At 48.6% G+C, this 70,275-nt stretch overlaps 1 protein-coding gene across 1 annotated transcript; it reads right to left on the reverse strand.

The window, feature by feature from the left end:
• Positions 1–25,622: 25,622 nt before the first annotated feature.
• PLPP2 (phospholipid phosphatase 2) lies at positions 25,623–60,655 on the reverse strand. The gene is made up of 7 exons (XM_048498924.1): positions 60,542–60,655; positions 32,358–32,509; positions 31,118–31,395; positions 29,041–29,098; positions 28,728–28,904; positions 26,588–27,411; positions 25,623–25,894 (listed from the first exon to the last, which is right to left on the reverse strand). Exons 1-6 carry the CDS (start codon positions 60,591–60,593, stop codon positions 27,247–27,249), a joined length of 882 nt encoding a protein of 293 aa, XP_048354881.1. The 5' UTR covers positions 60,594–60,655; the 3' UTR covers positions 25,623–25,894; positions 26,588–27,246.
• Between the last annotated feature and the right edge of the window lie 9,620 nt (positions 60,656–70,275).

Below are 70,275 nucleotides of genomic sequence, written 5' to 3' on the forward strand. Positions count from 1 at the left end.
AAAAGATTGGAAGGGATTAGATAATCCTCCAAGAACTGGAGCCGGGGGGTGGGGGGCTAACACTACAGAGTTCACCGGGAAGAAACCGTGTTGATTTCGCCGTGCGGATTGGCTGGCTGGCGAAGATCCGTCCGTCTTTTCCAAGGGCAGGCGCAGTTCAGCTGGGCGAGTGTCCAGCCTTCTCAGACAGACAGAAATTCAACAGGAGAGGTTTTCCCCCTGAATCCCCTCGGAGAGGAAATGCCATTCCCGTTGGCTTTTGGACTGGGGGGCTCTTCAGCAGGTGCAGAGAGCATCTGGGGAGGACATTAGAGGGGGTTCTTTTAATTTAAAATTCGCCCTGCAGGAAAAGATTGGGGAGCTACAGGTTCGACACCCACCCTCCCCCCCTTATATCTTCAAGACTCAGCATTACCCGGGGTGGGGGGGGGGGAAGCGAGCCAGCCAGACCGACACGTGTCTGCCCCCCCCACCACCACCCACACCTTCGTTTGCAAGTCGGGGTCGTTCAATGGCCAACTAGCTACTAGATAGCAGGACAAACGCCACCCCGGGCCCTCCCCTCTTCTCTGCGGGCCGCCCCATCAGGTAGACTGCTCCGATCCGTGGAGGTTCCATTCCGCCGCGGCGGCTGCGAGCGCCTGGCCGCTGGCTGACCCGCTTGGAAGCGCCATCTGCGCCCGACAGACGAGAGTCTTGGCCTTCAGACGAACTCGGCTCGCTCGAACAAGCGCCGGAGCCAGATCTGGGCCCTCCGCTCGCATCCCCCTTTAATCCGACCCGCCCCCCCCCGTCTTCCCCCTCCCCCACGCCCTTTAAAAGTCAGTGGTGTCCAAAGGACCCCTGCTGGCAACACGCCTGCTCCCCACCCCATTCAAGGGAATTTATGCAACCCAAAGCCGGCTAGCCACTCCCCGCGTATGCCAGGGCAGATCTTTTCCAATCTGCTTCCTTGAGCAGGATTAAGGCAGGCAAAAAGAATTAATAAATCCAGGCCCTGTGGTTAAAAACTGGGGGGGGGGGGGGAGAGAGAGAGAGAGAGAGAGAGAGAGAAAAGGAACATTCAAGCTGGATTTTTGCATCCGCTGATATGTTGTCTGTCTAACCTTGAGAAGAGGCGAGGGGGAAGGAAGAGAACCTGCAGGGCACCCAGAGACAGGAGCAATTATCCCGCAAGCCCCCCCCCCCCCCCCGCACCAGAGGAAGCCCATCAGGATACTTCCTCCTCCCCGCCCACAAAAAGCAGAACACTAATTCTTTGGCCTGGGCTGTCCTGGGTCGAATCCCCACTACTGTCTTAGCCAGGTTTCAGAACACAAACGACCTCAAACCCGGTTAGTTTGTGTTCTGAAACCTGGCTAAGACGGTAGTGGGGATTCGACCGGGGAGGCCGTCCCTCAAACCCGGTTAGTTTGTGTTCTGAAACCTGGCTAAGACGGTAGTGGGGATTCGACCGGGGAGGCCGTCCCTCAAACCCGGTTAGTTTGTGTTCTGAAACCTGGCTAAGACGGTAGTGGGGATTCGACCGGGGAGGCCGTCCCTCAAACCTGGTTAGTTTGTGTTCTGAAACCTGGCTAAGACGGTAGTGGGGATTCGACCGGGGAGGCCGTCCCTCAAACCTGGTTCGTTTGTGTTCTGAAACCTGGCTAAGATGGTAGTGGGGATTCGACCCTGAAAATCCCAGAAAAACTCACCTTCCCAACCTGGGGCGTGCATGCGCCGCCCCAGGGGTACACACCGTAAGAAAAAAAAAAGAATTACATCCCGAGTTTGCTAATATGGGGTGCAACTTTAGGGAAATGGGTTGCCAAGGGACACACCTGTGAAAAAGGGTTGGGAACGGGGTCGGTTAAAGTAAAGGACCTTTGAAAAGTTGTGGGTGTTTTAATTTGTGTGCCACGGTCTGAAAAGTGGCTGTTGTAGGGTGACAGGGCAGTGACGGCGAACCTTTTTGAGACCGAGTGCCCAAACTGCAACCCAAAACCCACTTATTTATCGCAAAGTGCCAGCACGGCAATTAAACCCGAATGCTGAGGTTTTAGTTTAGAAAAAAACGGTTGGCTCCCTCTTCCTCTGCCCCACCCGCTCGAGCAGGGGCCAGCCTGCTCTAGCCTCCAGCAAGTCCCGTGCGCACCGCTCTGTGCCTCTCTAGCATCTCTGCCTCCTCTGCGCGCCCCCCCTCGGGCAGCAGCCACCCAGAGCACAGGCACCAGGCCCATCGTCCTCAGTGGCTCAGGCCAGCCTAGATGTGTGTGTGTGTGTGGGGGGGGTGATTTTCCGCCCCCCACATGACGAACTCTGTGTGCGCGTGCCCACAGAGAGGGCTCTGAGTGCCACCTCTGGCACCCGTGCCATAGGTTCGCCATCACTGTAATAGGGAGACCTTATAATCTTAAAAGTGTTGGGGCCCAAGAGTTTGGACCTGGGCCTCCTAGCTCCTCGTCCAATATGCTATACCACACTGGCTCCCGGTCCCCAAATTAGGGAGTGTGAATTAATGTCTGTGCGATGTAGTCTGGCTGAACAGAGGGAGTAACCCAGCCAGCTTCCGCAGCAGAGTGGCGATTCGAACCCGGCTCTCCCAGATTCTGCTCCAAAACCCTAACCACGACACCACACCGGCTCGAAATCTGACTTGCGTCTGTTTCAGAAAGGCGGACGATAAACGAAGCAAAAGAAGATGACGCTTTGCGGTTGTGTTGAATATGGCCCAAAGCAAACTCCAGATCAGTTCAGAATGTGTTGGGTCGGGGAAGGCGTTCTCGAGGCAACATTTGGAATAATTTGGCGGGGGGGGGGGGTGTTGCTTTTATGGCTCCAAAAAGCCCAAGAGACAGCTTGTCGCGCATAAATCTCCGTGAGAACGTTCAAATATAAACACACTGCTACAAACAGACGAGCAACACAATATAATAGTTTAAAATAAAGAACAAACGGCCCATTCTAAAAGCAGCCTGAGAACTAGAAGCTTGGAACCGCTACAGAATATATCAGGCGGCTAATTCATCTATGCAGCTCTGGCTCGTTCCGCACATGCAGAATAATGCACTTTCAAACTGCTTTCAGTGCTCTTTGAAGCTGTGCGGAATAGCAAAATCCACTTGCAAACAGTTGTGAAAGTGGTTTGAAAACGCGTTATTGTGCGTGTGCGGAAGGGGGCCTCTGCTTCTCTGCCTGTCAGGGTTTGAATCAGTTTATAGGACTGGCAGAAGTACATGATAAAGATTCCAGTCTCTGGGAACTGCTTGTGTGGATGTTTCCCCAACAGGGAAAAATAATATGCCCTGTAGGCTTTCCCTGACATGCTAATTTTCTGCATGGAGGGATTATTTTATGTTGGTAAAATACCTGCAATCTTTACAACTAAGTCCCCCCTGTTTGTCTTTTGTTCATTAGGACTGACAGTTAAAGATGTAATTTGAGAGCAGACCAGCCTCCTAGAGATGGGCAGACCAATTCCTGTTCTTCTTTGACTTCACCAAAAATGCAAAGCAACCTTATCTTCATATTTATTTTAGCTTCACTGTGACCCTTGGGGGGGGGGGGTAAAAAATAGACTCACAGACAGGCAATCCACACACAGTGAGCACAGAGTCAAACTTTGGTCCCCTTTCTTCCAAATGGCGTTTCCATTGCCTTTCATTTACCCTGTTTCCCAGAATATAAGACATCCCCTGAAAATAAGACGTAGCAGAGGTTTTGCTGAAGTGCGAAATATAAGGCATCCCCCAAAAGTAAGACGTAGCAAAGTTTTTGTTTGGAAGCATGCCCCACGAACGCAACACAGAAAAATTAAGACATCCCCTGAAAATAAGACATAGCGCATCTTTGGGAGCAAAAATTAATATAAGACACTGTCTTATTTTGGGGAAAACACGGTAGAAGTCGCCAGCAATTGGTTGACCTGCTGTGATGTCACAGCAGCCCAGAGTTGTATTTAAACATAAGAACATAAGAACAAGCCAGCTGGATCAGACCAGAGTCCATCTAGTCCAGCTCTCTGCTACTCGCAGTGGCCCACCAGGTGCCTTTGGGAGTTCACATGTAGGATGTGAAAGCAATGGCCTTCTGTGGCTGTTGCTCCCGAGCACCTGGACTGTTAAGGCATTTGCAATCTCAGATCAAAGAGGATCAAGATTGGTAGCCATAAATCGACTTCTCCTCCATAAATCTGTCCAAGCCCCTTTTAAAGCTATCCAGGTTAGTGGCATCACCACCTCCTGTGGCAGCATATTCCAAACACCAATCACACGTTGCGTGAAGAAGTGTTTCCTTTTATTAGTTCTAATTCTTCCCCCCAGCATTTTCAATGAATGCCCCCTGGTTCTAGTATTGTGAGAAGAAAAAAAATTTCTCTCTGTCAATTTTCTACCCCATGCATAATTTTATAGACTTCAATCCTTATCCCCTCAGGCGTCTCCTCTCCAAACTATAGAGTCAGAAACGCTGCAGCCTTTCCTCATAAGGAAGGTGCTGCAGTCCCTCAATCATCCTCGTCGCCCTTCTCTGCACTTTTTCTATCTCTTCAATATCCTTTTTTGAGATGTGGCGACCAGAACTGAGCTTACAATTACTCAAGTCTTGATTAAGCACCGGCTTTATATAAGGGCATGACAATCTTTGCAGTTTTATTCTCAATTCCCTTTCTAATTATCCCCAGCATAGAGTTTGCCTTTTCACAGCTGCCATACATTGAGTTGACATTCCCATGGAACTATCAACTAAGGCGGCTTAAAATCCTTTCTGGTCTGTGACGTGTACTGACCCCTGTAGCATCTTAATGTGAAGTTTGGATTTTTTGCCCCTATATTGCATCACTTTGCATTTGCTACGATGAACTGCATTGCCATTTCTTAGCCCACTCACCTAATTTATCAAAGGTCGGCGGAGCTCCTGCATAATCCTTTGTGGTTCTCACCACCTACATGGTGGTATCATCTGCAAACTTGGCTGCCACGCTACCCACCCTACTTCCCGGGGTCATTTGAATGAGTTAAAGAGCACTGAGGTCCCAAAGCGGATGTGGGGACCTTCCTCCCGACATCTCCATTGTGAGGAATTTCCCATTACACCCACTCTTTGCTTCCTGTTTTCTCAACCAGTTTTTAATCCATAGGAGGACTTCCCCTCTTATGCCTTGATTGCTGGGGTTTCTCAATAGTCTCTGGTGAGGAACGTCAAAACCTTTGGAAATCAAGTAGACAATGTCACTGGTTTCCCCTTATCCACATGCCTGTTTACATCCTCAAGAACTCTAGTAAGTTTTGTAGGGCAGTTTGCCTCTCACAAAGCCATGCTGACTCTTTCTCAGCAGGTCTTGCTCTACATGTTTATAATTTTATCTTTAATGATAGATTCTACTAATTTACAGGAACAGATATTGAAACTGACTGGCCTGTAATTTCAGGTCCCCCTAGATCCTTTCTTAAAGATTGGTGTGACATTGGCCATCGCCAGTCTTCAGGGATGGAGCCTGATTTCAGATAGGTTGCATATTAAATTAGGAAGATCAGCAATTTCGTAGCGAGCTCTTTAAGAACTCTTGGGTGAATGCAATCTGGGCAGGGATTTGGTAACATTTAGTTTATCAATGGCTGCAGAACTTCTTCCTTGTCTACCACTATCTTTGTTAGTTCCTGGGATTAAGCCTCCTAAAGCTTGGTTCAGGTGCAGAATTTTCCTCCACCTCCTCTTAGGTGAAGACAGATGCAAAGAATTCATTCAGCTTTTCTACCCAATCCTCCTGTCATCCTTTTAACACCACTTTGTTGTAAATGCATCTAACTTGGGCCTACGCTTCCCCTTACTGGCTCATAGCTTTGATGTGACTGTTTGTTGCTGGTTTGATGTTCACAGCCATGTGAACCTCATAATCCTTTTTTGCCTCCTTACAGCTAACTTGCTTCTCTTTTGCCACCATTTTGTGTGTTCTCTCTGAGTATTCTTTATCAGTTAAGTTGGACTTCCATTTTCCTAAAAGACATCTTTTTTTCCCTAATAATTTCCTCAAAGCACGTCCTTGCGGTAACCATGGTGTTGGCTTTCTTTTGGACTGGTAGCTGGCTTTCCTAACATCTGGAACTACATTTCAGCTGAGCTTTTGTGAGCTGTGTTTTTTTAAATAAGCCTCCAGCTATCTTGGACATTTTTGACTCTCTTGATTTTCCCGCTTTCGGCACCCTGCTTTTATCCCCCCTCATCTTTGAAATTTCCCCGCTTTCTGAAGGCAAATGTAAGCTACATTTAGTAGTTGTCACTTGTTAAGCATGCAGAGATACTGAATCTTTGTGACTTAGCATTGTGGTAGGCTGTTTACTATCGGCTCCAACAACACTGACTTGCTGGACCAAGGTCCTGGGTCCCACACATAGAATTAGATCTGAGGATCACATCTCCTGGTTGGTTCTACAATAACCATCTATAACAACCACAGTCATTTAAGCATATCCAGGAATGTTCTCTCCTTACTACCATGACCTGAACATGCATTTTCCGGTTTATATGGGGATAGTTAAAGTCGCCCATTACCACGACATTTTGCTTTTTGTTGGCCTCTCTGAATTTCTAGTGCAGCGCCAATATGGGAATCCTCTTATTAGCTTTGCGGTCCGGGGGGGCGATAATATATTCCCTATTGGTAAACTATGCTTCACCCCTGAGTATTGATAATCCACAGTGCTTCTGTAGGGGAATTAAAGCTCCCCTGCATTGTCTATTTTATGTGACACTATGCTCTCTTTGATGTAGGAGAGCCACTCCACCCCTATCTCGCCCTGTCCTATCCTTCCTGTGAGGCCTGTAACCTGGAATAGCAGCATCCCACTGGTTCTCCTCATTTCCACTACATGTCTGTGATTACCCATTATATCAATGTCCTCAGCTTCAAAACTCTGTACTCCAGCTCCCCATTTTTAGGTCCGAAGATAAGCTTCTACTATTAGCATAGAGACGCGCTTGTATACTCTGTCTATGTACCTAACCTGGGATTTGTGTATTTTGCCCTCCTAGCCTTTTTTGTAGACACTATCACTTATCCACATTGCTGTATTGCTCTTCACTTGGCATGTGGTTGATTTAAAAAAAAACCTCCTTCTCTGTCATCATCCCATGGACTCTGTATTCCGAACCCGAAGTCACCTCAGCTCCTGTCGGCTTTCCCCAGGGATCAGTTTAAAGCTGTTCCATGCCTTTTTTTTTTTTTAATGTTGGCGCCAGCAACTTCTGGTTCCTCTTTGGTTAGATGATAAAATTGCGTCCCTTTTGTACAGGCCTGCCTTATCCCAAAAGGTTCCCCAGTTCCTGAAGCAAATCTGAAACCCTCTGCCTTGCACCACCTTCTCATCCCGCGTTGAGGATTTACCCTGTAATGGCACTGCTTTCCTAGCCCTCAAAGCGTCGGAACAGAGTAGCATTTCAGAGAATGCCACCCAGCAGGAAGTCCTGGATTTTAACCGCTTTTCCTGGCAGCCTAAATTTGCTTACCCCGAACCTCGGCTACATTTCTAATGTCATTGGGTACCAATGCTGGACCACAACTGCTGACCACCCCAGCGCTGTCTAACAGCCTATCTAGGCGTGGCGTGACATCCATGACGCCGGCACCAGGCGGGCAGAGTCACCCATGCGGTCATGCGCCATGTCTGAAACCCAGCCTCTCTATATTCCTGATGAGAAGTCGAAGATCACCCACTACAAGGCCCCCCACACTCGAGGGGTATCCTCCCAGTCTTGAGGAGGATATCTGACCACCAGCTAAGGAAGGGTTGCATCTAAGGGAATTTGCATCTTCCCCACACTTAGGTGGCACCTCTGTCACCCAGACTCTCAATTCTCCATGCCATCTGAAGGAATGTCACCTTGGGAGTGGGACCGGCTGCTACCAGGTCCCTGAAAGCCTTGTTTGTTTGCCCTCTCTCTGCCTCCTCTCGAAAAGCTTCTCCAGGTCTGCCACCTTGAAGCTTCCAAAGACGGACACGTTCCTTGTATGCCAGGAGGCTCATTACAGCGGCGAGGGGCACACCCACAACTTCTGGCCTAGTTGGCAGATAGTCATACATGTGACACTTTCAGTGCAAAACACTGGGAAGCCCCATCCCCTGCTGGCTTCCTGCCTTCGCCTATCTGCTTTTTGTTTATATATTTAGATATTAAACTTTTAGTCAGTGCGCCTTTAATTTATCTGTACCTACTATCCCTCAAAAAATGTCCTTATTAATTGAATTAATTTATTTATTTTAAAAAAAAAGAAGAAAAAAAAAAAAAATTGCAGCGTAGGCTGCGCCCACTGATTTCAAGAGACTGAGACTAAAAGAGACTGAATGAAGCTCACCTCAGAATTTGCCCCACCTTTAGCAGCCCAGGACAAAGAGTAACCTCTGTTAACCCCTGTTAAGCCCCACCTCCAGCAGTCTCAGCTCTTAGCAACCTTACAAGGAGAAAAAGAGAAAACCCCTGCAAACCCCTGTTAAAAATACACTGTTTTAAAAGATGTGGCTTTGAGAAAAGCCCTCCAAAATGAACACCAGCAGGTCACTCTGCTCTTCCTGGCCAGTTGCCTTGTCCACTGCTGCTCCTTTCTGCTGGTTCCAGAGATTTGAATACCGATCAACTGGGTAACCAAATGGACCAGCTCAGACCGAGGTAGCGATTTTGGCATGCACGCTCCACGACACGGAAGTGGAGAAAGGTAGGAGCCTGCAAATTAGGGGAAATAACACCCAGTCCCCCAACAAAGAATGAATGAGCTCAGGGACCTCCAAGGACTTTCTGTCAGGTGCCTTTGAGCTCTTGGATGCTCCATGTTACTGGAGATGCTGATTTCCCTGAAGTTGGGAAAGTCTTTAAGGCAAGTGTCAATCAAACCTGGACAAGAGGGGCTTCCTCCCGTCCTAATTATTCACCCCCGCCCCCCAAGGACTCTTTCAGATGCAAAAAAGGTGGAGAGAGGTTTTTGAAGTTCACACGTCCCAGGTTACGGGAGAAAACAGTCAGGGGTGGGCGAAGTTCACGCCCCATCTGAAATCTCCCTCTTCTCTTCCATAGAAGAAGAAGAAGAAGAAGAAGAAGAAGAAGAAGAAGAAGAAGAAGAAGAAGAAGAAGAAGAAGAAGAAGAAGAAGAAGAAGAAGAAGAAGAAGAAGAAGAAGAAGAAGAGTTGGATTGGGGTGCTGTGTGGTTTCCGGGCTGTATGGCCGTGTTCTAGCAGCATTCTCTCCTGACGTTTCGCCTGCATCTGTGGATTTATATTCTCTCCTGTAAAGAGACTCAAAAGGGCTGACAATCTCCTTCCCCCCCGCCTCACAACAAACACCCTGTGAGGTAGGTGGGGCTGAGAGAGCTCCGAAGAACTACGACTAGCCCGAAGTGTTGGAGTGTGTTGGAATGCACAGGCTAATCCGAATTCCCCAGATAAGCCTCCACAGCTCAAGCGGCAGAGCGGGGAATCAAACCCAGTTCCTCCAGATTAGAGTACACCTGCTCTTAACCGCTGCACCACTGCTGCGTAAGGAGGGAGACGTTATTGTAAATAAAAATAAAAATCCATCCTGGACTGAGTTGCTTGGGTAGATTTTAGCTCGCCCGTCCCCAGTTTGTAGCATTGCGAGGCGATTGAACTATAAAATGGATTGTGGAGCGAAAACAAAAACGGAGCCAAGGTCTGGCCAAGGTTCCCCTCCACATTTTGCATCTTCTAACCAGGGAGGAAGGTCAGCCCGGCCCCATAGAGTGTGAATTGAACACAGCAGCTGCAAGAAAGGTGGAACTGGGCAAAGTAGGGTGGGCAAGAGGGGTCTGCAAAGGTCAGAGAACGCGCAGAGTGCACAAATCAATGAGGAAAGGCTTAGCAGGGATTTCACATCTCTTTCTCCGCCGGCTTCTGCTGGGGACGTTCCAAACCCATTCTCTACGTTTTTTGCCAGGCTGAGTTTTTAAAGCAGTACTTCAATATTTTTTAAAAAGCCTCTTGCTTCTAGTCTCCTTTATTTTGCGAGCGGCCTCGGCCCAGTTCTTCAAGAAGCAGTGGCCCATTTCCCCAAACAAAGGAAATGTCCATCCTTGGAAGAGGCTGCCTGTTCTGTCTCTGCGCGAGTCACTGCTTTGGGCTCACCCTCATCCAAATCCGGAGGCATGCCTACAGCAGGGATTGATGTGGAGACACAGAAAAGTCCCACCGGGGAGAGCGGTCGCTTGAGGAGAAAGACAACAGGCACCCTCATCCCAAACGAAGGTGAGTGACTTTGTTGTTAAATCCTCCTTCCCACATTGTGGAAGACTCAGGCTAGGTCTGGGTTCAGGCATAACCCAGTTACCTCAGGATGAGGCTGGCTGAGGGGGAAAAAAGCTGTATTAGGAGCAGCAGTGGCGTAGGAGGTTAAGAGCTCGTGTATCTAATCTGGAGGAACCGGGTTTGATTCCCAGCTCTGCCACCTGAGCTGTGGAGGCTTATCTGAGGAATTCAGATTAGCCTGTACACTCCCACACACGCCAGCTGGGTGACCTTGGGCTAGTCACAGCTTCTCGGAGCCCTCTCAGCCCCACCCACCTCGCAGGGTGTTTGTTGTGAGGGGGAAGGGCAAGGAGATTGTAAGCCCCTTTGAGTCTCCTGCAGGAGAGAAAGGGGGGATATAAATCCAAACTCCTCCTCCTCTTCTTCTTCTTCTTCTTCATTATTATTATTATTATTATTATTATTATTATTATTATTATTATTATTATTATTATTATTATTATTATCACCTCTTCTCCAACCTGAAATGTATTCTCATGCATTCTCACCTGAATTCTCATGGGCTTCTTCAACAGGCCTGATACCACCCCCGAGACTCCTTTGGATTGGGAAAATTGGGGGGAGGGGCACGTGCCGCATGGCCTCGATGCTAATCAGGTATCACATAGACAGGAATGGTGGAGAACCCAAAGACGACATGTGCTCGTGTTATATCTGACACAGACCAGGATCAGAGATGTGTAAAAAGGCCACAGTGTGTGGAAACCCTGAGAGATGTTTCTCTCCCCGCCCATAGCAGAGGATCCTATTTTCTGGCTAGAAGACCATTCCCTCCCCCTATTTCGGGGGTCTGCAACCTGCGGCTCTCCAGATGTTCATGGACTACAAATTCCCATCAGCCGCTGCCAGCATGGCCAATTGGCCGATGGGATTTGTAGTCCATGCACATCTGGAGAGCCGCAGGTCGCAGACCCCTGCCCTATTTCCTCCCCCGCACCCCTCCAAATGCTTTCCCGCCACAGCCCCAGAAAACAGACCCCGATTTCCAATATTCTCTTCCATTCCCAAGCAAATCTGCCGGTGATATCTGTGCAGATGCTGCCCTCTATCGTCTATTCTAGTCCCAGATTTCAACCACTTTCAGCAACTTCTAGACTTTCGGGACTTTCCTTTCTCCCCCTTTCCCCAGGCTTCTTAAAATATATTTTTTAAACTTTCCAGGGTAGTTGTTTTTTTTAATATAATATTTTTATTGCAATTTCACAATAGGCATTAAGGAATATTTCATACATTTATAGGTGAGAGCATTTGTCTGTACATAAAATAAAAGAGTTTCCCATATAGAGTTTTACAAAAATCAAAGCTTTACTACTCACATTTAATATTTATCCTTAATCCCTTAAACAAACCCTTCCCTCCTCCCCCTCCCACTGAATACCCCTCTGACTTCCCCTCTACCGGTTTGCGACTAGCATTATTAAAATTTACAGAATTTTATATACAGTAATTTCTTCTTAACTAAGCGGTATAGAGAGAGAGAAAGAAAATTTAAGCTTACACACTTAGCAAATTCGGTGAAACTTTATTAACTCTAGCTAAGTAGTTGATCCATGGCTGCCATCAGGGTAGTTTTTAAAGGGAGGGAATTGCTGGGATTCCTTCGACAGCTGGTATCCGACGAGGCCTCAGCCGGCTGTGGGCCCCGGCACCTGCCACAGGATTCAACCACAAGGAAGCGCTTCTCTCCTTCGCTAGCTCCCCGCCCCACCCGAGAAATAAGGGTGTCCCCCCCCCCCGGGGAAGCCCATTGGAGCACATGCTTGCGCGGAACTCCGAAGTGAGGATCGTGCACGAGATTGTGATACCCGCAATAAAACCAAAAGAAGCACACTTTTATTGTATTAATCTTATTTTCTTTATTTTATTAATCTTATTTTCTTTTCTTAATCTTATTTTCTTTATTTTCTGGCATATTTTCTGGCATAGGAGGTTAAGAGCTCGTGTATCTAATCTGGAGGAACCGGGTTTGATTCCCAGCTCTGCCGCCTGAGCTGTGGAGGCTTATCTGGGGAATTCAGGTTAGCCTGTACACTCCCACACACGCCAGCTGGGTGACCTTGGGCTAGTCACAGCTCCTCGGAGCTCTCTCAGCCCCACCCACCTCACAGGGTGTTTGTTGTGAGGGGGGAAGGGCAAGGAGATTGTCAGCCCCTTTCAGTCTCCTGCAGGAGAGAAAGGGGGGGTATAAATCCAAACTCTTCTTCTTCTCTTCTATAGCCATATTTACTCAGGTAGTTTCAGTTAGGTTTTTATTCCTTAAGGTCCCCATCGTGTATGTGACTATGGAGGCATCCGGGTTTAAAGCGACACCCTCCGCTTTAATGATCCTGCAGTTTGAACACAAGAGACTCATTAACCATCACAAAAGGGGGCAGGAACTTGTGGCTGCTTTTACCAACCGCACCCAGGAAGAACACCTTTAGCAGTGGCCACCACCTTTTCTCTCCTGATGGGATCAAACCAATAAGGTCCAAGGCCACCTATGAGTTCACCCAGCTCCACCCCTGGACTTGCCCTCCACCAATGAGAAAAAAGGGCTTTTCATTATTTACCTGCCTCCTCCTATTTGTTTGAATTTCCCCCCTATAAATTGTGTTGCATGTGCCTTGTTGGGCGCATTCGTTTTGGTAAAGTGCTCCTGCATCCAAGATTCTTGTGTCTGTCGTCATTCTCCATTGAGAAAATCCTCCCTTCTGGCCGGGCCGGTTAGCTGCCACCCCGGTTATTACTGTTTCCGTTCAGTATCACCAACTGTTCCCTTGGCAGCGGGTAACAATTGGTGAATCAGGCGCGTGGAATATTCAGCCACCATTCGGACAAAATTGTCATGCCAGAGGTCAAGGCAGAGTCTCTTCCCCACAGTACACAGTTCCTGCAATTCACAATTCCCTGTCTCCGCTCCTCCCTCCATCTCTGTCAGGGAGTAATCGAGAAAACTGTGCAAGGCACCAGATCACACAGCCCACCAGCATAGTGTAGTGGTCACAGTGTTGGACTAGCATCTGGGAATCCAATGTTTGAATCCCCACTCTCACCACTATCTTTAAGAGTGCAATGTCAAAGTTAACCCAAATAAACTCAAAATCACACATGTTGCACTCTGGCTGTGTACAGTCTTATATATTGATCTTACATATAATTAAACAACTTAACACTTCTGTTTGTATTTACATTTCCTTATTTCTCTAACAAAGTTCTTAAAGATACAGCATAAGGCTTCCAACTCTTGTAACTAAACATGAATAATCACTTAGTCCATTCAATTCTTTGTTCAGAAACAAAGCTTCAGTTCCATATAGTCCATAGTCCAATTCAGTAGGTTCTACATAAAAACGTCTCGCGCGTATAAAACGTTTTTCGTATGTCTTCCTCAGTATGCCAGTGTGTTCAATCCACTTCCAACAGTTCTTTGAGGCTTCTAGTGGGTATATTGGCTCTCTGTTAAGAGTTGCCCCCTCCCATCTCTGCCTTCTGTGTGTCTTTTTTTTTTGTAAATACAAATTGAAGTGTTAAGTTGTTTAATTATATGTAAGATCAATATATAAGACTGTACACAGCCAGAGTGCAAAGTGTGTGACTTTGAATCCCCATTCTGCCATAGAAGATTGCAGGAAGGGGGAAACCTTGGCTCAGTCACACAATCTCAGCGTGATCTACCTTGTGGGGTTGTGAAGATAAGTCAACTACCTTGTTGTGAAGATAAGTCAACTAAGAAGTTTGGTTGTTGTGGGTTTTCCGGGCCGTGCAAATGCCCTCACTAATCGATTATGCTGTCTTCATGGTCACTCACATGCTACCCTGTTTCCCCGAATATAAGACATCCCCTGAAAATAAGACGTAGCAGAGGTTTTGCTGAAGTGCAAAATATCAGGCATTCCCCGAAAGGAAGATGTAGCAAAGTTTTTGTTTGGAAGCATGCCCGACGAACAGAACACCGAAAAAATAAGACCTCCCCTGAAAATAAGACATGGCGCATCTTTGGGAGCAAAAATTAATATAAGACACTGTCTTATTTTCGGGGAAACACGGTAAATGGGTGGATTCTCCCCAACACATGCAAATAAAGCAGTAGTGGCGTAGGAGGTTAAGAGCTCGTGTATCTAATCTGGAGGAACCGGGTTTGATTCCCAGCTCTGCCGCCTGAGCTGTGGAGGCTGATCTGGGGAATTCAGATTAGCCTGTACACTCCCACTCACGCCAGCTGGGTGACCTTGGGCTAGTCACAGCTTCTGGAGCTCTCTCAGCCCCACCTGCTTCACAGGGTGTTTGTTGTGAGGGGGGAAGGGCAAGGAGATTGTCAGCCCCTTTGAGTCTCCTGCAGGAGTGAAAGGGGGGGATATAAATACAAACTCTTCTTCTTCTTCTTCTTCTTCTTCTTCTTCTTCTTCTTCTTCTTCTTCTTCTTCTTCTTCTTCTTCTTCTTCTTCTTCTTCTTCTTCTTCTTCTAAAGCTTGCTAACTGCACCTTTTACACTCGTTAACAGGCAAATGGTTCTTTCTCCCACCCTGGACATTCCACAGGTATATATACTCCACGTGCTTTACTACCATCAGATCCACTGAAGATGCCAGCCACAGATGCAGGCGAAACGTCAGGAGAAAATGCTATCAGAACTCAGCCATGCAGCCCAGAAACCACCCAACACCCTATTAAAAGATAATGCTATTAAGCAGTTCTATACCTATACTTGCTGTATTTCCGAATTTCTAAACTTTCTCTGTGTCGTCTGCTTCACGTGTCCTCTGCGGCTTCTGCAAAACTCCTCCCAAAATTCTCATCTAATTTCTTATACCAACCTGTGATATATCAAAACGGCGACGTGGAAAGTTGAGATGCGGAAGGGATCACTGTAAATCAAACATGTCTATCAAACGGCGTTCAGTTTTTATTTATTTATTAAATTTCTATACCGCTCCTCCCCTGAAGGGCTTTTGCAACTGCTGGCAACTTGGACCTCAAAGTTAAGGGTTATTGAGACACAGGGTCTGTTTGATATCCATTTGGGTCTGCGTTGCATCACAAGAACATCAGAAGAGCTCGGCTGGATCAGACCAGCGGTCTGTCTAGTCCAGTGTGTCCAGGCAACAGGTTCCTCTGGAGGGCCGGCAACAGGGCATAGAGGCCAAGGCCTTCCCCTGATATTGCCCCCTGGGCAGTGTGGTTCAGTGGTTGACTGCCTCTGAGCCTGGAGGTTCCTTTCGGTCACCACGGTTGGTAGCTGCTGATAGTCCTCTCTGTTGGAAGAAAGGGACTTTACGCTGTTTCCTGCCTCATCCTACAGAGGGTTTTTTTTTACTAGCGAGCTAGTGGCTAGATAGGGACTTAGGAATTTGTCACCTTTACTCTATCATGCTGACTCTATCCTTTTGATGTAGACCGATACTCTTAGGGAGTTCCTCCCTTGCTTCCGCCTTCTTCTCTGAACCTTTCCATCTTACCTTCACCATGCCTAGGGAGATGATGTGTCTCCTGCGCATTTGTCTCCATCCAGCTAGAATAGGATAGTTAGTGAACCTATCTCTCCACCTTTCTATCCAGAATGGAGTTCACTAACAAATAGTCTTTTCATTAGATTAGAAACTACAAACGACTCTGACTTTCTTTTGTGTCTGAAGTTCTCTCTAGCAAGCTCAGCCACACGTGTGTGCCCAGGTAAGCGTCCCTGGGTTCAGCCTCTGTGCCGCTCTGCTGCTTTTGCAAGGGAAACACACGCACCAGGGGTGGTTCTCCCCAACAACAAGAACATCAGAAGAGCTCGGCTGGATCAGACCAGCCGTCTGTCTAGTCCAGTGTCCCGGCAACAGGTTCCTCTGGAGGGCCGGCAACAGGGCATAGAGGCCGAGGCCTTCCCCTGATATTGCCCCCTGGGCAGTGTGATTCAGTGGTTGACTGCCTCTAAGCCTGGACGTTCCTTTCGGTCACTGTGGTTGGTAGCTGCTGATAGTCCTCTCCTCCACAGGAAGAAAGGCGACCTAGACGTGTTTCAATAAACGATGCGGCGGGCCTCCACTCGGGCCAGGGCTTCCTCCAGCTGTCCAGGCCCTGCGGGATCTTGGTGAGTTCTGCAGGGCCTGTAAGACGGAGTTGTTCCGCCGGGCTTTTGGAGTGTCCGGCCGCTGATGAGCCCCCCCCCCCATATTAGTCTCCTGTGTTTGGGGTCCCTCTACCATCTATGGGACCCTTTCTCCCCCCCACTTTGGGAGGGTTTTAATAAGAATTTTATTGCTGATGCTGTTTTTATATACTGACCGCTGTGTTTATTTTAAATGGGTTTTTAATTGTATGTTATATAATTAGGTTGTTTACCGCCCAGAGCCCTTTGGGGGTAGGGTGGTATAAAAAACTTAAAAATAAATAAATAAATAAATAAATAAATAAATGCATGCATGCATGCATGCAAGAACATAAGAACAAGCCAGCTGGATCAGACCAGAGTCCATCTAGTCCAGCTCTCTGCTACTCGCAGTGACCCACCAGGTGCCTTTCGGAGCTCACCTGCAGGATGTGAAAGCAATGGCCTTCTGCTGCTGCTGTTGCTCCCGAGCACCTGGACTGTTAAGGCCTTTGCAATCTCAGATTAAAGAGGATCAAGATTGGTAGCCATAAATCGACTTCTCCTCCATCAATCTGTCCAAGCCCCTTTTAAAGCTATCCAGGTTTGTGGCCATCACCACTAACAGAGGTGTGAAACAGAGGGTGAAGAAGGCAAGAAGCCAAGGGGGCCTCAGCAAAGATGGCAGGCGTGGCCCAGAGGAGTAGGCCTGAATCCGTTGCGGGTGGTGTGCATAGGGGGGCCACGATCCAAAGAAGGAAGAGGCAGGCTGCCAGTTGACTGCAAACTCTCGAAGCCGCCGAGTACATCTGAGATCAGCCAGTGAAACCAGCCTGCCCTGCCGCTCCCGCCCAGGCCGTGCCTAGAAAACAAACAGTGGGGCCGCAGCTCTGGCGGTGGGGACGTTTCTCTGCACCCTGGCCAGGAATCCCCCCACCCCCTTGTTCTGTCCACACACGCGTTTTGCGCTCTCCCTGCCAAAAACCTGGAATGCGAGACGGTAGCCGGAGCATTTCCCAAATCACTTAACGCCACCTCCGCCCGCCACCTCCTGCTTGGTTTCAGAACCGCCTCGCTTCCCAGCCAGCGGCAAACTCAGAGGAAGCCAGACTTGAGTTTGAAGGGGGGGGGGCGGTTACTTGCACAGAACACCCCCCCCCTCTCCATCACACACATTGTATATGTGGCACCATTGGCACACTGCGTCGGGTTTCCTGAAGGAGTGCACTAGAGCAGAGGGGAGAAGAAGAAGAAGAAGAAGAGTTTGGATTTATATTCCCCCTTTCTCTCCTGCAGGAGACTCAAAGGGGCTGACAATCTCCTTGCCCTTCCCCCCCTCACAACAAACACCCTGTGAGGTAGGTGGGGCTGAGAGACCTCTGAGAAGCTGTGACTAGCCCAAGGTCACCCAGCTGGCCTGTGTGGGAGTGCAGAGGCTAATCTGAATTCCCCAGATAAGCCTCCACAGCTCAGGTGGGAATCAAACCCGGTTCCTCCAGATTAGATACACGAGCTCTTAACCTCCTACGCCACTGCTGCTCCCCCCCCTATTTTTACAATTAGGTTTTACAATTAGGAAGAAAAGCCCCCCCCCCCCCTAAACCTAAGCGCACCAGCTTGGCGATTGAGGAAATTAGGCATCTTATTATTTACCTGGCTGATTTAGATTTGTACGGATCAGAATCTCTAAACCAGAATTCCCAGAACCCAAATGACAGTTCCCAGAATTCATGAGCGGACACCATCGTAGTTTGCAGTGCTCACATCAAAGCAAAGCCCTAATGCACAGATGGTAGAGTCCACAGTCGGGTTCTTGCCGCAACTTGCCTCTCTGCTGTGCAACCGATTTTCGGTCATGCCCATAGTTGCTACCTGTCAGTGGCGTACTTAGGCAAACTGGACCCCTGGGCAAAACCTGAGCTTGATGCCCCCCCCACGAGTGGCCACCCTCCCCCACCATGACCAAACAATGATTTTTTCCACCAGGTCGAAAGTCAAAGTCACCATCGCATTATAGAACATGCCCCAACTCACAAATCTGAACACAGAAATGGGCCATGCCATACCACAGAAATATTTTTTAAAAACATTTTCAAAATGCTTTCAAAATGTTTTATTACTGCTATGAAAACATTTTATGGCGTTGTATCCAGTCCCCCCAATTGGGGGAAACAGCATCACTTTCAATGTTATTTAAACTGGGGACCCCAGATTCTCCCTTTGAGGTGGATTTAAAAGGAGAATCTAGGCTCCCTAGTTTAAACATGAAGATGATAACTGGAATCCACCTACAAATCCAGCATCATTTTTCAATGAATTGCTTAAACTAGAGGAGCCAGATTTACTCCTTTTTTAAAATCCACCTTAAAGGGAGGGAATCTGGGGTCCCTAGTTCGCTAAACTCAACATTGAAAGTGATGCTATTTTAAGGAGGTGGATTCTCCCCCACCCTGAAACAGCATCACTTTCAATGTTTAAACTGGGGACCTCAGATTCTCCCTTTAAATCCATGCCAAAGAGGGTGAATTTAATAATAATAATAATAATAATAATAATAATAATAATAATAATAATAATAATAATAATAATAATAATAATAATAATAATAATAATAATAATAATAATAATAATAATAATAATAATAATAATAATGCCCTTTATTAGGCATTGAGAGAATAAAAGAAAGAAAGAAAAAAGAAAACAAGCACTGGCAGGAAGGGGGTGGATTTAAAAGGAGAATCTGGGGAAATATAGGGGGTGCCTGTTGACAGGGGTGCAATTATTAAGATAGCATCACCAATATTTCAGAGTATCTTCATGATCCCCTACTGATGATACCACCCAGGTTTGGTGAAGTTTGGTTCAGGATGTCCAAAGTTATGGACCCTCAAAGGTGTAGCCCCCATCTTCTATTAGCTCCCATTGGAAAACATGGGGGAAGGGGCACTCCCTTTGGGAGTCCACAACTTTGGATTCCCTAAACCAAATCTCGCCAAACCTGGGTGATATCATCAGGAGAGTCTCCTGAAAAATCCCTGAAATTTTGGTGCTGCTAGTCTAAAAACTGCGCCTCCTGCAGGCCAAAAACGGGAAAACACTGAAAATACAAAAAATCCCACAAACCAACCTGCATTTTTGGCACCCCCCTCAAGGCAGCGCCCTGGGCAACTGCCCCCTTTGCCCAGTGGGAGGAACACCTTCTGCTACCTGTCTGTAGGAAAAAGGTGTCTTGCCCTTCTCATAGAGCAGGGGTCTGCAACCTGCAGCTCTCCAGATGTTCATGGACCACAATTCCCATCAGCCCCTGACACGTAGCTGGGGCTGATGGGAATTGTAGTCCATGAACATCTGGAGAGCCGCAGGTTGCAGACCCATGTCATAGAGGTATAAAAGTTAAATGGCGGTTTATTTACCAGGTTGCCTTATTGACCTTCCATGTCATGAAAAAGCTTCAGTTGCCCATTTCCATACAATAAGCCTCTGTCAAAGGGACCAGTGTTATGCTTCATCCTTTCAGGGAAGTGTTAAAGGATCTGTCTTTCCCATGTACCCTCACAACAGCCCTGTGAGGAAGGCAAGGTCATGAGAGATTGACTAAGTGGCCCGAAGTCAAGCAGCAAACTTCAGTGTGGTGTTGTGGTTGAGACCCAACGTGATGTAGTGGTGAATAGCAGGTGGCCTCTAATCTGGAGAACCAGATCTGATTCCCCACTCCTCCGCACGGAGGATTTGTTTCCCTGCTCCTACACATGAAGCCTGCGGGGTGACCTTCGGCTAGTGACAGTTCTCTCAGAACTCTCTCAGCCCCACCTGCCTCACAAGGTACCTGCTGTAGCGAGAGAAAGGGAAGGAGTTCGTAAGCCGCTTTGAGACTCCTCACAAGAAAGAAAAGAAGGATATAAATCCAAACAACTGATTGTTTACAAGCACCACGGCAGAGCAGAAATTACTTCACGGCATTACTTCACGGCAGAGCAGAAATTATACTTTTTACTACACCAGGTCTTCCAGACCCTAGTCCAACAACTATAACGACTACACAACACACCTCAGGGCAGCACAAACTATTTAATTCTCCATCCATCCCTCATTCATTTAAAAAACTTTCTTTTATTTTCCTTCAAAATTTTGGCTCTAAATTCATGGCCAGATCACCACAGATATCATGCGAGTTAAAAAGGAACAAAGCCAAACACTATTACACTTGAGTGAAGATGTGTTATATATTTAATACACGTTATACCCGTGGTGGCGAACCTTTGGCACTCCAGATGTTATGGACTACAATTCCCATCAGCCCCTTCCAGCATGGCCAATTGGCAGGGGCTGGTGGGAATTGTAGTCCATAACATCTGGAGTTAAAGGTTTCGCCAACACCACTGGCAAGCTATACAGCACCGGAACAAGTCCAACAGGAAGGCCGTAGAAATGCATGTACATTGTTTGCTGCCAAGGTTTTATTTTCTCAAGCTTCTATTTTCAAAATTTATACCCTGCTTTTCTGTCCTTTTGACTAGTGTAATTTATTGCCAAATTTGAACCCTCTTCCAAACTTGGCTAAATAGCTCTAGAGAGCCAGTCAAGGCAACTTGGGAACTGCAGCTCTGGAAGAAGGTGGCAAAGGTCTCCTAGAATTCTCAGTCGCCTCCTGAAATTATAATTGCAAAAGGCCTTTGGAGGAAGAGAGCCATCCTCACAACAAACCTGAGAGGTAGGACAGACTGAGAGTGAGCAAATGACCCAGCTCACCCTACGAGCATCCATAGCAAAGTGAAATTATAAGCTGGGGTCTCCCAGATCATTGTGTAAACTTCTAGTCACAATAACACACTGGCTCAAGCACACTTGACTTTCCAGGATATATGTATATGTATATCTATATCCAGCGGTGGGATTCAGCAGGTTCGCACCACTTCGGCAGAACCAGTTGTTAAAATGGTGCTTGTAAACAATCAGTTGTTAAATTATTTGAATCCCACCCTATCATCTATCTATCTATCTATCTATCTATCTATCTATCTATCTATCTATCTATCTATCTATCTATCTATCTATCTATCTATCTATCTATCTATCTATCTATCTATCTATCTATCTATCTATCTATCTATCTATCTATCTATCTATCTATCTATCCTTCCATCCATCCATCCATTCTTCCATCCATCCATCCATCCATCCATCCTTCCATCCATCCATCCATCCATCCATCCATCCATCCATCCATCCATCCATCCTTCCATCCATCCATCCATCCTTCCATCCCTCCCTCCATCCATCCCTCCCTCCCTCCCTCCCTCCCTCCCTCCCTCCCTCCCAATCATCTATCTCTCCATCTCTCATCCTATCATCCATCTCTCATCCTATCATCCTATCATCCATCCGTCCGTCCGTCCGTCCGTCCGTCCGTCCGTCCATCCATCCATCTATAATAGATAGATAGATGATAGATCTAGATAGGTAGATATATATAGATCCAGATAGATATACAGTGGAACCTCGGTTTTCATTGCCTTTGGTTTTCATCGGTTTCCATCAATTTTTTCAGTGAAAATTTTGTCTCGGTTTCATCGATTTGCCTCGGTTTTCATCGATTTGCAGTAAGGTGCAGGGGTTTGTGGAGAAAAATCACCCGGACAAAGCTGTTGCGGGTCGTGCCTGCAACTTGTTTAATAACAATGTCTTGCCCCATTTCAGACAAATCTTAAAGAGGCGTCAGAAACAGACCTCTTGGGACAGCTTTCTGAAAGATGCGAGGCATTTAGATCCACTGGCTCCTGAAGCTGGTCCTCGTGTTATTGTTTGTGACTGTTTTCAGCATTAAACACTATGTTTATTCACCAAAAATGTGTTTTTGGTATGTTTTTTGGAGTGCCTAGAACGGATGAATTGGATTTACATTGATTCCTATGGAAAAGTTTGCCTCGGTTTTCATCAGTTTCGGTTTTCGTCGATTCTTTTCGGACGGATTACCAGCGAAAACCGAGGTTCCACTGTATATAGGTCAGGATACATATATGTGTGTGCATGTGTGTATACATAAACAGCTTTCAGAACCGACCCCCCCCCCCCCCCGTCAAAATAGGGTTTTAAAAGGTGCCTTGAGATTTCTGAGCCTAGTTTTCCTCCGCGCTCTAAGAAAGGATGCCGTGACTGAGAGATCTTTCCTGTCTCTCCGGATTTCACGATCTCAGCTGCCTCTAAGCCTCCAGAAACGCACCATCAAAGCAATTTTCTTGCCTCGTTTAAGAATTTGTCACCACCCAAACATTTGCTAATTGAAGGTTTTCATAAAACCCTAGAGAGCGAACAGATCCTGCAATATCCTTTTAAGGCTCTCTGCAATGAGGAAAAAAAAGGAATAACTCGGCGGAACAATCCATTCTTTATGGTTGGTGCGGATTTTAACAAATCTCAGAAAAGGTGCCCGTTGTGTAAAGGAAAACGAATGGGCAGGATGAGAGCAGAAAGCAAATTTTCAACGTTTCTAACATGACCAGTAATTTGGAGAGCAACTCTGCAAGCTGTTCTTTGAATTCGGGCAGGCAGCAAAGGAGAAATGCATAAGCCCTGCCAGAGAGTAAATTTAACCGTGTGCAGGCATATCTATTAGCACTGAGTATGGAATTCCCTAGCACAAAAGATGCAACTAAATTATCAGATGCAACTAAATTATCCAAGGTGCTCAAACTGGCCCGCACAGATTTCCTATTTTTTCCTCATAACAACCCTACTTTCTGAGACTTTTAAGGAAGCAACAACTGGATGGAAAACTTCTGGTGTCCTTTTACCGCTGTGCTATAGACAGTGTCCTAACCTACTGCATCTGTGTATGGTTCTCCAGTTCCACAGTAAGCTGAATGGGAAGGCAGCTCCCAAAGGGGTGATCACTTTCTGCACTGCAAAGGATTATGGAAACTTGCCCTCTTCCCCTCCTTGGGAAGAAATCCTACCATAATTCCAAGGAAGCCTAAATAGGAAAGCCCCAAAATATTCTGAGGGATGCGTCTCATCCAGCACCTCCTCTTGCTTTTTTAGAAAGAAGCTGTACCATCTGGCCAGGCCGATACAGGGCCCTCAGAACTAGGACAAAGAGGCTTAGAGACAGCTTCTACTCTAGAGCTATGTGGCTATGCTAAACTCCGCGGCTTCGTGTTGATGTGTTTGGGGCTGTGTAGGGATGGGTGGAGGAAGGGGTAAGTGAGGATGATGTATGAGTCTGAGATTGTGTGCATCGAGGAATGCTGCTGTTAATTTCGTTGTGCGTGCACAATGACAATAAAATGCTTATGCTTATGCTTATGCTTACAAGGTAGGCTAGGCTGACAGAGACTGGTCTGAAGGCATCCAATGAAGTTCAGGGCTAGAGGCAGACTGACCTTTTAACCTACTAGGAAAGATGACCACAGCCAAAGCCCTGGAGAACAGGATTTTAGATTTATACCCTGCTTTCCTCTACATTGAAGGAGTCTCAACGTGGTTTATAATCTTCCACTCCCTTCACCTGACCAGACACCTCGTTAGAGGCAGTAGGGGCTGAGGAGAGTTCTAAGAGAGAGGAGACTGCTTGGCCTGGTCCAAGAGATCACCCGGCTAGGCTTCATCTGGAGGAGGGAGGAGGAAACAAATCCAGATTCACCAAGATAAAGAGTTAAAACCAGCTCCTTGAGTGGGGAATTGAACCCGATTCTCCAGATTAAACTCCACTGAAGAAGAAGAAGAAGAAGAAGAAGAAGAAGAAGAAGAAGAAGAAGAGAAGAGTTTGGATTTATATCCCCCTTTCTCTCCTGCAGGAGACTCAAAGGGGCTTACAGTCTCCTTGCCCTTCCCCCCTCACAACAAACACCCTGTGAGGTAGGTGGGGCTGAGGAGAATCCCAAAGAGGAAGGCTCAAAGGCTGTGTGAGCTAGCCCAAGGTCACACTTGGCACAAGGCGTGTGTGGGAGTGCACAGGCTAATCTGAATTGCCCAGATAAGCCTCCACAGCTCAGGCGGCAGAGCTGGGAATCAAACTTGGTTCCTCCAGATTAGATACATGAGCTCTTAACCTCCTACGCCACTGCTGCTCCCACTGGTCTTAAACACAACACTCCACCAGCTCGTGAAGGGCTACGGACAACCAGGAGCAAACTGCCCATCTTGTGGTGGTGCCAAAATGGTAGGGACCATCATTCGAATCACTCCTGGGTCCATTTAGCTTTTCAATCTGCTGTTGTCCATGGCTGAAGAGAATCTGAACCCAAGTTCTTCTGGCCCAAGCTTCACACACTATAATAAAGACAGTCATTCTTCCAGAGGACTTTTGGCTCAGGAAATAGGGCTGCCCTGTAACACTGAAATTCAAAAAAAGACTAGGAGTTAAGAATGAAGGACTACACTGGTCCTGGTGGGTTTTCCGGGCTGTGCGGCCGTGAAGATGCCGGCCGCAGATGCAGGCGAAACGTTAGGAACGAGATCCACCAGACCACAGCTGCACAGCCTGGAAAACCCACCAGAACCAGTTGAGTCCAGCCGTGAAAGCTTTCGACAATTAGGGACTATAGTTTATCAATCTGTTGCTAGTAGGTAGTTTTTGCTTTCATTTCATGTGTCATGTTTAATAGAATCATAGAGTTGGAAGAGACTCCCAGGACCATCAAGTCCAACCTCCTGCCATGCAGGAAGGCACAATCGAAGCACCCTAGAAAAATGGCCATCCGGCCTCTGTTTAAAAACCTCCAAAGGAGACTCCACCACATAAGAACATAAGAACAAGCCAGCTGGATCAGACCAGAGTCCATCTAGTCCAGCTCTCTGCTACTTGCAGTGGCCCACCAGGTGCCTTTGGGAGCTCACCTGCAGGAGGTGAAAGAAAGGGCCTTCTGCGGCTGCTGCTCCTGAGCACCTGGACTGTTAAGGCCTTTGCAATCTCAGATCAAAGAGGATCAAGATTGGTAGCCATAAATCGACGTTCACTAATAAATACTCTTTTTACTAGATCAGAAACTACAACTGGCTCCGACTTTCCTTTGTGCTAGCTTGCATGCTCATGGGATCCTCCACGTGCACGCTGTGCTCTCAGCCTCCCATGCACGCTGCTCGTTGTGAACAGGAATAATCTCCACGACCAGGAGTTATTATTCCAACATATCCAAGGGATCATCTGCCTCATCCCTTGAAGGATCAAACCAAGAGGGGCGGGGGGGAATAACAAAGATGGTTTAAAAACTCCTGAGCTTTTCACTTGGTTGGAATCTTCCCTGAGTCAGAAAGGAAAAAGAAACGAAGTCGTTTGCCCAGCAACGTTTTAAGATTTTTCCAATTTGTTTTTATTGAATATTCCTCAGCTTCCATCTCCACTGCTCAGAAACCGCAGCTGGAAACGTTTGAAAGCGGGCTGCAGAGTTTTATTCTTACAAAGGCCAAACAAAATCACGCCTCCTTTCACTCCAGTCGTAAATGCCATTTCCCTTGTGTTCTCTCCCACTGTACAACCCCGATCAGATGTTGCCAGGGAGGCAAGCCAAGTCCCGCGTGGTCCCCGTTCACATGGTCCAGGGATTTGCAACCTGCGGCTCTCCAGATGTTCGTGGACTACAAATCCCATCAGCCCCTGCCAGCATGGCCAATTGAGGATGATGATGATAATTCTGTTATTGTATGTTTTAATTTTTTTTCTTCCACTTTATTAAATGAATTAAAATATGTTACAACCATAAATCATATATGTCGTACATAAGTAAAAAAAAATTATATGTTGTACATGTATCTTTCTTGCAATCGGCATACTTTTTGTACCTTTTAACTTTACTTCTCCCTAGATGGGAGTACATAGTTGCCGAATAATTAAATAAAGCTCCTCTTCCTAAATACCCTACCTATCCTATGAACATATTTACGGAAAAAATTAACATACAGAGTTTCATTTAAGTAACAATATACTATTAATCTTATGTATGTTTTAATTCTTTTGTGCGTGTTTATTTCTTTTCCCTGTACTTCATATTTTTGTCCTGTATGGATGTGGAGATGGTGGTGTGAAAGTGTATATGGGTTTTTTTATATACTGAGAAAATTAAAAAAAATACATTAAAAATGATGAGGATAATTCTAACACACCCTCATTCATTGGAGTGGGAATAGAATAACATGGTTGTTATTGTTAGTGTTATTACATTATTATATTTATTGTAATAATAATTGGCCAGGCTGGCAGGGGCTGATGGGAATTGTAGTCCACGAACATCTGGAGAGCCGCAGGTTGCCGAACCCTGAACGGTCCATCTGTTTCTATTCAGAACAAAGATTCTCATGAATCGAGCCTGTGGAGATACAAGTCCGTACCTTGAGCACTACACGGAACTTTTCACACTACAGCACGTAGTGGCAGGTAAGTGCCCGATTCTCCAAGGTGTGTTTCACTGCAAAAGACCCGCATACGCCGGGGTTGCCAGAGGATCCAGAAAATATCTCCAAGCCTGAATTCCTGCCTTCAGAACAGCAGTACTGGCAGGCGTGAACGTAAGGGTTAGCATTTGTGGATCACGCACGCACCTGTACTAAAGGCTGAGCCGGATTGAAAAAGAAACAGACAGACAACCCGCGCTCCGCCCTATCCCCAGGAAGAGACTTTTCCTTTGGCAAGGATGCAAAAGGCACGCGCGCCAAGCATTCTACGAAACCGCTGCGTTCGGTGAAGCGTTAAGCCCTTTGGGTGGGGGTTGCGCAAGAATTTTGGAGGGCAGGAAAGGCGCCGTGTAGTCACCGGGCTTTGAAGCTTCAGAGCAAGTTGTTAAAAAAGAAAAAAAAAGGTGGGGGGGAGAATAAACAGTAAAAACTTTGCACACCAGTTCCGGAAACCCCTCCAGGGGAGCACTCAAAAGAAGCATCGGGGCAACCAGCAGAATTGGCCCTGCTTCCCCCCGCAGTTCAGGTAGATGCCCGATAAAGCTGTAAGAAATGGTAGTTGTGCTCCTGGATCACCCGGAGCATCAGGGGGGGATGCTTGGAGTTTTGCGGCCGGGAAGGCGATCTTTCTCCTCGCATGCAGCTCACAGCGAAGCGCTGCTTGAAGAAGTCTGAGACGTAGCGGACCTAGAAATGGAAAAGACAGAATGAGCGAGACGGCTGAAGGCAATCTGCAACACCCCCCCCCCCCCGGCTTCTCATGATGCAGGGTGCAGAGAGGCACACCGGCTGAGGGAAACGGGACAGAGAGGGAAACAGTATTTTCCCAAGCTACCCCAGTGCTAACAGTCACAGACCAGGAAAGGGATTTGGGCGTCTTAGTTGATAGTTCCATGGGAATGTCAACTCAATGCATGGCAGCTGTGAAAAAGGCAAACTCTCTGCTGGGGATCATTAGGAAAGGATAATAAAACTGCAAGGATTGTCATGCCCTTATATAAAGCCGTAGATGCGGTACCGCGCCGGAGTCCTGTATGTTCGAAGTTCTGAGTCGCCCACATCCTTCGAAAAGGATATTGAAGAGATAGAAAAAGAGATTACGAGAGAAAGGAGACAATAGGGATGACTGAGGGACTAAGGGCACCTTGCTTATGAGGAGAGGCTGCAGCGCTTGGGACTCTTTAGTTTGGAGAGGAGCGGCTGAGGGGGGATATGATTGAAGTCTATAAAATTATGCATGGGGTAGAAAATGTTGACAGAGATAAATTTTTCTCTCTTTCTCCTACAATGCACCTAGAACCAGGGGCATACATTGAGAAATGCTGGGGGGAAGAATTAGGACTAATAAAAGGAAACACTTCTTCACACAGCGTGTGATTGAAATTATTGACTGGAATAATATATGCTGCCACAGGAGGGGGTGATTGGCCACTAACCTGGATAGCTTTAAAAGGGCTTGGACAGATTTATGGAGGAGGAAATTCGATCTATGGCTACCAATCTTGATCACCTCTTTGATCTAGAGATTGCAAATGCCTTAGCAAGACCAAGGTGCTCCAGGGAGCGAAAGCAGCTTAGCAGAAGGCCATTGCTTTCACATCCCTTGCAGGTGAGCTCCCAAGAAGCACCTGATGAACCCCTGCAAGTGGCATGAAACTGGACTGAATGAACTCCTGGTCTGATCCAGCTGGCTTGTTCTTATGTTCCTATGTTCTTAGGAGCATCTGGCCAAAGAGCGATTTCAGTTTGAACTGAAGCTACCCAAGACCAACAAGGTATAAGATATGAGTGGGTCACAGATTCCCTTCTCCCATGCTCGCCTTCTTGGTCAGCCCACACCAGGGGTGGAACGAGCGGGAACTGTGCCTTGGGTGGACGTTCGCCTTCTGCCCGCCATGCCCCAACCGCCCCCGCCATACCCTGCAACACCCACGCACGGCGTGCACCTGGGGCAAGATGCCCCACCCTTCCCCCTGGCAGCTACGCCACTGGCCCACACGTACCACGAGGACAGCGATCAGCGCCCCCTGGAGGAGGCCCACCAGAACGTCACTCCAGTGGTGCTTATAGTCTGACACTCGGGTGTAGCCGACGTAGATGGCGAAGGAGATGAGAAGGAACTGGACCGTCGGGCGCACCAACCGGGCCCATCGCTCCACCAGGCGGGCCTGGACGTAGAGCTAGAACCACGGTCGGGAAAGAAAGAGGGACAGAAGACAGGTCAGTTGCAGGCTGGGTTCCGGGTTCTTACATCCTCTGGGTGACACCTCCCCAGGATGACAGGATCCGGCCGTTTTCTGCTGGTGGATCACTTACCGCCAGAAACACCATGCAATACATTCCGAACGAGGAATGCCCAGAATAGAATGATAACCTAAAAGAGAGAGAGAGAGAGAAAGCTGATGACTGTTCTTTGGTGCTCCCGCCAGCAATCCGGAGTCACACCAGGCAATTCTACCGTGGACGCAAAGAAGGAAGTTACAAAAAGTGAGGGATAAAAGCAAACAGCTGGGCAGGACTGCAGACCACCTGCTGGACACACCTGAGGCCCTGGGGTCAACCAGAGGTGGCGTAGGAGGTGAAGAGCTCGTGTATCTAATCTGGAGGAACCGGGTTTGATTCCCCGCTCTGCCGCTGGAGCTGTGGAGGCTTATCTGGGGAATTCAGATTAGCCTGGGCACTCCCACACATGCCAGCTGGGTGACCTTGGGCTAGTCACAACTTCTCGGAGCTCTCTCAGCCCCACCTACCTCGCAGGGTGTTTGTTGTGAGGGGGAAAGGGCAAGGAGATTGTAAGCCCCTTTGAGTCTCCTGCAGGAGAGAAAGGGGGGATATAAATCCAAACTACTACTACTACTACTACTACTACTACTACTACTACTACTACTACTACTACTTCTTCTTCCTCTTCTTCCTCTTCCTCTTCTTCCTCTTCTTCTTCTTCGTCTTCGTCTTCCTCTTCTTCCTCTTCTTCTTCTTCACCACCTAGGGAAAATGGATGCCTGGGGGCAAAATCTGAATTGTCCGCCCTGCCCCTAGGCATCCAGGTCTACCGCCTGCAGCTCGCGCTGCCGTCCAGGTCTACCACTTGGAGCTGAAGCCGGCGTCCAGGTCTACCATCCGCAACTGATGCTGGCGCCCAGGTCTATGTGTGTCCGGAGACATGGGCTACCCCATGTCCCTATAGGCGGTACGCCACTGGGGTCAACCCTGTGGCATCTGCAGAGAGACCCTGCTAAGACCCTGGAGAGCTGCTTTAGGTGGAGACTAGCCAGAGAGAGGTCAGCATCCCCGAGTCAGAGCTTCTTACGTTCACATGATTCCTAAGCAGAAAATCCTGCACTGTCCAACTCAGCATCTCAAGGTTCAACCAGGTGTGCTTTGAACACACAAGGGGTTTCAGCAACACGTAAAGGAAGTGGCTCACGGATAGCAGAACTCAACTGCTAAAGATCTCCTTGGCTGTTGGCTCTGTGACATCACTGCAGCCAAGCCAATGATAACCAGAGGCTCCCACCTCGCCAGGACATCTAAGAACATGAGAACATAAGAACTAGCCTGCTGGATCAGAGCAAATTCCATCTAGTCCAGCACTCTGCTACTCGCAGTGCCCCACCAGGTGCCTTTGGGAGCTCACGTGCAGGATGTGAAAGCAATGGCCTTCTGCTGCCGCTGCTGCTCCTGAGCACCTGGTCTGCTAAGGCATTTGCAATCTCAGATCAAGGAGGATCAAGATTGGTAGCCAGAGATCGACTTCTCCTCCATAAATCTGTCCAAGCCCCTTTTAAAGCTATCCAGGTGAGTGGCCATCACCACCTCCTGTGGCAGCATATTCCAAACACCAATCACACGTTGCATGAAGAAGTGTTTCCTTGTATTAGTCCTAATTCTTCCCCCCAGCATTTTCAATGAATGCCCCCTGGTTCTAGTATTGTGAGAAAGAGAGGCAAATTTCTCTCTGTCAACATTTTCTACCCCATGCATAATTTTATAGACTTCAATCATATCCCCCCTCAGCCGTCTCCTCTCCAAACTAAAGAGTCCCAAATGCTGCAGCCTCTCCTCATAAGGAAGATGCTCCAATCCTTCAATCATCCTCGTTGCCCTTCTCTGCACTTTTTCTATCTCTTCGATATCCTTTTTGAGATGCGGCAACCAGAACTGAACACAGTACTCCAAGTGTGGTCGAACCACGGCTTTATGTAAGGGCATGACGATCCTTGCAGTTTTATTATCAACTCGTTTCCTAATGATCCCCAGCATAGAGTTTGCCTTTTTCACAGCTGCCATGCATTGAGTTGACATTCCCATGGAACTATCAACTATCTCCACAGCTCCTTCCTGCCAGGTGACCCCTGCATTCCAGGTACGTCGCTGTTCTTTCCACACTGACCTGGACTCTGTGATATTCTTGAGGTCTCCCTGGCACACGGCTTCCAGCTGCACAAACTCCGAACAGTTTATTTTCGACCAGTCGGGATTGCAGACGGCCAGGAAGTTTGGCCGCAGGCGCCCAAGCATGTACTTGGCTATGTCGGTCAGCGATTGGCTGATAGCTGCCCCGAAAAGGAAAGTCCCCAGCACTTTGTAGAGGGCAGCCACGTAATTGTTGAACTCCGACCGGGAGTACAGGCATTTCCTGTAAACGAGATACGCCTCGCCAAGTGAAATCTAAAAATAAAATGTAAGGGTTTGATTAGCGAGCGTCGCAAATAAGCCCAGATCGGTCGTTATTTTGGGGGAAAGTATCTACAGCCGTGGCATGTTCCTGTCTGGTATACAGGGGTCTGCAACCTGCGGCTCTCCAGATGTTCATGAACTACAATTCCCATCAGCCCCTGCCAGCATGGCCAAGAGAATTGTAGTTCATGGACATCATAACCCTCAAACCCCAGCCAGCGAGGCAGAGGGAGCTCCTTATTTGGGCAGTCACACCCCCTGATGTCACTGCTCAAATAAGGAGCTCCCTCTGCCTCCCGGTTGGGCTTCTTCAAACTCCAGCTGGGAGGCAGAGGGACCTCCTTATTTGGGCAGTGACTCCCCCTGATGTCACTGCCCAAATAAGGAGCTCCCTCTGCCTCCTGGCTGGGGTTTGAAGGAGCCAATTAATCCATTCGAGGCACTTTTTGGAATGCCTCGAACGGATTAATTGGATTTACGTTGATTCCTATGGGAAATGGTGCCTCGGTTTTCGTCGATTTCGGTTTTCGTTGATTCCTTTCAGACGAATTATCGACAAAAACCGAGGTACCACTGTATGGGGTTTTTTGTATACTGAGAAAATTAAAAAATACATTAAAAATGATGAGGATAATTCTAACACCCTCATTCATTGGAGTGGGAATAGAATAACATTGTTGTTATTGTTAGTGTTATTACCCCCTTGGGGATAGGGCGGTATAAAAATCTAATAAATAAATAAATAAATAAATAAAAATTATATTTATTGTAATAATAATTGGCCATGCTGGCAGGGGCTGATGGGAATTGTAGTCCATGAACATCTGGAGAGCCGCAGGTTGCAGACCCCTGTTCCAGATGCTAGCCTGACACTGTAACCACTTCACCACACTGCTTCTCAGAATCATATAAAACTCTGTTATGCTCTCCTGGCTAACAGTTAACGTCCTTACAATGACTGTGGTGCAGGTGATGGTGACACCGGCCATCAGCCCGTGAGTTATGGTGTCCGTCTTGTACGGGTACCGGATGGAGTTGTCATCACAATAGAATCCACGCTTGTAGGGGGAGTTCACGAGGCTCAAAATAACAAAGGGCAGAGATGCTGCAAGAGAGAACAAGACTTAGGAAAGGCCCTCATCAGGGCACAGACTCTGCTCAAGTCCCTTTGACTAGCTGCCCAGTAAATGCAGCAAAAAAAGCCCAACATTGCAAACAAGATCACTGGCTTAAAAATGAACCAAAAATTGATATATACGCAGTGGCATAGGTGGTTGAGAGCTCGTGTATCTAACCTGGAGGAACCGGGTTTGATTCCCAGCTCTGCCGCCTGAGCTGTGGAGGCTTATCTGGGGAATTCAGGTTAGCCTGTACACTCTTACACACGCCAGCTGGGTGACCTTGGGCTAGTCACAGCTTCTCTGAGCTCTCTCAGCCCCACCTACCTCACAGGGTGTTTGTTGTGAGGGGGGAAAGGCAAGGAGATTGTAAGCCCCTTTGAGTCTCCTGCGGGAGAGGAAGGGGGGATATAAATCCAAACTCTTCTTCTTCTTTTAAGCTTTGCACAGAAAACCAGAATGTATTTGGAAAGCCAGAACTTAAAACTGACCTGCGGGCAGATTTTATTTTATTCATTCCCTTCCTTCCTCCTCAGTGGGGACCCAAAGTGGCTCACGTCATTTTCACCTCCCCCATTTCATCCTCACAACAACCCTACGAGGTAGGTTACACTGACAGCAGGATAGGCCCAAAGCCACCCAGCGAGGATCCGCAGCAGAGTGGGGATTCGAACCTGGAATGCCCAGATCTTAGTATGTCAGTAACCACTGCCTCACACACTAGGTGGGTGCGCTTCCACCTTCTGAAGAAGAAGAAGAGGAAGAGTTGGATCTATATCCTTCCTTTCTCTCCTATAGGAGACTCAAAGGGGCTGACAAACTCCTTTCCCTTCCCCCCTCCCTCACAACAAACACCCTGTGAGGTAGGTGGGGCTGAGAACTGTGACTAGCCCAAGGTCACCCAGCTGACATGTGTTGGAGTGCACAAGCTAATCTAGTTCACCAGATAAGCCTCCGAAGCTCAAGTGGCAGAGTGGGGAATCAAACCCGGTTCCTCCAGATTAGAGCACACCTGCTCTTAACCACTACGCCACTGCTGCTCCTGAGGTCTTAAGAGCAGCCACGCCACATCACCTTCAGGAGGGGGCACCTGTGGGACACCCCCCCCCTGACCCAACAATAAATGTTTAAATAAGTGAAAGCCATTGATTCCCACCCAGACTTTGCATTTTCTCACCCCTCCTCTTAGCATTAAAATCCAGCGTTGAGGCAACGATTTTTTTTTGGCCACCGTTAGGTTGCTAATGTATTATTGTAAAGGGGAAATGTTTGTTACGGATCTTTGCATGTTACTGATCGAACGGTTGCCTCCGAACTAGAAGGACTAAGAAGACACCACAGTAATTGTTTCGCTACCCTGTTTCCCTGAATATAAGACATCCCCGGAAAATAAGACCTAGTAGAGGTTTTGCTGAAGTGCAAAATATAAGGCATCCCCCAAAAGTAAGACGTAGCAAAGTTTTTGTTTGGAAGCATGCCTGACGAACAGAATACAGAAATATAAGACATCCCCTGAAAATAAGACATAGCGCATCTTTGGGAGCAAAAATTAATATAAGACACTGTCTTATATTCGGGGAAACACGGTAACTGCTTCGAATCACAACTAGTTACTGGCAAAAAACCATGTGTGCCTGAAGAGCTTTCTTTGCATTATGACTTTTCCCATAAAAGACACATATTCCTGACATCCAGTGATAGACAAAGTTACAATAGACAAGAGTAAATATAAAAGACTTCCAACTTTTTTCCACACCGAATATAGTTCATCTTAGAGTTCAGAACGCGTTCCTTAATTACAACCAAATAAAACATTAAATCTTCAATGCTAACCCTAAAAAGATTCACACCTTTTTCTAAGGCCCCTTTGCCTACGTGCATTTTCGATCCACTTTCACAATTGTTTGCAAGCAGATTTTGCTATTTCGCACAGTAAGATTTAGCTGCAAAGTGCATTGAAAGTGGATTATTCTGCATGTGTGGAAGGGTCCTCATATAATTGAATCCTTTACCTTCTACTCAGTGGTGGGATCCAAAAATTTTAGTAACAGGTTCCCACGGTGGTGGGATTCAAACTGTGGTGTAGCGCCAATGGAGCTGGGCGGGGCACAACGGGGGCGTGATCAGGCATTCCGGGGGCGGGGCATTCCTGGGCGGGGCTGTGGCAAGGACGCAGCCACTGCGCCGGTCCTTGGGTGGGAAACGAATGCACGCAGACGCAGGTTGCCACGCACGTCGGTGCACCTCCTGCTAGACTGCTCCAAGTTCTGCGCACTACTGCTGAGAGGAGGGGCGTAACTAAGGCAAAAATCACATGGCAAAATCACCCATTAGTAACCCCCTCTCGGCACACACCAATAATTAGTAACCTACTCTCGGGAACCTGTGAGAACCTGCTGGATCCCACCTCTGCTTCTACTCCTCAAAACTACAAACCATCAGTCCATTTTTCTTTTCTGTTTCACACAAGAAGTCTATCAAGGGTTTCCGATAGTCAATAAACTTAGATGGATTCTTTTCTCTAAGAAGTAAGTTTGGCCATCTCTGCCAATTCACACAGATTCACTAACCCACCTCCCACTGTAGGTATGGTTGAGTTGTTCCGTTTTTGCGCATATAATATTTTCACAGTTGAAGTCATATAAAAACAAAGTTCCATATTTTTTTGGACTGCTTATCTACTAATCCTGAAAGATACGCTCGGCTTCATTTGTATACACCAGTGTATTTAGGGTTGGGCCACTCAGGGCGTGAGCCTTGGGTGCTACTTGGCTAGGGGCACCCAGGTCACCCCTTTGTAATGCAGGAAGCCGCTGCTGCTCAGAGGGCAGGTCTACCTACCATAAAGCTGCAATGGGTAGAGCTGACTTCTGTGGAGGCCAGGTCTACCAATTCTTCTTCTGGGCAGACAGACTTCCAGAGAACTGGTCTATAGGTGATTGAAAGTGATAGGTAAACCTGGCTGTCGAGGTTCTTTTACTAGTGGGTAGACTAGCCCTCGGAAGAGCCGGTTGCCAGTGGTTGAAAGGAAAGGGGAGATCACTATCACTTTTTAATGGCAGGTACACCGGTTGTCCAGAGATTTGGTCTACCTGCAGTTGAAAGAAACAGGTAGACCTGGCCGCAGGAGAGCAGGTCTTCCAAGATAGGGAAGACCGGACAGATTGGGGGGTGGACGTGCATTCATTTGAGTACCTGCTTTGGGCACCTTTTCCTGTAGATGTGCCCAGCAGTGGCGTAGGAGGTTAAGAGCTCATGTATCTAATCTGGAGGAACCGAGTTTGATTCCCCGCTCTGCCGCCTGAGCTGTGGAGGCTTATCTGGGGAATTCAGATTAGCCTGTGCACTCCCACACACGCCAGCTGGGTGACCTTGGGCTAGTCTCAGCTTTTTGGAGTTCTCTCAGCCCCACCCACCTCACAGGGTGTTTGTTGTGAGGGGGGAAGGGAAAGGAGATTGTCAGCCCCTTTGAGTCTCCTGCAGGAGAGAAAGGGGGGATATAAATCCAAACTCCTCCTCCTCCTCCTCCTCCTCCTCCTCCTCCTCCTCCTTCTTCTTCTTCATTAGACTTTCAAATTTTCTGGATCCATGTATAAATTAGTATCCAGAACTTTTTGGCTTCCTTCCAAGTCCACCAAATGACTCTGGGTAAAATGACTTTTGCAATGTGCTAAACAATTCACCAAGTTGCTTGGCAAAATTGGTAGGGGCTGTGGCCTGTAGAGAGCCAGCGTGGTGTAGTGGTTAAGAGCAGGTGCGCTCTAATCTGGAGAACCGGGTTTGATTCCCTGCTCTGCCACTTGCGCTGTGGAGGCTTATCCGGTGAACTAGATTAGCTTGCGCACTCCCACTCACGCCAGCTGGGTGACCTTGGGCTCGTCACAGTTCTTCGGAGCTCTCTCAGCCCCACCTACCTCACAGGGTGCTTGTTGTGGGGGGGGGGGAGGGAAAGGAGTTTGTAAGCCCCTTACAGGAGAGAAAGGGGGGATATAAATCCTCCTCCTCTATTGTGTACAGCTTGCTGAACCTAGGAACCTACCATGGAATTTTGCATCATTTAATGTGACATGTTACTACTGATGCTTTGCTTCCATTCTGTTTTTGGACTTCTGGTTGGTTCTCCAACCCAACATCTGTCTGCATGGTTTATTGCACGACTCATCCTCCAGCTGTAGTAACCCAACCCCTTCATTTACAAAGGAGGGGTGCCCTGAGGGATCCCATCACCTTGCGATTAGGACTTAACTGCAGTTACCGAGCTTGGTACGATTTTCAAAGCTCATTTGGAGAGGTATTCCTTGGATTCAATTCAGGCGTCACAAACACCACCCCCCCCCCCCCCCCCCCCCCCCCCCCCGCTGCATGTTAACAACGGAATGCCTGGGGAACTAGGACAATCACTCAAATCTCAGTTTGCCTCAAGAGATGCACATTTTGCTACCTTTGATGTCTTTCCCACAGATATCCCAGCCTGCACTACTATCGTGGCAGCCCTCGGCCACAAGCTGGAATGCACGTATCTATGCCTCAGTCGAAAGAACTGATTTTATTCAACCAACACCAGTCCTGGGTTTACAGCCCTCAATTGACCCAAGGACCACTCCCTCCCATATGAACCTAAGCACCTACCCCAGCCATTCTAGAAGAAGAAGAAGAAGAAGAAGAAGAAGAAGAAGAAGAAGAAGAAGAAGAAGAAGAAGAAGAAGAAGAAGAAGAAGAAGAAGAAGAAGAAGAAGAAGAAGAAGAAGAAGAAGAAGGAGAAGAAGAAGAAGGAGAAGAAGAAGGAGAAGGAGAAGGTGAAGGAGAAGGAGGAGGAGGAGGAGGAGGAAGAGGAGGAGGAGGAGGAGAAGAGGAGTTTGGATTTATATCCCCCCTTTCTCTCCTGCAGGAGACTCAAAGGGGCTGACAATCTCCTTGCCCTTCCCCCCTCACAACAAACACCCTGTGAGGTAGGTGGGGCTGAGAGAGCTCCGAGAAGCTGTGACAAATAAATACACCTAACAAATAAAAATAAAAGATTGTGTAGTTGTTTGTGTGCTTTTAATTTAATTTTATGTTCTTAACAACAGCACAGCCAAGAGTTTAACCAATTGCTCGAAAATTCAGACACACGACCATGTTGCAGCTTCCTATGTTTGGGGAAGACAAACGTAAGAGAGCAGTGACATTTTTTTTTCAAACACCAGCCAGGTGAAGAAAAAGAAAGTCATATAAAAGTTTTGGGTTAGAAGGGGATTTAACAGAAATGGAACAGTATGGAATCAGAAGGTTAATGTTGTTATAATGTAAGATATGTACTCGTGTACATTTTTATTTATTTTGTACTAATTTGTATCGTTTGTTACATGCTGTTTGTCTTGTCTTGTTTGTCATAACTTTATGTTAAATAAAGTATTTTTAAGATTGCAAAACAGACAGACAAACAAATACCAGCCAGCCAAACCACCCCAAAGATTTTTTGACCCGAGAGCGATATGTCCCCTCACCCAGGGTTGGGATTCAAATAAATAACTGATTGGTTCTGGTGGGTTTTCTGGGCTGTGTGGCCGTGGTCTGGTGGATCTTACACAGTGTATAACAGACTGAGATACACCTCTGAAGATGCCAGCCACAGATGCAGGCGAAACGTTCGGAACAAGATCCACCAGACCACGGCCACACAGCCCAGAAAACCCACCCCAACCAACTATGAGATGTGTTTCTCTCCATGACACAGTGTGCAGTGTTTTGTGTAGGTGGACAAAATAAATACCTGAACTACATGAAACAGTCTACTCTGCGCCACAGAGAGAATCACATCTTACGATCTGAAGATGCCAGCCACAGATGCAGGCGAAACGTTCGGAACAAGATCCACCAGACCACGGCCACGCAGCCCGGAAAGACCACCACAACCAATTTAATCCGGCCGCGAAAGCCTTCGATAATAACCGATTGTTTACAAGCACCATTTTAACAACCGGTTCTGTGGAAGCGGTGCGAACCGGCCGAATCCCACCACGGCCCTCGCCCCGAAACCCACACCAACACAAGCACCTTATTCGAGGCGGTGCGGTGCCAAGCTAGAACGTTCAGGGGCCGAACCCTGTCCGAGAATTATTTTCCTCGGTCTTCTAACCATTAGTCAGCCAGGATTAAATCTCTTTCCGACTGCTCAGGTCAACGGGTAACCGAGACAAGAATCCTCTTCCCAGCCACATGCCGGTCAAGAAAGCAGAGCAATCCAGGAAGAGACAGGCAGGGACGGGCTCTCTCTTCCTCTCTCCAAGAGATTTATTTACACAGCTGAAGCAGGTGCCCAGCCACTGGGACTTTGGCACCCTGGCCTGGCTGCCCGTTTGCTTTATGGCTGGGAGGGACCCTTATGATCCGCCTATTATTTGACAATTATTTTATGGTGGTCAAAGAAGCCGTAAAACCGAAAACAAAATCCTTTGTGTAAGCAGGAATCCATCACGCTGTCAGAGCCGATCCGGGAGGGGGAAACGCTTTGCTGGAGCCTGCCTGTCTATCTCATTTACAAGCCGGACACACCTTCCGCTATCTACACCCATTAAAAGAGAAAGAGAACACAACTTTTAGCCGTTGGTTGTTGCGGCGTATTTTCTCACTCCAGGGTAAAAAAGGAACGGTTCTCTGCGCTCGGTCCATCCGCAGGAGTCACAAATACAAGTCCTAGTCCAGTGGTGGCGGACCTTTGTCACTCCAGATGTTATGGACTACAATTCCCACCAGCCACTGCCAATTGGCCATGCTGGCAGGGGCTGATGGGAACTGTAGTCCATAACATCTGGAGTGCCAAAGGTTCGCCACCACGGTCCTAGTCAATCCATTTGCCCTCTCAGACAATGCAACTGATTTGTGTTGAGAACTGTGCCGTATCACTACATGCCTGGAAACCAGGATCTTTTAAGGGTCACCTTTTCCCATGAGTTCTGGCTCAGGGATTCAGATCACAGGGGGGAGGAGGAGGAGGAGGAAGAGGAAGAAGAAGAGTTTGGATTTATATCCCCCCTTTCTCTCCTGCAGGAGACTCAAAGGGGCTGACAATCTCCTTGCCCTTCCCCCCCACAACAAACACTGTGTGAGGTAAATGGGGCTGAGAGAGCTCCGAGAAGCTGTGACTAGCCCAAGGTCACCCAGCTGGCGTGTGTGGGAGTGCACAGGCTAATCTGAATTCCCCAGATAAGCCTCCACAGCTCAGGCGGCAGAGCTGGGAATCAAACCCGGTTCCTCCAGATTGAGATACATGGAGGCTCACTTAACCTCCTATGCCACCTGCTGCTCCCTAGAAAGGAAGAAGAAGAAGAAGAAGAAGAGAAGAAGAAGAAGAAGAAGAAGAAGAAGAAGAGAAGAAGAAGAAGAGAAGAAGAAGAAGAAGAAAGAGTTGGTTATATCCCCTTTCTCTCATGGCAAGGGCCTCAAGGGGCTTTACACAGAGGCTCCTCTCCCCTTTCACTTCAAACTGAGCACCCTGTGAGGTGGGTGGGGCTGAGAGAGCTCCGAAGAACTATGACTAGCCCAAGGTCACCCAGTTGGCGTGTGTTGGAGTGAACAAGCTAATCTGAGTTCCCCAGATAAGCCTCCACAGCTCAAGTGGCCAGAGGCGAGGGAATCAAACCCCGGGTTCCTCCAGATTAAGGTACACCTGCTCTGCTGCGTGCCGCGCTGGGCTCTCTCTCCGCTGGGGGAGTGACTCTCCTGACTGTTCCGCCAATCAAAGAATCTTGTCTGGTGGGCTCACACATCAAGGCCTTTTCAGTGGCTGCCCCAGGATTACGGAGCCACCTCCCCACGCAAGTGGGCCTGGTTTCCTCCCTGCTGATTTTCAGGAGGCAGCTGGGGGCAGTTTGATTTAGGACTGATTAAAGCAGTCTTAGATTGTGATTACCAATTTCGGTTTTCTGTTGTTTTTTTACACAATTGTAGGCATTTTATTTGCATTGCAAGAAGAAGAAGAAGAAGAAGAAGAAGAAGAAGAAGAAGAAGAAGAAGAAGAAGAAGAAGAAGAAGAAGAAGAAGAAGAAGAAGAAGAAGAAGAAGAAGAAGAAGAAGAAGAAGAAGAAGAAGAGGAGGAGGAGGAGGAGGAGTTTGGATTTATATCCCCCCTTTCTCTCCTGCAGGAGACTCAAAGGGGCTTACAATCTCCTTCCCCTTCCCCCCTCACAACAAACACCCTGTGAGGTAGGTGGGGCTGAGAGAGCTCCGAGAAGCTGTGACTAGCCCAAGGTCACCCCCAGCTGGTGTGTGTGGGAGCGCACAGGCTAATCTGAATTCCCCACATAAACCTCCACAGCTCAGGCGGCAGAGCTGGGAATCAAACCCGGTTCCTCCTCCAGATTAGATACACAAGTTCTTAACCTCCTACGCCACTGCTGCTCCAAGCCACCTTGAGCTCCATAAGGAACGGAGACAGCCAATGAACGTATTAAATAAATAGATATCCTTCAACACAAACAGCTTCTCGACTACTGTGGTTAATAACAGTCTAAGTGGAACCTCCACGCTTAGGCACAGTCTACCTCACAGTGTTAAGTGCTGGGAACAAAGGCCATCCAGTGCCTTCATGTCTCATGGATGACCTTTGTCTCCAGCACTTGACAATGGGAGGGAGACTGCTTCTGTATACTGGAGGTTCTATTTAGGCCAGCCAGATTCCAGAGTTGTGTAGCAGGCAAACAAGATGTAGAATTACACAGCAAAGTTAACCCGAGCGTGTGCTTTTAAAAAATCTGCGTTTGCATCAGTCATCCCCGTAGCCCCTGTCAATGATCTAATAATTGTATTGTCGAAGGCTTTCGTGGCTGGAATCACTAGGGTGTTGTCAGTGGTGGGATCCAAAAATTTTAGTAACAGGTTCCCATGGTGGTGGGATTCAAACAGTGGCGTAGCGCCAATGGGGCTGGGCGGGGCATGACAGGGGCGTGGCCGGGCATTCCAGGGGCGGGGCATTAATAATTTCTCTGTTACTGTAAAAAAACTCTTACTGTAAAAAAAAGTTTCCTAATTTCCAGCTGGTATCTTTCTGTCCATAATTTAAACTCATTATAGCAAGTCCTATCGTCCGCTGCCAACAGAAACAACTACTTCTCCTCTAATTGACTGCCTGTCAAATACTTCATACTTTCAAAGACTTAATTTTGTTTCTAGAAATCAAAAGAAGGAGACTTTCCTTAAACAAGGAACTTTACCATATTACTAAAACATGTTTTAAAAACAGCCCAACAGGGAGAATTATCCCGTTTTCTACCTTCGCTAACCAGCCGCATAGGAAACAACAGGACTTCATGATTTTTGGACCTAATGGAATTTCTAACGGAAAAGCAGACCCAATGAGTAACCCCCTCTCGGCACACACAAATAATTGGTAACCCCCTCTCGGGAACTGGTGAGAACCTGCTGGATCCCACCTCTGGGTGTTGTAGGTTTTCCGGGTTGCATGGCCGTGTTCTAGTAGAATTTTCTCCTGACGTTTCACCTGCATCTGTGGCTGGCCTTTTCAGAGGATCTTCTGAAGATGCCAGCCACAGATGCAGGCAAAATGTCAGGAGAAAATTGCTACTAGAACACGGCCATACAGCCCAGAAACCGCACAACCCCCCTATCTGATCATTTCTGGCCAGCCAACTTTGCATTTTGTTTATCAGCAGCCATCGAGCCAGCCCTAAATGTCTGACTTCTTCTGAAGGCAACGGGAGAGAAAGCAAGAATTCCCCAGAATGGCATGTCCGTTTGTTCTCCCTCTGGCTACAGGAATTATCACGCTCACCTACAGGGCACAAGGAAATGTCTTTAAAAGGAAAAAAGCTACAGGTGCAGAGTTCTGGGAAGCGAGCTTTTGTGCAAGAGCAAGGCAGACAGATTTGCCCAGGGCTCTTCGCCCACAGGTAAGCTTTGAACCTTGGTAAAGCTGGGTCAGGTGATTGAACAACTCCCCACACGCCGAACTTCCGGCGCGGGTACTCGGCAACGGAGCCCTGTGGGCCGAATCCTCTCCTATCAACATACCTTTGGAGCGTCCCACCCACTTCTAATAAAGTTCGCCTAGCCCTTTTCTTACCACTCCCCCTGAAACTCGCCAAACCAGTTCGAAGCAGGGGGAAAAATACACCCCTTTTGGCACACTTCAATCAACAGCTCCGCTCTCGCTTTTTTTCCAGGAGAAAGCTAAAAACCACAACACAGCTTTTAGAGAATCAAACGCCAACTCTGCAAAGTTCCTTTTAGAGAATCAGACGCCAACTCTGCAAAGTTCCTTTTAGAGAATCAGACGCCAACTCTGCAAAGTTCCTTTTCCAACAGAAGGCCCAACGTGCGCCTGCTGTTCAATCCTAGCACTCGGCAGTCAAGGGTAGACTGCCTTTAAGCGCGGAGCTCAGGTCGGCTATCCTGAACTAAATTTTTTCGCTCAGTATATAGAAAAACTGCTTTGAGGCGAATAACATTTATCGTGTGTAAGTTTCACTGGATAGTAAGATTCAAATGTATACCGAAGTATATATTTGTTATTTAGGTATTTACTATTTAATTATGTAAAGAGTTTGTAAAGAGTTTGGATTTATATCCCCCCTTTCTCTCCTGCAGGAGACTCAAAGGGGTTTACAATCTCCTTGCCCTTCCCCCCTCACAACAAACACCCTGTGAGGTGGGTGGGGCTGAGAGAGCTCCAAGAAGCTGTGACTAGCCCAAGGTCACCCAGCTGGCGTGTGTGGGAGTGCACAGGCTAATCTGAATTCCCCAGATCAGCCTCCACAGCTCAGGCGGCAGAGCTGGGAATCAAACCCGGTTCCTCCAGATTAGATACACGAGCTCTTAACCTCCTACGCCACTGCTGCTCCTGTATTTGTACGTTATGTATTTGTTATTTAATTGCAATGCAACAAACAACACACAACACACTATTTCTTGTCTCTTATACCTATCATGGTTTGTTTCTTATTATTTATTTACAAAAAGGAACACAAGCACTTAACAGCAACTATATGTGTACGAATCACCTACAGCACTAAAAAAACCCAAATAATTTATAGGTATCCTCTCACACTTGCACATTTCAGCGGCTAGAGTACAGAATCATCACACATTTCTTACGTAATAACACGTCTCTTATGGCGGTGTGACATTCCCTGCCTCCTGACACAAGACTGATATTCCTTGGAGGTCTCACATTCAAATACTTGGCAGGGAGGTTCCTGCTTAGCTTCCCAGATACCACAAGATCAGGCTCCAGGGGTCTGCAACCTGCGGCTCTTCAGACGTTCCTGGACTACAATTCCCATCAGCGCCTGCCAGCATGGCCATGGGAATTGTAGTCCATGAACATCTGGAGAGCCGCAGGTTGCAGCCTGAGATACCCCAGCTGGGACTTCATGGCTAATAGCCAACCTGGCAGGGGCTGATGGGAATTGTAGCCCATGAACATCTGGAGAGCCGCAGGTTGCAGCCTAAGATACCCAAGCTGGGACTTCATGGCTAATAGCCAACCTGGCAGGGGCTGATGGGAATTGTAGCCCATGAACATCTGGAGAGCCGCAGGTTGCAGCCTGAGATACCCAAGCTGGGGCTTCATGGCTAATAGCCAACCTGGCAGGGGCTGATGGGAACTGTAGCCCATGAACATCTGGAGAGCCGCAGGTTGCAGCCTGAGATACCCAAGCTGGGACTTCATGGCTAATAGCCAACCTTTGCTTCTGAGTAAACCCTCCTCGGGTTTTGATTCACCCGTTGGAAGAGATGCACGGTTGCTTCAAAGCAAAGCCACCGACTACCCCCAAGCTTACTCCTGAGTAATGCACGCCTTGGAGTCAACCGTTTTTTTCTAAACTAAAACCTCAGTATTCAGGTTAAATTGCCGTGTTGGCACTTTGCAATAAATAAGCGGGTTTGGGGTTGCAATTTGGGCACTTGGTTTCAAAAAGGGTCGCCATCACTGCCCTATAACCATGGTGGCGAACCTTTGGCACTCCAGATGTTATGGACTACAATTCCCATCAGCCCCTTCCAGCATGGCCAATTGGCTATGCTAGCAGGGGCTGATGGGAATTGTAGTCTATAACATCTGGAGTGCCAAAGGTTCGCCACCACTGCCCTATAAGGTCCCCTTAAGTCAGCTGCGACCCCAAGGCGAAAAACAGGTCTGACCGAACGCCCGACAATCTTGCCACATCTAAGAACCATGTTGCTGCAAGGAACAATCGCAACGTCTTGTGCCAGGGAGTTCTTCCTTTTTGTCTGACCGAGGTATTTATAGCCCCTTCCCTCCCACAGACAGCTTTCCCCAGCCAGGTGAATCTCAAAATGCAAGCTTTCCGTTCGTGCAAGCGGAAAGGGCAAAACTCTAATTTGTAGACCGATTTAGACTTTCCTTTCAACTCTCTCCCCAAACTAAAAATACAAACATCCAAAAGGCGACCAAACCAAAACCAGGACGTCAGCTGTCATCATCACGACAGATATAGGTGTTTAGAGCTGGGGAAAATGAGAAGGGGAAGCTGTTTTGGCAACAGAGGTGGCCGAGGCTGAAGATTAAGAAGAAGAAGAAGAAGAAGAGTTTGGATTTATATCCCCCCTTTCTCTCCTGCAGGAGACTCAAAGGGGCTGACAATCTCCTTGCCCTTCCCCCCTCACAACAAACACCCTGTGAGGGAGGTGGGGCTGAGAAAGCTCCAAGAAGCTGTGACTAGCCCAAGGTCACCCAGCTGGCGTGTGTGGGAGTGCACAGGCTAATCTGAATTCCCCAGAGAAGCCTCCACAGCTCAGGCGGCAGAGCGGGGAATCAAACCCGGTTCCTCCAGATTAGATTCACGAGCTCTTAACCTCCTACGCCACTGCTGCTCCTTGAGTTCCAAGGAATGTCAATTAAACTCCTTGAGTTCCTTTTTAAAACAAAATTTTAAAATTACGGCATTGCTGACGGCTAATCTGGAGAAAGCTGGATCTGTCTCTGTTTCCTACGGGCCAAAGGAGTTGTTTTGATTGTTTAAATAGCTTTTTTAAAAATATATTATGATGGAACTGGGGGGGGGGGGGAACAGGGACATAAGGAGGAGGGTAAAAGGCTCTGCTTTCAAAGTACAATCCAGACTGGAACATGCAAAACAGCCTTACACTGAATCAGGACTTCCGGTCCATCAAGGCTGGCATTGCCTGCTCAGACTGGAAGTCGCTCTCTAGGCAGAGAAAGGTCTGTCTACCTAGTTCTTTTTTAGCCGGAAGTGCCAGAATTTGAATTTGGGATCTTCTGTGTGCAAAACGGAGCACTCCACCAGTGAGCCACAGCAGAGCATAATATGAACATATAGTTTATAATGTTTTAAGCCACATATTTAACCATATAAAGTATAGTAGAGGTAATTTATAAAAGATCAGTAAGGTGCTGTCAGTTAAACAAAGAACTGTAATTTCATTAGTAGAGAGGCTTTGCTTGGAAGAAAGGGGGGGGGGATTTCTGCACTTTTCAGTAAAGTCTGATACACATGCTGTGGAATTTGAGTACGGCCTCTCACCAGAAAGATAAAAGAGACAAAGCGTACAGAAAAACACAAATAAGGGTGAAGTGAAACTGAGTTGATACAGCAACCAAAATCTCTAAACGGGGCAAGATGACATTAAAAAGACACGCCCAATTGTAGAAAGCAAGGTGGGCTTTAGAGAGGAGTGGAAATTCAAATGGCAATGTGTACGTATTCCAAATCTAGCCAATAGTCAGAAGACAAGGAGGGATGTTCGTAAGAAGGTATAAGTTATGTTACACAAGCAACAGCCCCTTTAAACCTCCTCCCTGTTGCTGACAGAGGAGAGTTCCCTCTTCTGCGCAGAATTAAATAAAAACAATAAATCTCTGAACACTAAAAAAAGCTTTTAAATAGTTATTTTTGGAACCGGTCAGAGCTGTTGCTCTGTAGACAGGGCCTTGCCCTGTGCCTATCAAGCACACCCGTAGGGGTTACCAAGAAGCGGTGTTCATACCTCAACCATGATATCGAGAAAGATAATAAGCGTTTCCTTCACAGGGCCAGGTTAAACTTCGGCATAAGAACATAAGAACAAGACTGCTGGATCAGACCAGCGTCCATCTAGTCCAGCACTCTGCTACTACTCGCAGTGGCCCACCAGGTGCCTTAGGGAGCTCACCTGCAGGAGGTGAAAGCAATGGCCTTCTGCAGCTGCTGCTGCACCCGAGCACCTGGTCTGCTCAGGCATTTGCAATCTGAGATCAAGGAGGATCAAGATTGGTAGCCATAGATCGACTTTTCCTCCATAAATCTGTCCAAGCCCCTTTTAAAGCTATCCAGGTTAGTGGCCATCACCACCTCCTGTGGCAGCATATTCCAAACACCAATCACACGTTGTGTGAAGAAATGTTTCCTTTTATTAGTCCTAATTCTTCCCCCCAGCATTTTCAATGTATGCCCCCTGGTTCTAGTATTGTGAGAAAGAGAGAAAGGCATCTAGCGGCCTATATTATTTCTATCTTGCCTTTCTCTCAAAGGGCACAAGCATCCCGATTCTAACAGAGGCCAACCAGTTGTGACGCCCTATCTTCCTCCTCTTGTTGGCCTCCCACACTCAAAGGTAGAGTGAAGCTGTACAAGGAGGTTCTGTTTTGCCATCCCTTGCTTGCTCCGGGGATGCTGCCCAATGGGATGCAATAGGTCTACCTGATAAAGAACAAACTTGCTCACTCCAGGACGGAGTTACCCAACTCGACAAATCACAAAATGGGAATGCTGTCCTTCCTCACAAAGTTGGCGTTGATGGGGAATTTTTAAAAATTAGACATAGGGGCTTTCCCCACTGACAGAGTTGAACTGGTTTCTACCTAGGTTCGCCTCAGTGAATCCCCACTGCCACCGAGCTCAACATCGTTTTGTCTCAGTTCCCGCCCCCCCTCAGAACTACGACATCCTTGTGGCAGTTATGAACTACACTTTTCTGCCGGAACAAGGTCGATACCGCTTCGAAGTGGGGAAGCATCGAAACGACACCTCATCCGTTCAACCAATCACGAGCCGTTTTTGTGGCATGTGCAGAACGGGAGAGTCGTGGCGGACAGAAAGCGCAAGTAACTGTAAACTGTAAACTGTAAAAACTGTAAAAAAAGAACGCTCCCGCTTTCCGCCGTGAACACAAGCGCCAATCACACCGAGGATTTAAACAGGCACCCAGATGATCCCCGCCCCACTTAGTTTTCGGTTCCAGGGGGCTAACCTGCAGTTGCTGTGGGGACAGCCTGGAATCGCCCTCCACTGAAGGGAACCGAGTTGACCTTAGCTCCCTTCTGTAGTGGGGAAAGCCCCTAAGATGCATACTAAGAATAACGATGAAAACAACTGCTGAGTTAGCCTGCAGAAAAACAGTCTGCCAAAGAGATCCGCACAGAGGGCAAGAGAGGAAACGCCCTCACTCAAGGGTCAAATGAGTAAACGACGCTCAGAGAGACAGGATTCTCACCTTTGGGCAGGTAAGATTTCCTGAGGGGCTGAAGTAATTTGATTTACTTCATTTCTACCCTGACTTCCACCCTTAAGGATAACCAAAGCAGCTTACAATATAGCTGCCCTCTGTTCAGTGGCGTAGCGCCAAGGGGACAGGGGTGTGTGACGCACCACATGCGCCCTGGTGCAGGGGCGTGGTGGAGGAGTGGTGGGGGTGTTCTGGGCTGTGGTGGGTGGGGGCATGTGCCCCAGATGCAGCTCCCCCTCGCTACAGCTCTGCCTCTGTTTTATTCTCACAACAACCTTGCGAGGTAGGTTATACTGTGAGCTTCCACAGCAGACTGGTCTGAGGAGGAGGAGGAGGAGGAGGAGGAGGAGGAGGAGGAGGAGAAGAAGAAGAAGAAGAAGAAGAAGAAGAGTTTGGATTTATATCCCCCCTTTATCTCCTGCAGGAGACTCAAAGGGGCTTACAATCTCCTTGCCCTTCCCCCCTCACAACAAAAACTCTGTGAGGTGGGTGGGGCTGAGAGAGCTCCGAGAAACTGTGACTAGCCAAAGGTCACCCAGCTGGTGTGTGTGGGAGTGCACAGGCTAATCTGAATTCCCCAGATAAGCCTCCACAGCTCAGGCGGCAGAGCTGGGAATCAAACCCGGTTCCTCCAGATTAGAGACACGAGCTCTTCACCTCCTACGCCACTGCTGCTCCTTCCACAGCAGAGGGGGAAGTCCAGCCCGTGTCTCCAACCACCCCAGCCATTGCAGCACAAGATCCCTTTTGAAAGAAGGTGCCGATGAAATCCTGTATCTCTGGAGAACTCAAATGAGACTTATGTCCATGGGGGCAGTCAATCTTTAGCAGCAGGAGACTGATCCTACAGCAAGAGACAGAGCCAACATCAGCAAAATAGGAGACAGAGACAATATGCCGTGTGGGCCAAGAGAGAAAACTGTGATGGGGAAGGCCTAGTTTGGTGTTCAAAGCACCAACTAAATGTCAAGGAGCAGCAGTGGCGTAGGAGGTTAAGAGCTCGTGGATCTAATCTGGAGGAACCGGGTTTGATTCCCCGCTCTGCCGCCTGAGCTGTGGAGGCTTCTCTGGGGAATTCAGATTAGCCTGTGCGCTCCCACACACGCCAGCTGGGTGACCTTGGGCTAGTCACAGCTTCTGGGAGCTCTCTCAGCCCCACCCCGACTTGCTACAGGGTGTTTGTTGTGAGGGGGGAAGGGCAAGGAGATTGTCAGCCCCTTTGAGTCTCCTGCAGGAGAGAAAGGGGGGATATAAATCCAAACTCCTCCTCCTCCTCCTCAGTGGCAAAGTTTTCAAGATGGCCTCGTTTGCCGGGGCGATCTCCGCAAGACACCGCCCACGTCTCTCGGCCTTCCCTGGACTGGCGCCATGTCCCGAGCTCACTCCTGGCCCCTCGACTATTTTTCCTGCCTAATTTCTGTGAGTTTCGTTAGTTTCGGGAGGCTAATCTTCCAAGGGTGGAGCGTTGAAGGCGCAGAGAATCGCAGCACGAAGCTGGGAAGCACAGAGGCATCGATCGTACGACATACTCAAAAAAGGGTGAGAAATCACAAAATGTGTAGGCAGGCATCCTTTCGAGGGGAGGTAGGCGGACATACGTCGTGGCAAACGTTTTAGACATGTTTGGGGGGATCTACGTGGGAAGGGCCAACGGAAAGCTCGGTTTTATTTTAATTTCATCCTGGAGCTGGGGAGAGACAGTCCCCTAGGATTTAGAAACCTTTAATGGCATATATTTAAATTATACAATGGAAATTAAAATTGGCTGGTAAAAAAATTAAAAAAAAACAAGCACCAGGAGAGCTGGAATATTAAGCCACTGAATTGGGATTGAGTCTGCTAAGCATTTGGGAACGTTCAGTGAGGGCAACACACAAGAATCTAGCGGTTTGTTCGATGGTGACAGTTGAGTTGCTGTCTAACAAGAACAACGTTTGGACAGCATCTGTAGTGTTGCCTAGATCAGCTAAGAGAGGATTAAGTAGTCTTTCCCGCTCTACAGCATATAAAGGGCAATATACCGTGTTTCCCCGAATATAAGACAGTGTCTTATATTAATTTTTGCTCCCAAAGATGTGCTGTGTCTTATTTTCAGGGGATGTCTTATTTTTCCTGTGTTCCGTTCGTCGGGCATGCTTCCAAACAAAAACTTTGCTATGTCTTACTTGCGGGGGATGCCTTATATTTCGCACTTCAGCAAAACCTCTACCATGTCTTATTTTTCGGGGATGTCTTATATTAGGGGAAACAGGGTAATAGAACATGATGGACGGTTTCTTCAAGACCAGGATTGCAGGTGCAAGATCTCTCGGAGGATGGAAGATGGTGCTCTCTGCTGTATCGCCTGGTAGAAGGAAGAACATTGCATCTGGCTAAGGTGACAGCGCGTCTCAGAGTGGGCTCATGTAGGAGATGTAGACAGTTAGCAGGAGTGGGAAAATGAGGCAAAATATGCAGATGGATTGGAGAGCAGGTTTTATTTGCTTGTGCCATCAGTTTCTAGTCCCCTAGAAATAAATGGGCTTCACACCAGGATGCCCACGCAAAGCCACTACCTGTGGCTAATTTAGAAGAAGAAGAAGAAGAAGAAGAGTTTGGATTTATATCCCCCCTTTCTCTCCTGCAGGAGACTCAAAGGGGCTGACAATCTCCTTGCCCTTCCCCCCTCACAACAAACACCCTGTGAGGTAGGTGGGGCTGAGAGAGCTCCGAGAAGCTGTGACTGGCCCAAGGTCACCCAGCTGGCGTGTGTGGGAGTGCACAGGCTAATCTGAATTCCCCAGATAAGCCTCCACAGCTCAGGCGGCAGAGCTGGGAATCAAACCCGGTTCCTCCAGATTAGATCCACGAGCTCTTAACCTCCTACGCCACTGCTGCTTTACCAGCTTTGTGGCTTCGCATCGTTCAGCTGATGCACCCCAACTCAAACCCCAGACACCGGGCTTACGTGCCGCCCAGAACTTTCAACATTTTGTAGCACCACTCAGCAATATTCTGTGGAAATACAAAGTTCCTTTATTTCCCACCCAAATGCATTCGGGGCCGTGGCACAAAAATCGCTGTGCACAACTTTCTCCTGGTCATTTATACACAAACTTTCGGTTATAGCAATCAACAGGGGCGGACTAACGCACGCGATTTCGGGCCAGCTGAAACGTTGCTGTGAAGCCAACTTTTCAAAGAGAAGTCAGGGTTAGCTTTGGGGGAAGCAATTAGTATCAAATGTGGCGGTTCAGATGCAGAGTGTTAAAGGCTGGGTTACTGAGTCTTGAATGGGGGGGGGGGTGTTGTGTGCCAAGAAGAAAATGGTCAAAGAAAAATGGCCAAGGCTCGCCCCAGCAAGTCATAGTTGGTGGAATGACTCATGTTCAGACAGTCACGCCAACTATAGTTTAACTTCAAACCAGGGTTTCACAAGATGCCTGAAGCCAGCTTTTACTGTGGTTGGAGGCAATGGGCCATACATCATTTTTCCTGAAAGAGATGAGATTTGAGGAAGGGTTTCAAGATGTTAACCAGGTGTCCGAGGAAAGGTTTTTCAAAACACTGCGATTAACACTAGCCAGGGGAACCAGAGAGTCACAGGCACACGAAGGCCGGGGGGGGGGGGGGGGACACACACACACGCATGATCAGGTTCCAAATAAAGCACGCAGGTCGGTGCAGAACAAAAACAGTTGACACATCTTTAATTGATCGGTAGGGTTTTATTTTGGGTAGCCAAGCTCCACCAACCCACACATCCCCTGCATATTTATAGAGCAAAACACACTTGGGTCCACTCTGCACTGTACTTTATTCTACATCCAACCTATTTTCTCCACGAAATACCCTACAAGATCAGACCGAGCCCGTCAAATTTGGCTTCTCCCTTCCAAATTCAGAGGATCTGATAGTAGGAAAGCAAGTGGAGTATACATGCTTGCCTACTATAAGATCCTCTGAAGATGCCAGCCACAGATGCAGGCGAAACGTCAGGAGAGAATGCTGCTAGAACACAGCCATACAGCCCAGAAACCACACAGCACCCCAGTGATTCCGGCCGTGAAAGCCTTCGACAATAAGAAGAAATTAGTGCAGCCATTTTCCCCACCCCGTACACATTCACACACTAATTCTAAAGCCAAACGCACAACATATACAGTGCCTGCCTTGGGTATTGCAAGCCACCAACAACTGAATGTGTCACAAAGCTTTGGGAAAAGGAAGTCAGAATAACCCCGAGTGCTTTCGTCAGGGGCAAGGTCTCAATTTTTAAAACACACTTTGGGCAATCTGTGAACCAAAATTGTTAGAGCGTGCTCAGGGGGTGGGGGAGAAGATGCCAGACATTTACCTAGGGGGCAAGTCACAGGACTCTGTTGCAAAACACCTTGTCAAACACACAGCTTACCTGTCAGCCTCACAGGCCGCCGTGATCCACAGCCCATTTCTGATTTGATCCTGCCGTGTCTCTCAGCCAGGACGCGGGATCTTTCCTCTCTCAATATCGATCACTAGTCTAATGCAACGTGAATATTCCTCACTCAACAAACACGCGTTGCATGAACCGCTCTGGAGACACAACCACCGAATGCTGCGATTAGGGTCACTTTTAAGCTGCATTGTTATATGCCGAATGTTTCACAGTTGTTCTGCACTAATTTCACTGTTTATGCACTTTATGAATGTATTGTCGAAGGCTTTCACGGCCGGAATCACTGGGGTGCTGTGTGTTTTCTGGGCTGTATGGCCGTGTTCTAGCACAGGGGTAGGGAACCTTTAACACTCAAAGAGCCATTTGGACCCATTTTCCATGGGAAAAGAAAACACTTGGAGCTGCAAATAATTTTTGACATTTAAAATAAAGATAACACTATATATATATATAGGGGGGTTTTTTTACCTTTTACTCTGCTCATTCTGAGAAGCGCATGAATGCGCCCGCCCTGCTGCCTGCAGGGCTGGCAAGGATGAAGCCGGCGGCTCTGCTCGTGGAGCCACAGTGCAAGGGCAGAAGAGCCGCATGCGGCTCTTGAGCCGCAGGTTCCCTACCCCTGTTCTAGCAGCATTCTCTCCTGACGTTTCGCCTGCATCTGTGGCTGGCCTCTTCAGAGGATCTGATGTTGGGAAAGCACGTGGAGTACATATACCTGTTGGAGTGTCCAGGGTGGGTGAAGAAACATTGTCTGTGAGTAACAAAGAAGGCAACCAGGTCAATAGTTGAGGGCATCTGAATAGAAGTATGAGTAACAAAGAAGTCTATAGCATGGGAGTAACAATGGAGATAGCAAGGTCACTGGTGGGAGCATCTGAATAGAAGTATCCTGGCCTTTGTTTCCTTTGTCTATGGTCTATGGTCATCCTGTGTTTGTGTGGAGCTGGTTAGACACTGTCTTGACTCTAGTATTTTTCACTTGCTTTCCCAACATCAGATCCTCTGAAGATGCCAGCCACAGATGCAGGCGAAACGTCAGGAGAGAATGCTGCTAGAACACGGCCGTACAGCCCGGAAACCACACAGCACCCACTTTATGAATGTTTGTTTTGCACAATATAAAAGCGGTTCATGCAACCCGTGTTTGTTGAGCGAGGGATCTTTCCTCTCTCCTCGAATTCCCCCCTTTAATTGCCGTGGTTGCACTTTCTCATTTTTTTCGCTTCCTTATCCGCTCATTAGACACCTGCTATTGTTAGGTCCCTTCCGCGCATGCCGAATAATGCACTCTCAATGCACTTTGCAGCTGTGCAGAATAGCAAAATCCGCTTGCAAAACAACTGCGAAAGTGGATTGAAAGTGCATTATTCTGCATGCGCGGAAGGAGCCCTAGTCTTTCAGTGTTGTGGGATGTAGGTTGTTTGGGCTCCAGGGGAGGCTACCTTGTTTCTGGACTGCGGGACAAAGGGGGGGGGGGTGGCTTGGGAATAGGTAGTCAGGGAGATGCTGTGCGATGCGGGGGCGTGACGTGGGGTGCGATGGAGGGCGCTCTGCTGCTTATGCGCTTGTTCTGGCAACAAAAATCTAAAAGCTCATTTCCTGATGCTGTTTCATAAGAAAGAAATCACCAGAGACTGTTGAGAAAACTCAGCAACGAAGGAATAAGAGGAGAAGTCCTCCTATGGATTAAAAACTGGTTGAGGAACAGGAAACAAAGGGTGGGTATAAATGGGCAGTTCTCACAATGGAGAGATGTAGGGAGTGGTGTCCCCCAAGGATCCGTTTTGGGACCAGTGCTCTTTAACCTATTCATAAATGACCTGGAAGTAGGGGTGGGTAGTGTGATGGCCAAGTTTGCAGATGATACCAAATTATGCAGGGTGGTGAGAACCACAAAAGATTGCGAAGAGCTCCAAGCGGACCTTGATAAATTAGGTAAGTGGGCTAAAAAATGGCAAATGCAGTTCAATGTAGCAAAAAGCAAAGTGATGCACGTGGGGCAAAAAAATCCAAACTTCACATACACGCTACAGGGGTCAGTGCTATCCATCACAGACCAGGAAAGGGATTTGGGCGTCTTAGTTGATAGTTCCATGGGAATGTCAACTCAATGCATGGCAGCTGTGAAAAAGGCAAACTCTATGCTGGGGATAGTTAGGAAAGGAATTGAGAATAAAACTGCAAAGATTGTCATGCCCTTATATAAAGCAGTGGTGCGACCGAACTTGGAGTACTGTGTTCAGTTCTGGTCGCCACATCTCCAAAAGGATATTGAAGAGATAGAAAAAGTGCAGAGAAGGGCAATGAGGATGATTGAGGGACTGGAGCACCTTCCTTATGAGGAGAGGCTGCAGTGTTTGGGACTCTTTAGTTTGGAGAGGAGACGCCTGAGGGGGGATATAATTGAAGTCTATAAAATTATGCATGGGGTAGAAAATGTCGACAGAGAGACATTTTTCTCTCTTTCTCACAATACTAGAACCAGGGGGCATTCATTGAAAATGCTGGGGGGAAGAATTAGGACTAATACAAGGAAACACTTCTTCACGCAACGTGTGATTGGTGTTTGGAATATGCTGCCACAGGAGGTGGTGATGGCCACTAACCTGGAGAGCTTTAAAAAGGGCTTGGACAGATTTATGAAGTCGATCTCTGGCTACCAATCTTGATCCTCCTTGATCTCAGATTGCAAATGCCTTAGCAGACCAGGTGCTCGGGAGCAGCAGCCGCAGAAGGCCATTGCTTTCACATCCTGCAGGTGAGCTCCCAAAGGCACCTGGTGGGCCTCTGCGAGGAGCAGAGTGCTGGACTAGATGGACTCTGGTCTGATCCAGCAGGCTCGTTCTTATGTTCTTATCTGAACACAGAGCCTCATTCATGAACGGTCCAGGGGCACGACACAAGCTCTTGCAGGGACTCGGTCCTCTCAGAACGAATTTTCCACAATGATACTCAACCCAGGAGCCACGCATCATTAACTTAAGGAACTTACTGCCACAAGATGAATCAAACAGTTCCCTTAATAACACTCTTGACTGCAATGGTAGGGAACTAGAGTGATGCTGTACTTCTTCTTTGGAACATGAAGTATTCCGCAGAAGGCCATTCTACCTATAACGCCATTCGCGATAGCCAAGCGTTTTCATAGATTCCTTCTTCAGTAGATGTAAATAATCCTCTGCGCATGGACAATTCAGTATCGTGTTAACGCTGCGCCTGTTCGTGCTGCGTCTGATCGTGTCCCGAAGTCCGTGCCGTGAGAATGGTTAAGCAACCTGCATTAAGACTGTTATTAAGGGAACTGTTTGCTTCATACACGCGTTGGGTACTTTTGTACGGTGGAAGGTTTTGAGTTTATACCGTTCTAGATTGTTAAGGCACCTTAATTACTTTTTCACCTCACTAAGTAAACGGTTTAGTCAGAGGTGGGATCCATTTTCTACCCCATGCATATTTTTATAGACTTCAATCCTATCCCCCCTCAGACGTCTCCTCTCCAAACTAAAGAGTCCCAAACGCTGCAGCCTCTCCTCAGAAGGAAGGTGCTCCAACGGGACTTGTGCGAGGGTGGAGTGGTTTTTATAACATCCTACACCATTATATTCGATCTGTGTGGAATCCCCCAAAGTCAGAAAGTCTACCCATTTGCTGCTTTCTCCCCACCATCTGCACAGCAGGAATAATCCCGACACAACCCACAGAGTTACTGTAAGAACAAAGAGCAGCACGGGGGCTTCTAAGGCATCTTCTCAGATTCGAAACACAATCAGCGGTAGGGGTCGCACCTCAAAGTATCTGCTTGATAAAGAGGGTGTCAGGTTCAAAACCCAAAAGGTCCAGTCCTCAAAACCCAGAAGAAGAAGAAGAAGAAGAAGAAGAAGAAGAAGAAGAAGAAGAAGAAGAAGAAGAAGAAGAAGAAGAAGAAGAAGAAGAAGAAGAAGAAGAAGAAGAAGAAGACGACGACGACGACTAGAGGAATGGGGGGTTTAAGAAGAGAAGAAGAGTTTGGATTTATATCCCCCCTTTCTCTCCTGCAGGAGACTCAAAGGGGCTTACAATCTCCTTGCCCTTCCCCCCTCACAACAAACACCCTGTGAGGTGGGTGGGACTGAGAGAGCTCCGAGAAGCTGTGACTAGCCCAAGGTCACCCAGCTGGCGTGTGTGGGAGTGCACAGGCTAATCTGAATTCCCCAGATAAGCCTCCACAGCTCAGGCGGCAGAGCTGGGAATCAAACCCGGTTCCTCCAGATTAGATCCATGAGCGCTTAACCTCCTACGCCACTGCTGCTCCTGTCCCCACCTCCCTCTTGAAGACCATATAAGATTATACTCATCTGCCTATTTCTATACTAACAGACATTATAATAAAGGTGGAAAACACAGGAAAGACCGCCCAAGACCTTCCGGCACTCAACGAGGCAAATCTATGGCACTCCAATCCCACGGAAAACACAGAACAATAAAATGAAAGGAAAGTAGCTTGTCACCCTGGGATCTGCTGAATTTGCTCGGTCTCATGTGTTTATTATTTGGACCAATTCCCTGCCCTCGGCTGCAGTCTCAGTAGAATAAAAAACATAAACAAATCTCATACATTAAAAAAAAACATTCTAAACTCAAAAAACTCCCATCCCAACCACCCCCAAAAGAGGGAGGAATGTACAGAACTCTCCAAAGCCCCGCATCCCAGTGGGGGGGGGGGTTTCAGCCAAATGTCCAGGTGAAGATTTTGGAGATAAGAGGACAGTAGGCGCCCGGTGGGCTTCTGGTGGCAGGATTTCCCATAGTGCAGGTGCCACCACTGAGAAGACCTTCTGGGCTGCCTCCCCTCCCTTATCTCCAAAGGGGGCAGATCAGCCAGGTGGGCTGCCCCCCCCTCCAAGTGCCCAAGAAGGAATATATGGGTGGACGCCAGTGGCGTAGAGCCGAGGGGCAAGGTTTTGAGAAGCAAGCCTTTATTGGCATAGACAACAGTACAACAATAATAAAAAAACGGATTAAAAAGCATATACAATACAGGTCGAAGGAAATCCACTGGCGTTTAGTAATTTCCAGGAGAAAGTCTGCCACTATCATACAGAGAGAAGGATCAGGGTTGTCCAACAAGTAATATAATCTAATTAAATCAGGGAGATCGGGTAAATGCAAAGGAGTAAGATTCACATACTTGGATCTGATTTCCTTGAACCTGAGACAGCGTAGTAATTGGTGGGCCAGAGATTCAACTGAGCCATCGTTACACGGGCACAATCTTTTAGCCTTTTCTTGCTTATTAAATCTGCCATGCAACAAGGCAGAAGGCATAACATTAAACCTGGCGAGCATTATGGCTCTCCTTTGAACAGGGTTTATCAAGCAATACAGGTAGTGTGCCAAGTGGCCCCGTTCAAATGGGAGAGAAAAATACAGGGGAGAGCACATTTCCTTGGCTGCGGTGATTAGGGTAGAGAACTCTCTATCCAATAGTTGACCTTTTAATTTCCTATAAGCTTCTGAATAGGACAAGGGGCAAAGTGAATCCACTGACAGTCCAATAGAGGCCATTTTTCTTCAATTATGGAAAACCAGGGGTTGGAATGGGAGAGGGGCAAGAGGTGCATGACGCACTGAGCGTGTGTCAGTGCGGGGGCGTTCCAGGGGTGCGGGGGCGGCGCAGGGCGCACGCGTGCCCCGGCACGGTTCCCCCTCGCTACAACTCTGGCGGACGCTCTCTCCAGTACCCAGGACAGAAGCCATTCAGGGTTAGGACCAGCGTTTCGAATTGGGCCCGGTGGCGCACCGGAAGCCAGTGCCGACTCCCCAAAATTGTGAGTGTACGGTTGTGGTGTGTGTGTGCTGTCCGACCTTGAAAAGGTTCCCGCCGGAGGTTTTGGGCTTAACGCCTGGGAAGGGGAATTTCGCTGCTTTGGTTATCTTTCCCTTGCTTGCTTGTCTGTGTGAAATCCTGCCTTGTTTATACTCTTTGGGCGGGAGCCTGTCTGTTACCCTGTAAAAAGCTGTTGATCGAGATCTGGGTTTCAGTTCTCGCATTGCTCGTTCCCGACTAAGAAGGCCAGCTCAATAAAGAACTCATGACGGTTGCTTTTGCCTGGACTTTACTAGTTCGTTACAGTGAGGAACGGAAGTGCCACAGATGTCTCAACTAGGTCCTCTCCCGGCAATGCCATGGGGGGCTGCTCTCCTTGGCTGTACATGTGTGCGGAAAGTGCCGTCAGGCCGCAGCTGACCTCTGACTATCCCCACTTGGTTCTCAAGGCAAGACAAGCAGAGCTGATTTGCCACACCGTCTTCCTCCGGGTAGTAACCCAGACATTGCTTGGTGGTCTCCACTTCTAAGTACCAACCAGGGGCAACCTTGCTTGGCTTCTGATGAGACTAGGCCCGTGGTGGCGAGCCTATGGCACTCCAGATGTTCGTGGACTACAATTCCCATCAGCCCCTGCCGGCATGGCCAATAGGCCACCCAGGTCAGGGGTACATATGAACCACACACGCCCTTTTTGAGGATAAAAAAACCCCACACCTAAAAACATGCTGCTTCTCCAGGGCTTGGCCACGCTGGCAGGGGCTGATGGGAATTGTAGTCCATGGAAATCTGGAGCAGCGTTGGGTGGCCACCTCTGGCTTACAGCCTCTGGTTCTGTGCCAGTTTAAAGTCACGGAGCTAAACGGGCGCAGGCAGCAGCAGTTCGCGTGAGTGGTGGGAAGCCGCGGGTTCAAATTCCCACTGCTTGCCACCATCGCTTTCAGACAACCTCTCTCCCCTCTGCTCTCAGTCTTAGCCCGCCAGTAGTGGCACAGGGGGTTAACGGCTGGCCTACTCTTCAGGGCTGTTGTAAAGACCTACCAAATAAGTGCCTGCGAAAGGCTTTGAATACGAAAAGAAAAAGGAAAGGGAATGCTAACCAAATCCAAATCCTTTATTAGGCATAAAACCGGAGTGTGTCATGAGTTCCAAACACAATAAAAAGATCATTATTGCACAACTTGCAGTACACAGAGTAAAAAAGTAGCAACGGCTTCAGAGATTTCAGCATTAGAGTTATTTAGAAGCGTAGCCATTTTTATCTTATCAGAAAGGAGCATAAATACAGTTCTCAAATCAGTTCCGATGTGGTGGTATTTTGAACAGGGAAGCAGAATATGAGAAAGCGAATCAGTCGTATCAGGACAGAAACGACAGCAACGCTCCTTTTGTGGGATATTAGAGAAGCGACCTTGAAGAGGTACCGACGGAAAAGAGTTCCACCTTGCTCTAGTCACGACCCACCTGCAATTGTAATTAACAAGTTGTCCCAGGTGTATAGCAGGGCTAGATTTCTGAGGGATAATCCCAAAGAACATTGGAGAGCAAGAGCTTTGCGCTTTGCTCGGGAGAGATCGATATTCTCGATCGAATAATCTAGAAGGAACGCTAGCCTTTGTACGCGCTTCGGAACGGGATGAAGCTTGGAACCTCTTCGGCACCCCGAAACCAGAGGAGCTGATTTTCCGGAGCATGTGATCAGTGCTGGGTCCAGATGCCCACCCCAAAGTCAACCCACCAGGCTGGGCCAGAGAGTGGGAGACCCCTGGCAAGGAAGTGACCTCAAAACCATACAGTAAGAAGGGGGCAGCTGGGCTCACCAGTTGGTCAGCTGAATCCCTACTGGGTTGCCTTGAGCAGGGCCAGGGGGGTGGAGAGACTCCTCCAAGAAAAGGGGGGGGGGCTGTCTTCAAGTCCTGACAAGGGGATGGGGGAGAACGTGGCCTCCCTGTGCCCCCCACCCCCTAGATTGCACTCTCTACCCCCCCCCCTGCTCCTTATTTGGAAGCCCAAGGGGGTTTCAGCGCCCCAGAATTGGAGGGAGGGGGCTCCGAGCGAAGAAAGGGCAAAGCGATCCCTGGGGAGCCCCCTCCCCAATATGTTCATGGATCCCCAAAGGGAGGCAGAGAAACACACACACACACCCCGCCCCACGCCCGGGCCAGAGGGATCCTGAAGCAAACTTCCCCAGAACTTCCCCAAGTTCGGGGGCGCCACCACGGAGAGGGTCAGCCCGTCTCCAGGGGCGCCTCCCCCGCGCCCCCCAGCAGGGCGGCGCTCCGGAGCCCGGATCGGGTCCAGCCCCCCCCCCCCCCCGCCGCAGCCGCTTACCGACCAGCAGGCAGAGGACGTCGAGAGCCACGAAGAGCCGGGCTCGGTCCATCCCGGCGGCGGCGGCGGCTCAGCGCCTTGCGGAGCGCGGCCGGAGGAAGCCGGAGGGCGGAGCCGGCGGGGAGGGAGGGAGGGAGGCGGGGAGGGCAGCCCACAAGGCCGGGCCCGCCCCCTCCCCGCCGCAGGCCACCCGTCTTGGCCTCTGGGCATGTGCAGAGGTCTCTCCCGCCTTCACTTTCCACGCGAACGTCCAAGTCCGGAGAAAGGGCCTCCATGCAGTTCGATATCAAGCGCTTCTGCCTTTGCAAGGGCAGTGGGTTCTTTTAGGGGTGTGCGCGCGCGGAAGAGCCTCTGAGCGCACGCAGAGTGCGGTTCTGCCGGAACGGCCCAAATCACAGGACGGACATGGACAGACGGCCATTTCCACGAGAACATTGAGAAAAACGGCAAGACTGAAAGGCAACGGGCTTCTGAGCATGCACCGAGAGCTTTTCACGGGCGCTTTTAGGGATGTGCGCGCGCGGAAGAGCCTCTGAGCGCACGCAGAGTGCGGTTCTGCCGGAACGGCCAAAATCACAGGACGGACATGGGCAGAAGGCCATTTCCACGAGAACACGAGCAACAACGGCAAGACTGAAAGGCAACGGGCTTCTGAGCATGCACCGAGAGCTTTTCACGGGCGCTTTTGGGGAGGTCCGCGCGCGGAAGAGCCTCTGGGCGCACTGAAGTGCTGATTCTGCCGGAACGGCCAAAATCACAGGACGGACATGGGCAGAAGGCCATTTCCACGAGAACACGAGCAACAACGGCAAGACTGAAAGGCAACGGGCTTCTGAGCATGCACCGAGAGCTTTTCACGGGCGCTTTGGTAGGGGAAGAAGGCAACCCGCCAAGCGCCACCAGCTCTTCGCAAAGGGGTGGGTGGGATTTGGTTTGCTGGATTCCATTTAAACAGAGGCCCTTATCTAAAAAGGAAAAGCGCCTTTCTCTTAGGGTTGCCAACTTGCCAGGGGGGGCCTGGAGATCTCCCGCAATGACGGCTCTCTGCGTTCACGGGCCCCGAAGCGACCCTCGGAAAGACCTTCCAGGGGGTCCCTCCATTTCATCAGATCCCCTGGAGACAAAGGCGGCTTTGGAGCGTAGGGGCTATAGTTAACCCCGCCCCCCCGCCGTGGTTCCTCCTCTCCCAAAGCTAGCCCTCCCCAAGCCCCTCCTCCACATTTCGAAGAATTGCCCCCTTCCGGGGTTGGCAACCAGCTGGATAAGAGGTTTATTTTTTTAAGTTAGGGCGAAATGCCTCTGAGCACAGACAAAGCTCTTTCCCCCTCTTTTCAAGGCGGCAGCTTGTAAAAGACAAAAGACGAAGCCCTTTGCCCCTTCGCCTCTGCATATGCTCAGAAACCCTTTGACGCTCAGTTGCGGAACACAAAGGAACGCGGTCGCCGGGATTCGACGAGCCAAATGGGACATCTGGGTGGAGCAAGGGCGCCCTCTAGCGTTCGAAGGGGACAACTGCGGCGGCAGAAAAAAAAACCCGCGCGCCGACACCTCTGGATTTGCGGGCGGGGGGTGCAAAAGGCAATGCCCACCATTACAACTGCAAACCGGAAGCCTGGGAAATGTAGTCTGGTGGCCATCCCTAGAGTCTCTTTTATTAGCAGTTATCCTTCCCAGAGCTATAATTCTCGAAGTCCTTCGTAGGTTTGCCTGCTCTAAATTGGGTAATCCCTGGAGATTTAAGGGGGTGGGGGGTGGAGCCTAGGGAGAGTAGTGGGAGGAGCCTGAGCAGGCTGTCAAATCGCAGGCTCTGCCCTCCAAGCCGCCATTTTCTCCAAGGGAATTGATCTCTGTAATCAGTAGATGTCCTGTCATTCCAGAGAATCTCCAGGCCCAGCCAGGAGGTTGGCAAACCAATTTGCCTTTAGTAGCAGTATTTCACTGAGCCTTTAAAACAGAGGTCTTCAAACTATGGCCCTCCAGATGTTCAGGAACTACAATTCCCATCAGCCTCTGCCAGCATGGCCAGGTAGGAGGGCTGATGGGAATTGTAGTTCCTGAACATCGGGAGGGCCATAGTTTGAAGACCCCTGCTTTAAAATATCCAGAGACATCCTTATGATCTTGCACAACGGTCCTGTTGGGTAGGACAGTCTTGGCTTGACATTTCCGAAGGAAGCTGAGAGAATGCCTGGAACCTCTAAGGCAGGGGTGGCCAACCTATGGCGCTCCAGATGTTCATGGACTACAATTCCCACCAGCCCCTGTCGGCATGGCCAATTGTCCATGCTATGCAAAAGGGGGAAGGTACACAACCAAAGTGAAAAGAAGAAAACTTGTACCAACCAGGCTACAATAGTTGCTTCGAAAATTTGTTCTCCCACTGGAGTAGCAATTTACTTATAAGTAACCAAAATAATTTTACAACACAATAACCAGATGTTTTGGAAAAATTATCACATCTCTCCCACTGGAGTAATGAAAAAACTTTTTTAAATATGCAGTTTAGAACGGCACAGCGGTATAATCTTAACACAAAAATAACAGCTGGCCAGATTCTAGATCACAGGTGTCAAACTCGCGGCCCTCCAGATGTTATGGACTACAGTTCCCATCATCCCCTGCCAGCATGATTCTAGATGATTAACTGGCCTAGTTAAACTTCAAGGCTGTTAAAGGCAGGTCAAGGTTTTTCAAAAGTACAATAGTGCTTATAATCGAGGAGGACGGCGCTCTGCAATCAGTTTATTCTTATGCCTCTCGAAACGTCCTCCATGCGGGCAGGGGATGATGGGAATTGTACTCCATGAACATCTGGAGTGCCATAGGTTGGCCATCCCCAGTGGTGGGATCTAAAAATTTTAGTAACAGGTTCCCATGGTGGTGGGATTCAATTCAAACAGTGGCGTAGCGCCAATGGGGCTGGGCGGGGCACAACGGGGGCGTGGCTGGGCATTCTGGGGGTGGGGCATTAATAATTTCTCTGTTACTGTAAAAAACTCTTACTGTAAAAAAAAAGGTCCTAATTTCCAGCTGGTATCTTTCGGTCCATAATTTAAACTCATGATAGCAAGTCCTATCGTCTACTGCCAACAGAAACAACTACTTCTCCTCTCATTGACTGCCTGTCAAATACTTAATACTTTCAAATACTGAATTTTGTTTCTAGTTTTGTGGCAGCTCGGCAAAAACAGGCAAAAACGTTCCCCCAATATCTCTCAGTTGGATTGAAAGCAAGTAAGTTTCTGCTCCTCTTGGCGCCGAAGACGAGCTGGATAACAGGCAACCGATTATTAAAGGAATCACAGAAGCCACAGGAGGTGCTCGACAGCATTTCCATTCGTTTGAGAACCTTGCACACAGTTAGCAGAAGCAGGATTCATTACACAGCATGAGAAAAATGCATGCACATCTTACAATATACAGCCCATAGAAGTCCAGCTTCCCCCCTGGAGAACTTGGGTTTCCTGAACAGCAAAGATGGGTGTTCAGCACTCAGTTTTTAGTACGAATTAGTTTCACTAGCTCAGACTCTGGAGGAGTGGTGTAGCACCAACAGGACTGGGGGAATTGAGAATAAAACTGCAAAGATTGTCATGCCCTTATACAAAGCCGTGGTGCGACCGCACTCAGAGTACTGTGTTCAGTTCTGGTCGCCACATCTCAAAAAGGATATCGAAGAGATAGAAAAAGTGCAGAGAAGGGCAATGAGGATGATTGAGGGACTGGAGCACCTTCCCTATGAGGAGAGGCTGCAGCGTTTGGGACTCTAGTTTGGAGAGGAGACGTCTGAGGGGGGATATGATTGAAGTCTATAAAATTATGCATGGGGTAGAAAATGTCGACAGAGAGACATTTTTCTCTCTTTCTCACAATACTAGAACCAGGGGCATCCATTGGAAAATGCTGGGGGGAAGAATTAGGACTAATAAAAGGAAACACTTCTTCACGCAACGTGTGATTGGTGTTTGGAATATGCTGCCACAGGAGGTCGTGATGGCCACTAACCTGGATAACTTTAAAAGGGGCTTGGACAGATTGATGGAGGAGAAGTCGATCTCTGGCTACCAATCTTGATCCTCCTTGCTCTCAGATTGCAAATGCCTGAGCAGACCAGGGGCTCAGGAGCAGCAGCAGCAGCAGGCCCTTGCTTTCACATCCTGCATGTGAGCTCCCAAAGGCACCTGGTGGGCCACTGCGAGTAGCAGAATGCTGGACTAGATGGACTCTGGTCTGATCCAGCAGGCTAGTTCTTATGTTCTTATGGGTGTGCCATGCCCCGGGTGCATGTCAGTGTGGGGGCGTGGCTGGGGTGGCTGTGGCAGGGGCACAGGGTGCGCGTGGGCCCCGGACACAGTTCCACCTTGCTCCGCCCCTGATCCGGCAGAGGCATAGCTACAAGGGGGATGGGGTGTGCGCATTGCACCGGGCGTGCGCCTGGGGGGGCAGCAAATTTTTCAGGTTTGTTTTTTGTATTTTTTAGTGTTTTTCAGTTTGTGGCCTGCAGGGGGCGCAGTTTTTAGGCTAGCAGCACCAAAATTTTCAGGGGACTCTCCTGATGATACCACCCAAGTTAGGTGAGGTTTGGTTCAGGGGGTCCAAAGTTATGGACTCCCAAAGGGGGTGCCCCCATCCCCCATGGTTTCCAATGGGAGCTAATAGGAGATGGGGGCTACACCTTTGAGAATCCATAACTTTGGACCCCCTGAACGAAACTTCATCAAACCTAGTCAGTATCATCAGAAGCGTCTCTGAATGATACCCTGAAATTTTGATGCTATGAGCCTAAAAACTGCCCTCCCTGCGGGCTGAAAACTGAAAAAAACCCTAAAAAATACAAAAAACACAAACCAACATGGGGTTTTTGCACCGGGATTTTTGCACCGGGCTCCATCTTCCCTAGCTACGCCTCTGTGCTCCGGAGTTTGGCCTTTGGAGACACAGAAAAAGGACCGTTCTGCTCTGGTCATCATTTTATAAACTGGGATCACCTCCCCTCTCTTCACCTAAACCCGAAGGGCTCCAAACCAGAGGTGAAGCGGGCTGCTAAAGGCGCCCAGGAGTAGATTAGCACCAGCAGGGACCACGCAGCTTGGATCCAGCGGCAGCAGGAATAAGATTCATCGGCTCTTCCGTCACACCTTCCTGTGCTAATGCTGGCTGGACCTGAGCCAAGCTAGAGCCTCTTGGGTCAGACCTAGCTGGCGGCGGCAGCCGCACAAGATGGGCAAAGGTGACATTCCCAGTAAGTTACATCCCTCTCCCCCCCCCCCCCTAGTTGGGACTCAACGCTGCTTTAGAAGAAGAAGAAGAAGAAGAAGAAGAAGAAGAAGAAGAAGAAGAAGAAGAAGAAGAAGAAGAAGAAGAAGAAGAAGAAGAAGAAGAAGAAGAAGAAGAAGAGTTTGGATTTATATCCCCCCTTTCTCTCTGTAGGAGACTCAAAGGGGTTTACAATCTCCTTGCCCTTCCCCCCTCACAACAAACACCCTGTGAGGGGGGTGGGGCTGAGAGAGCTCCGTAGAGCTGTGACTAGCCCAAGTTCACCCAGCTGGCGTGTGTGGGAGTGTACAGGCTAATCTGAATTCCCCAGATAAGCCTCCACAGCTCAGGCGGCACAACTGGGATTCAAACCCGGTTCCTCCAGATTAGATACACGAGCTCTTAACCTCCTACGCCACTGCTGCTCCTACGCCACTGCTGCTTTAGAACATTTCCCCACCACATCAACCCTGTGAGGTGGGCCGGGCCAACCGGGAACGCATGCCTGTTCTTGCGCGTCCGTTCTTGTTTGCTGTGCTATCAGGTCATAGCGACTTCTAAAGAGCTTACTTTACACATAATCCTTGGGAGGCATTTTTTTAATTGGCGTTTGCAAGCATCAGTTTCCGGAAGCACGGAGGAATGAAATACTGGATTCAAGGCCTGACAATGCAATTCATTGTGGGACTTCAAGATCTAACCTGCCCAGAGGTGTACCGGGAGATAAACACCTGCCCAAGTGCCGCCCTCCCCCCCTCCGCTCCCCACTTCCGGCAGCCTGCTCCTTCAGCCGGCGGAGGAGGGCAGCTGCAGTCCCGGGCAGCCTGGCGCTGCCGGCCTTTCGCAGCTGCCAGCCTCTCCAGGAAAGTGCCCCAGGCCGTGGCTGTCTGGTTGCATTCTGCTAGGCTGCAGCAAGGCCCTGCGGGAGGTGCCTAGTGGTGGGATCCAAAAATTTTAGTAACAGTGGTGGTGGGATTCAAGCAGTGGCGTAGCGCCAATGGGGCTGGGCGGGGCACGACGGGGGGCGTAGCCGGGCATTCCGGGGGCGGGGCATTAATAATTTCTCTGTTACTGTAAAAAAACTCTTACTGTAAAAAAAAAAAAGTTCCTAATTTCCAGCTGGTATCTTTCTGTCCATAATTTAAACTCATTATAGCAAGTCCTATCGTCTACTGCCAACAGAAACAACTACTTCTCCTCTAATTGACTGCCTGTCAAATACTTCATACTTTCAAATACTTAATTTTGTTTCTAGAAATCAAAAGAAGGAGACTTTCCTTAAACAAGGAACTTTACCATATTTCTAAAACATGTTTTTAAAACAGCCCAACAGGGAGAATGATCCCGTTTTCTACCTTCGCTAACCAGCCACATAGGAAACAACAGGACTTTATGATTTTTGGACCTAATGGAATTTCTAACGGAAAAGCAGACCCAATTAGTAACCCCCTCTCGGCACACCCAAATAATTAGTAACCCACTCTCGCGAACTGGTGAGAACCTGCTGGATCCCACCTCTGGAGGTGCCCTGGCCATCGCCAGCCCCCGCAGCTGCCAGCCCCTTGTAGAGGCCCAGGCCATATCGGGGCTGGGCGTTGCATGTTGTCTGGGGCTGGGCTGGGGTCATTAAGGGGCTGGCTGGGTCAGGCAGGGCCAGCAGCCGTGTCGCAGCTGCAGGGGCTGGTGACAGCCGGGGTGCCTCCCTCGGGGCTTTGCATGGCTGAGCAGCACTGCCGCATTGGGCCAGGTAAGGGCGCATGGGGAACCCGGCAGGGGCAGCAAGCATGCTCCTGGCACGGGGGCCAAGGCGGTGGCAGTGCCACCGGCCTCCAGGTGCCCTCAGGGCTGTGGCCAGTGGTGGGATCCAAAAATTTCAGTAACAGGTTCCCACGGTGGTGGGATTCAACCTGTGGCGTAGCGCCAATGGGGCTGGGCGGGGCATGACGGGGGCGTGGCCGGGCATTCCGGGGGCGGGGCATTCCTGGGCAGGGCTGTGGCAAGGACGCCGGTCCTTGGGCGGGACATGAATGCACACAGGCGCAGGCTGCCACGCACGCTGGTGCACTTCCTGCTAGACTGCTTCAAGTTCTGCACGCTACTGCAGAGAGGAAGGGCGTAACTAAGGCAAAAATCACGTGGCAAAATCACCACTTAGTAACCCCCTCTCGGCACACACCAATAATTAGTAACCGACTCTCGGGAACCTGTGAGAACCTGCTGGATCCCACCTCTGGCTGTGGCTGTCTGGGCCATCAGGGCCCTAGCTGTGGCTCATCACTGCAGCCCTGCTCCTCCTCTCTGCCAGATGTGGGAGCAGGAATCAAATCCCCATTTCTACCATGGAAGCTGGCTGGGTGACCCTGGCCTTGTCCCAAACTCTCCGCCTGACCTACCTCACAGGGTTGTTGTGGCAGGAAAACGTTCTAAAGCTGGGTTGAGTCCAAACTATGGGGAGAAAAACAGGGATGTGACCAAATAAAGGCATAAATGTAATGCGTGCCCCCACTAAAAGAGGGGGTGAACAGAGAGGGCCCTCTTATGGTGACGTATCCCTCCCACAACAGCTCACCTCGCCTGGTGAATAAACTTCAGGTGCCACAGAAAAAAAAATATTTCCTTCTGCTTAGTCTTTTTGTTAATCGGCCTATGAATATTTTTTGACCCTTTCACTTTCACACAGAGGTAAATGTTGTTGCACGCTCCGTACTGACTTTACGACTGCTGTTTCTTTTTTTAAAAACAAACAAACAAACTTAGTAATGGTTCTAGGTCAGTGATGGCGAACCTTTTCGAGACCGAGTGCCCAAATGGCAACCCCAAACCCACTTATTTATCGCAAAGCGCCAACGCAGCAATTTAACCTGAATACTGAGGTTTTAGTTTAGAAAAAATGGTTGGCTCTGAGGCATGCGTTACTCAGGAGTAAGCTTGGTGGTAGTCAGTGGCTTTGCTCTGAAGCAACTGTGCAACTCTTCAACGGGTGAATCACGACCCTAGGAGGGTTTACTCAGAAGCAAGCCCCATTGCCAGCAACCGAGCTTACTCCCAGGTAAAGGATCACGCTTTAGCTCTTTGCATGAAAATCAGTGGGGTTTAACAGCGCTTAACAGGGTTACCTACACTGCTTCCCCAAAACTAGGTCTTAGGTTTAATGCTAATAATCGAGCCCAGCGGCCCAGGCCAGCCTAGATGTGTGTGTGTGTGGGGGGGCTATTTCCCCCCCACATGATGAACTCTGTTTGTGCGTGCCCACAGAGAGGGCTCTGAGTGCCACCTCTGGCACCCGTGCCATAGGTTCGCCATCACTGTTCTAGGCCCCCGTTTTCCCCTTTTTGCATTTTAAAATAATAATAATTTTGTAAAACTGTTTTTGAAAACGAGGCCAAGGCATGGCTAATAAATGCCTCGAGTAAATTATGAGAAGGGGGGGGGATCCCTTCTTTTCTCCATATCCTTCAAAATGTCTGTCATATCACCTCTTATCTTCTTTTTTATATCTCAACCCTTTCGGCAGGCAGCGCTGACCCCAAAGCTGTTTTGCTCTGCAGTGGGCTCTCCCCACGTTCCTCAGTTTACACACGAGGAGGTGTCTTGCTCCTCTGTGTTCAGCTGTCATTTTGCCTGTCCCTCACTTCTAGTTTAGGAGGTTGTTGCTTCTCCCCCCGCCCCACACAGTTGTTTTCACAATTTATTGCTCCTGCAATTGATCAAAAGTTGCCATTTACAAAATAAGAAGAAGAGAAGAAGAGTTTGGATTTATATCCCCCCTGTCTCTCCTTCAGGAGACTCAAAGGGGCTTACAATCTCCTTGCCCTTCCCCCTCACAACAAACACCCTGTGAGGTAGGTGGGGCTGAGAGAGCTCCGAGAAGCTGTGACTAGCCCAAGGTCACCCAGCTGGCGTGTGTGGGAGTGCACAGGCTAATCTGAATCCCCCAGATAAGCCTCCACAGCTCAGGTGGCAGAGCGGGGAATCAAACCCGGTTCCTCCAGCTTAGATACACGAGCTCTTAACCTCCTACGCCACTGCTGCTCCAAAAAAAAAAGATGAAGTCCTATCGATCTGCCGGGAATGCTGGTGGAGGAGCGAGAGGAACTGCTCCTGGGAGGGTGGGGGAAAGCGGGGAGGAGCGGAAACCACGGAGGAAGCCGAACGCATACTGGCCTGCTTCGCTTTCCCTGCACAGGCTGGGGAAAAGTCACACTTTGCCCACAAACTGCAGGGATTATCTTTTCTGCAGCATGGTGAGTTCAGGCAGTGGCGTATCTAGGGGGGGGAACAGGGGGCATATGACCCCGGTGCCCTTTGCCTTGGTCATGTGGGGGTGCACTTTGGCCACCTGCCCCTCCCTCTCCCCTCATGCCCAGTGCTCCGTTGGACTCCCCCCACCCCCTCACAAAAAACCACCTTTTCTTTCCTTTGTCCGAGCAGCACCGAGGCCAGCAACACACTGGAGGTGTGTTGGAGACAAGGCCAAG

Source organism: Sphaerodactylus townsendi, linkage group LG05, assembly GCF_021028975.2.
Source record: "Sphaerodactylus townsendi isolate TG3544 linkage group LG05, MPM_Stown_v2.3, whole genome shotgun sequence".
NCBI lineage: Eukaryota > Metazoa > Chordata > Lepidosauria > Squamata > Sphaerodactylidae > Sphaerodactylus > Sphaerodactylus townsendi.

Bases quoted from the DNA above. Each gene is read 5' to 3' on its own strand.
- PLPP2 (XM_048498924.1), bottom strand. From the start codon at position 60,593: ATGGACCGAGCCCGGCTCTTCGTGGCTCTCGACGTCCTCTGCCTGCTG. The intron at 32,510-60,541 runs GTAAGCGGCTGC...TCTCTCTTGCAG, and splicing joins CGTCCTCTGCCTGCTGGTCG to CATCTCTGCCCTTTGTTATT. The intron at 29,099-31,117 runs GTCAGTGTGGAA...TCTCTCTTTTAG, and splicing joins AAGAATATCACAGAGTCCAG to GTTATCATTCTATTCTGGGC.